The sequence below is a fragment of the Pectinophora gossypiella genome, unplaced genomic scaffold (genome assembly GCF_024362695.1).
Source record: "Pectinophora gossypiella unplaced genomic scaffold, ilPecGoss1.1 Pgos_40, whole genome shotgun sequence".
Taxonomy (NCBI): Eukaryota; Metazoa; Arthropoda; class Insecta; order Lepidoptera; family Gelechiidae; genus Pectinophora; species Pectinophora gossypiella.
In genome coordinates, this window is record NW_026063250.1 from 367,418 (window position 1) to 439,506 (window position 72,089).

General features: G+C 38.6%; 3 long non-coding RNA genes across 4 annotated transcripts; 2 read left to right on the forward strand and 1 right to left on the reverse strand.

Moving 5' to 3' along the window:
- Positions 1-3,046: 3,046 nt before the first annotated feature.
- Positions 3,047-4,757, reverse strand: LOC126381211 (uncharacterized). Of its 2 annotated transcripts, none has more exons than XR_007568718.1 (3): positions 4,549-4,757; positions 4,245-4,475; positions 3,047-3,603 (listed from the first exon to the last, which is right to left on the reverse strand). It is a non-coding gene; the product is annotated as an uncharacterized LOC126381211 (long non-coding RNA). The 2 variants fall into 2 exon arrangements; XR_007568717.1 differs by having other exon boundaries at positions 3,048-3,603; positions 4,245-4,388; positions 4,529-4,755.
- Positions 4,758-14,866: 10,109 nt separating this feature from the next.
- Positions 14,867-16,315, forward strand: LOC126381218 (uncharacterized). Its single transcript, XR_007568726.1, has 3 exons — positions 14,867-15,295; positions 15,367-15,452; positions 15,543-16,315. It is a non-coding gene; the product is annotated as an uncharacterized LOC126381218 (long non-coding RNA).
- Positions 16,316-28,044: 11,729 nt separating this feature from the next.
- LOC126381213 (uncharacterized) lies at positions 28,045-29,819 on the forward strand. The gene is made up of 6 exons (XR_007568721.1): positions 28,045-28,153; positions 28,238-28,372; positions 28,932-29,066; positions 29,155-29,281; positions 29,383-29,516; positions 29,633-29,819. It is a non-coding gene; the product is annotated as an uncharacterized LOC126381213 (long non-coding RNA).
- The last annotated feature ends 42,270 nt before the right edge of the window (positions 29,820-72,089 follow it).

The window sequence follows — 72,089 nt, forward strand, 5'->3', positions numbered from 1 at the left end:
TATAAAACCTGGAGCAATTTTTCTTTCGCGAAACATATTTAAATCTTGGTCAAATTTTATCGCCGGTGAAAAAAAAACAAAATGGCGGAAAAACAAGATGGCCGCCATACATATTTTTCGTTTTTCCTGAAAATGCCTCGGGGGTAAAAACTGTGTATGGGGATATCATCGGAACGTCGACTTCAATATAGAATAACTTCTAGATCTTTGAAATCTGCTCCGCATCAGAGAGACACCCTACGGCCTAGCGAAACTATCGCACCTAGGACTTTTTTGTTTTCACGATACCTATTTAAATCCTGGTCAAATTTTGTCGCCGGTGAAAAAAAAACAAAATGGCGGAAAAACAAGATGGCCGCCATACAAAATTTTCGTTTTTCTCGAAAATGCCTCGGGGTGAATATGATGTAAGAGGGATGAGATCAAAATGTCATATTGAGTATGGAAATACTTCCCGACCTTCAAAAACTGCTCCGCATCAGGGCGGCACCCTACGGCCTGGGAAAACTATCGTACCTGGAACGATTCTTTTTTCACCAAACCTAATAAAATCTTCGTCAAATTTTATCGCCGGTGAAAAAAAAACAAAATGGCGGAAAAACAAAATGGCCGCCATACAAAATTTTGTTTTTCCAGAAAATGTCTCGGAGGTAAAATTTATGTATAGGGGTGTGATCGGAACGTCATCTTGGATAACAGCTCCGCATCAGGGAGACACCCTACGGCCTGGCAAAACTATAGCACCTAGAACTTTTTTGATTTCACGAGACCTATTCAAGTCTTGGTCAAATTCTATCGCGGTAAAAAAATGGCGGGAAAACAAGACACGCGAGCAGCTTGCTGCGAGCGAACCACGCGACATCTAGTTATAATATATATAGCTACAAACCCATTGACTGACTGACTGACTGACTCACTGACTGACATAGTTGTTCTCCCAGAAGGAGCGTCGGGGGGTAAAAATGATGTATGGGGGGTGTGATCAAGATCTTCCGGTGAGTATGGGAAAACTTCCAGATCTTGGAAAACTGCTCTGCATCAGGGAGAGACCCTACGGCCTGGCGCAACTATCGCACCTAGAACGATTCTTTTTTCACAAAACCTATTTAAATCTTGGTCAAATTTTATTGTGGGTGAAAAAAAATCAAAATGGCGGAAAAACAAGATGGCCGCCATACAAAATTTTGTTTTTCCAGAAAATGTCTCGGGGGTAAAAACTGTGTATGGGGTTGTGATCGGAACGTCTCGTTGAGTATGGAAATACTTCTCGATCTTTGAAATCTGCTCCGCATCAGGTAGACACCCTACGGCCTGGCGAAACTATCGCACCTGGAACGATTGTTTTTTCACAAAACCTACTTAAATCTTGGTCAAATTCTGTTGTCGGTGAAAAAAAATCAAAATGGCGGAAAAACAAGATGGCCGCCATACAAAATTTCGTTTTTCCAGAAAATGTCTCGTTGGTAAAAACTGCGTATGGGGTTGTAATCGGAACGTCTTGTTAAGTATGCAAATACTTCTCGATCTTTGAAAACTGCTCCGCATCAGGGAGACACCCTACGGCCTGGCAAAACTATCGCACCTGGAACATTTTTGATTTCACGAAACCTATTTAAATCTTGGTCAAATTTTATTGCGGGTGAAAAAAAACAAAATGGCCGAAAAACAAGATGGTCGGAACGTCATCTTGGAAAACTGCTCCGCATCAGGGAGACAACCTACGGCCTGGCAAAAGTATCCCTCTTGGAAATTTTTTTTTCCACTTAACCTACTTAAATCTTGGCCAAATTCAGTCGCCAGTGAAAAAAAATCAAAATGGCGGAAAAACAAGATGGCCGCCATACAAAAAAATTTTTACCAGAAAATATCTTACGGGTAAAATTGATGTATAGGTGTGTGATCGGAACGTCAAGATGTTTATGGAAATGCTACTCGATCTTTGAAAACTGCTCCGCATCAGGGCGGCACCCTACGGTCTGGCAAAACTATCGCACCTGCAACTTTTTTGTTTTCACGAGACCTAATTAAATCTTGGTCAAATTCTATCGCGCGGCAATGCGGCAAATACACTTTCTAATCCATTCTGCCCGGTGCGTCAAGGTCACGGGCTTGTCGATCAGGATCGTGTAGTTTAATAGCAAATCGGTGGAGCGTAACCATGGTAACCACGATCTCAAGCGAGTTGGTGGCGAGTAACCATGGTAATCACGAGCTACTGTAATAGCGTCGATTATCCCAATCTCGATGTGACTTTGACGCCTCGCTCTAGGTGCATTGGGTACTGTAATTAGCGATTATCATAGCTTAAATAAGTCGTGTGAAGGTATCCAGTTACAGTTTTCAATCATCCGTCCCTTTCCTTTTCGGTTGATAAGAAAATGACAGGTATAACTTCAAATAAACTTCGATGGTGTGTACTGGAATGAGCACCAACAACACCATGTTACTCTTGCATATTTTTTAGTAACTAAGTAGGTAGGTAATAGAAATATTTTATTAAAAAAACTAATAGATGACTTCCCAGGCTCTTTTCTTAAAAAAAAAAATACAGATGGAGCTGTCCAGATTTAACGTGATAAATACGTAAATACCTATGTTCTCATTACTCGAATAAATAATTATTCAAATATATTATAATGCAATGGCAGTATATAAATTATCCGTAAAATTAGAACGTTAAACGATCGCACATCTGTACAGAGCCATCTATCTTTGTTTGGGAAAAGTAGTCTGGAAAGTCCCTCATTGGTACCTATAGATTTTGTAATAATATTTGTCTTGTATTTAAGCCAATAAAGACTAGGTACCAAAGGATGTTTGATGTGGAAATCTGGTCTCAAAAGGTCATAAGTTCACTGTCAGTAGGTACCTACATTAAAATGCAACTAACAATTTTGATACAACAAAAACACTGATTGTGAGATCTTATCAGTTGAAGTGGTGGTAAACGACGTGATTACTATTTATATTTTTCAAAGTAATTTTAAAATGAAACAATTTTATTAGACAATGAAAGATATATTTTTAGAAATAAGTTGTTTTATTATATATTTAAAATATCACAAGTAGGTGCAACCACACAAAATATTTCTACATTTAATTAAATAGTTGAAATAAAACAGCAACTTAACCAAGTACTCTCGGCCTCCGTGGTCCAGTTTGGTTAGATGGCTGGCTGATCAACCGATTGCCTGAAGTAAGATAATCTATGCTTCGAATGGCATGTTAAGCTGCTGGTCCCAGTTACTACTTACTGATGTTAGTACATAGTCATTACATAAATCATGTCAGGGAACTTAATATGGTAACATATTAGTAAGTAGGTATAGAATAAACTTGACAATAACATTAAAATATATGGGTTATGTGCCTAACTAGCTTATTTAACTATTTACTTATTGAACTATTTAATAATATGATAATATAAATTATAAAGTGATTTAAGCTCGTAGTTTAACAACATTTATGAACATAAATAGCTACTAACTACATACAATGCAACGGAACGTCACACTTAACACAGCTCTTATGTTCACTAGATATTAATACTTTTGAGGTGAGCTCATCGTGCAAACAACGCATACATGAGCATCCATCAGGAATCTGAAAGCAAATATGAATGTTCTTAATAAAATAATTAACCTGATAAATTACCTATTTTCTCATTGCTGGGGTACATAATTATTCAAAAATGTAATGTATTGATGGAATCATCATATAATATAAAACTAATTGTTAAAATCACATTATGTATAGAATGACATTGCTACCTATATTGTTTCTCTTTATTTTGATCAGAATAATAATAGGTGGAAGTTGTATCATCATAATATACCATCATCATTTATACCCAAAAACAAAGCTAAAAGATGCATATGTCTATTATCCATGAAGTTAGAAGTTTAAACGAAGAAAAAAACTTAACAATGCCATTTACCTATTGTGTTTTTTGGGAACACCGATTGGAAAGTCCCCCATTATGATTGAAACACATAAAACCTTTTAAATAGCTCTTACACAATGTAAATTATAATCCTTAATACTTTATTGGGTGAATATCAAAATGTGCCATGTTTGGTGGCAAACTTTCATATTTGGTTTTTCGTGAAAAATTGGGTTCCAACATGAAAAAGGATCCTCCTCCTCCTTTTGGATCCTTTATCATGTCGGAACGCAATTTATCGAAAAAAATAATATGAAAGTTCGCCACCAAACTTGGCACATTTTGATATTCACTCTATTACCTGTCTCGGAGATATTTTTGTTTTTCTATATAATGTCACTCTTCATTTCTTTCCCTAAGCTTATGGCCTGTGATTTTGTCTTCTTGTATGCCTTCCCAAAGATATTCCACAACTTATACAGACACATTGCTTCCAACTCTCGGACTGGAACATTCATCAGGAGACTTGTTACCTATTGTTGCTTGCATCTCTTAGTATGAGTTACACACAAAGTCGATCAGCATCTAACACCTATAATTAAATAACTTTATAATAACAGTGTCATTCGATTGTATATTACTTACATTGCAATTTATCAACGAACATTATCCACAAACTTTTTATCATTTCGGCTTTATCCAAAACACATAATGGTTCTGGAAGTTTTACCAGTTGAATATCCACGCAAAAACGGGGAAGTAGGGCCTGAACTTGTAAGTTACAAATTCTAACAAAGTAGGTAGGAAAAAAGTAGCACAGGAAAATATCAATAGGTACAAGTACAATAGAACTTCGCGAATTGTTCACCAACGAGATTTTTTTTTTGTTTTGGTTTTCCCCGAAGGGTAAGGCAAAGGGAACTATGCCCATACAGCCATGTCTTACGTATTTTTTTTTTCTTGATGAATGATGAAAGGTGATGATGATGAAACCTAAGCCCCCACCCTCGGAGTAGACTCCTACTCAGGAACCCTAAACGAATTAACTCAAAAGTCCGCATAAACTTTCGAGTTATGAAGTGGCTTCTAGGCACGAAGCGAAAATAGGCAGATACACTTTGTTTATTGAATACTCCGATATAATAACACTGTCGCGAATGTTTTCCGACTAACTTAATGCGGTCATTAACCACAAAACACCACTTCGTATTAATTATTTAGATTTAAGATTATTCAATGAAGAAAACAACTGTCCGGTTCCAGCCAAAAAGTCTAATAAAATAAAATATATAAACTTTTTTTTGTTATTTTGTCCATAGAACAAGCAAAGGGAACATAACACATACAGCCAAATGTACTACATTAAATTCGTTAAAAATAGGTAAACATATTTTAATTTTCTTAAATCGGAAGGCAATGGTACACAGCCGTATATTTTCTAGAGTTGTTATGTCTTATCCACAGGTTACGCAAAGGTATTATTTATGCCATACCAACAGCTTCATCTTCTATTATAATAGCGCGGTCTCACCCGGGGTGAATCTAATTTCCTGGGGCCTTAAACTCAAGTTGCTTTGCGCCACCATCCATGAATACACAGCGTTATCTATATTTTTTTGGGGAACGTAGCCAAGAATGTCCCTCATTGTGATAAGAATGTTCAATGTTCACTTCGTATTAAATATTTAGATTATTCAAAACACCCGACTGATGAAATGAAGGAACCGCAGCCCCCCAGACCTGCTTATGGTCCTCGGATCACTTGCAAGTGGTGACAAAATAAGAAAAAAAAAGATTATTCAATGAAGAAAGCAACTTTCCCGCCAAAAACCCACGGAAAAATGAATGAAAATACTCAATCATTGTTGCTTATTTAAAAAAGTTAAATGGTACTGATGTGACAAAAAATAATTCGATTTTATATTGCTTATTTATTAATTCCATCGATATCTATGCGTCCAAGTGACGTAAAAAAGTACCTCAATATTTTTCGATATTGGCTGTTTGAATCTGTTTTGGCAGAATTTCTTTGTTAGTCTCATGGAAAAAAAAAGTAAATTTGTACCAAAACCGTTGGCGCGAAAAAGTGACAAGCGTTTTTTCACTTGTATTTCAAGATTTCCAAAGGTAAGTCGATTTTGTTATTAATCATTTAACAATTATTTTTAAATATGTAGGTGTATAATAAGGTACTAATCTTTAAAATCGTAATAACGTTAGCCATATAAACAATTATAATTGTAAGATATTTAACTTTCTGTACTGATTTTCTCTTTTTCATATAACGAAAGTGAAAACATTAAAAGGTAAGTACCTACCTTAAAGCTATAAGTAATTCTCATTTTATTGTCTATTAGATAAACACATATAGTACAGAAGTGGTTTATTTACAGATGAAGCGTTCAAGCGGTGAAATTCCATTGTGCCCTACAATGCTTCGCCGTCGCGTCGACGACGGGCAGCAGGCCCTCTACGACGAGACTGCTGTTACCTGCATCGGTGCCGGTAAGTACCTAGGCATTTAAATTTTAAGGAGCTTAATACCTAATGCATATTTTTTTATGTTAAATCCATTTTCAGAAACGATCGATTGATTTTATGATGATTATAATGTCTAAAATAGCCGTTTGATATCAGCCATGGAAAAAACTTTACTTAATAACATTAGGTACCTACCTATCTACTTAATTGCATTGCCCCTACTTATGCTGTGTGACTAGAATAGGCGATAGGTAGTTAATTACTATTAATATTTTTTTAGAATATTTAAGTAAGTAGGTTGGTAAGTATATGAAGTAAGTTAGTTAACCTATGATAAATTTACATGGAGATCATTGCCCCTACTTATGCTGTGTGACTAGAATAGGTCATAGGTAGTTAATTACTATTAATATTTTTTAGAATATTTAAATAAGTAGGTAGATAGGTGTATGAAGTAAGTTAGTTAACCTATGATAAATTTAGATGGAGATCATAACACTATAGATAATAATAATAAGATTGAATCCTTTTTGAATTATTATAACAATCCGATTGTAATTCCGGTTTGACAGCAACCCATGTTGTAGCACAACAGTAACATCACTCATTAGATGACCTGTAATAAGTAGGTCTGTAACAAATTATAATACACACACAAGTTAACCTATGACCATAGTATTATTATTACTTATTCTATGCTATAGCAGTCACTATCTTAATATTCTGTGTGAAAAGTTAAACCTTTCTCTAAAATCGTGAAAAAGCCAACAAAGTAGGTATGTCTGTTTTATGCGTAGAAGAAGTAGTGTATTTTATTCAAAGTGACAAGTTACTACAGATGGTTAAATACAACTATAACCAACGTTATAATAATATTATAAGATATTTTAACTATCTAACTAAGAATTATAGAAATTAGTAATTAGGCAACAAAATTATTATAAAGTTATCTACTTAATTATATAACACAGCTATTTATAATTACAAAATTATATCAAACAAGTTATTAAGTAAGTATATAGAGATATCGAAGCTTTGAAGTATTTAGTTTATCTGAAAAAAAAAAACTTTGAATGCTATAATAACATTTGTCTACAAGAAACTTTTTTAAATTACTGTCAAAGAGTGTATGTAGGTTTGTCTATATTTTGAATATGGTTAGGGTTATGGTTAGGTATATATCTTGATGACCATGTGGTGGGGACTGAAGGAAACTAATCTAATTCCATTTTTAACCGACTTCAAAAAGAAGGTTATCAATTTGACCCATATATTGTAATGTGTGCCAAATTCCGTATACTTATATGCATGTATGTTTGTCCATGCATTTCTTAGCAATTACAAATCGTATTGCAATAATGCTTGTTTATGGAATTAAGTATCGTCCAACATAGGAAAGAATGCAAGTCTCATTAAAATTGGTTTAGAAATTTCCAACTTATGGTTGAAAAACAGTTAAAAATTAGGAAACTTGTGTTCGGTCAAGGGTGTGTCGGACACTACATACATTAAACAAATTATAAGACTTGTTATATTCCAGTGTTTTGTTAACGAAGGTACCTGGTCACTGGCGTATTAATATTATTAGGGACACTTTCGAGTTTAAACAAATAAAAGTAATTTCGAAATTGAGATTCTAATGTAGGTATTCAACTAAATATTATTTCTGACTTTTTATTTGATAGATTTTGAAGTCAGTCAGTAAAAATATAATGTAAGTTTATGTACTATGTTATGTTATACTATATTATTATACTATAGTATTATTCTTTATTTGATGCCTATAGCTTAAGTGATGTTCAACTCAATCGTCTTATCTAGATACTTGGATTTCGCCATCAGAATTTTCTTTTACTGACCTTTTCTGTGGACGGAACCTTAGGTACGCGAGTCCAAATCGCACTTGCCTGGATTTTTTTAAATTTTTGACAAATATACATACTTCACCTGTATTAGTCTGAAATAATCTCACACTATGATGCAACAAGATCAAGATAAGAACAAAAACTGTGGTATTACGTTTTACTGTTATTTTATATTAAATCTTCGAAATATTCCGTCAATAGAGTGCCGCATTGCATACCTACATAATATCTCGCCTATTTCCCATTGGGGTAGGCAGAGAACAGATTATGAGAGAGAATATGAATGAAATTGGACTTAAAGTCAGTTTATTAGAGTTAACGAAATATTTATGTTACAATTATGTAATTAATTGCTTACATACATAAAACATAAATAGCCTATATACGTCCCACTGCTGGGCACAGGCCTCCTCTCAATCAACCAACAACAACAATTAATTGCTTAATCTTTTATTAAAATTGTCAAAAGGTTATTAATGAGAAAGTTGAGGAGTATGAGTGGCATAACTTTGAATGATAAAATAGTGTGCTGAGGGAGCATTGTGACAGAAGATGTAGTGAAGAGAAATGACAAAAGAATGCTTAGATAGTTTGGACATGGACAAGATTTATTATGCCGGTATAATTGGTAGAATCGGAAGAGGAAGGCCTAAGTAGTACATACCTCGATTAATTCCAGGATATTTAAAGAAAAGCCACGGTCAAGAGTACTGGAAACCAGCGAATGTGCATAAGAGTGGTTGAAACGAAAGTGATGTGTCAGGATCGTAGTAAATGGAATTGCGTGGTCTCTGCCTATCCCAACGGGAAATATACGTAACCTTAAGTATGTATTTTTTCGAGATACATAGTTGCTTAGAATGATATCTGATAGTCTTAAACTCATAGTTTCAGTATTCCATAAGATTTTATTTTATATACCATATTATTACTTACAGAACCGTTATGCTATTTTCTATATTGTAAAGTGGGCGCTTCGTATTTTTTTCACTACGATGCCAATGTTGACGAATTTATTCATCGACTTTTGATATTTAACAAGTTCAACCACAAAGTGTGCTCTACATGACTGTCGCGACTGGACTGATGCTCGGCGGTTGCTTTGCTGCTTTGCTTTTGCCGCTTTGTACGGCACGAGCTGGCGGCATTGTTTGTTTATTAATCCGACTGAAATTTTATGTGTGTTGTTTATTATTTTTTTTTTTTATAATAGGTACCTAATTTAATTTTCCTATACTAATTATTCATTGTATTGCATTCCCTGTAATTATCTTCTTATCTTATCTAGCCTATTCGATCCCACTGCTGGGCAAAGGCCTCCCCTTGATTTTTCCACTCCTCTCGACTTTGCGCAATCTCCGGCCAATCCTTCCGATTTTATTTAAATTTAAGTATATAGGGTAAACTGCCTAATTATCAGCACCTTAAATTATTGGTACGGTCATTTCTCAAAAATTTTAATGTGCACACTGAGATTAAGGTGCTTAATTTGGTTTGTAATAAAAAAAAATTGGTCATTACTTAGAACCATATATACGTATATATACATGGTTCTGAGTAATGACCAATTTTATTAAAATTATTTAAAAATTATATTAAAATATATGTATATATTTTTCTAATAGTCAGTAGGGGTGTCAATAATAGGGTGTATTACCTTATCTATTAAATAAATTCATATCTAACATTTACTGTTTCATTAGGTCTAACACACCAAGGCTCCGATGTGTATGAAGGTAACAATTCGCAATGTACGGTTATCTCAGCATGCGCTTCAATTTATTCTGTGTTCCATAGTCGCGCATCTTTCACTACTGCCGAAATTGATGAAATTTTAAAAATGGGGGATACACTTTACATGCAGTTGAAATATCTACTTCAGAGGGGTGTCAGTTATTTTATGCCAGATGAATTACCCAATGAGCTTCGCGTCGGGAGTAACGTCGTACATATAGTTAGCATGGAGGACAACTGGATCATTTCTAACACGTATCCCACTACCCCCGCGAATAAAGACATAGGTTTATTAACGTTAAAGAATATATTGGACAACAGAGTGTTTTTTAATACAAATGACTATACTGTTGATTCGCAATTCGCTTATAATGTGAATAATTCAAATCACAACGACAGTACGGATAGCATATTGTTTACGGGTCAGGGTTATACTTTTAGTTTTTGGCGGTTTAATGGTGAATATTATTTCTTTAACAGCCATGCGGTTAACAACAAAAACATTAACATAGGAAAGGGCAAACCAGAGGACGGTCCTTACGTAGCACGTTTATTTAAATGTAATTCAACCGAAGCGCTAGCACATCTTTTACTCGCGAATGAAATTTACGACGGATCCGAATACTCATTGACTCGATTAAGAGTACTAAATGACGACTCTATATGGCAAAATGGATCGCGGGTTAGTTCCGAAACGTCACAGTCCATTTTAGTAGATTTAATATCTTCACCATTACTGAATGTGAATCAAACTTTAGATTCGATTTTGATGAACTATCAGTCAACACTGGCCCCACTTAAAACCTCTGTGCAAAATTCAAATAATGACTCTACAAATGATTTAAAATTGACGACTTTAAAACCAGTTGTCCTATTAGAAAGAATTGATAATGAAGTCGAAAATCAATGCGTTAAAAATAAAGGCGGCCGACCCAAAAAACAGAAACGCGGACCGAATCCGCGCAAAGAAAACGCGCACCGCGAAGCTGTAAGGAAATACACAAAAAGGAACCCCGCTGTTCATCGCGAGGCCGTTCAACGTTATAACGAACGCAACCCAGACGTTCAACGCGAGGCCGTTCAACGTTATAACGAACGCAACCCAGATGTTCATCGCGAGGCCGTTCACCGTTATAACGAACGCAACCCAGACGTTCATCGCGAGGCCGTTCAACGTTATAACGAACGCAACCCAGATGTTCATCGCGAGGCCGTTCACCGTTATAACGAACGTAACCCAGACGTTCATCGCGAGGCCGTTCACCGTTATAACGAACGCAACCCAGACGTTCATCGCGAGGCCGTTCGACGTTATAACGAGCTCCACCCCGAAACGATCAAAAAAGCAGCACGAAAATACACAGAGAATAGTCGTAACACTGAAACGCCGCTGAGATATTCAAAAAATTTAATAGGTGAAAAACAGGGACACGAACTTAATATTATTAGATTATATAATTTGAAAAATACGTCGCTTCTGTCTGATAAAACATATAGATGTCCAAATTGTAATGCTCCATTGTTCGAAGAAGAGAAATCTCGTCGACAATGGTGTTGTCATTCAGGAGATTATAACGTTCAGAATTTTCTCCCATTAAATGAAGAATTTTATTCAAATTCATCTTTTTTAAATAGACCACGCGCTTACAATAATATTTTTGCATTTTCGGCATTAGGCGTTTCCCACGGTTACCATCATCCAGAAGGTATATCTTTTCTAAAAATTCAAGGACGTATTTACCACCGTATCTTTGATTTGTCTTACAATGAAAGTCCTAATAATATAAATTTTTACATAAATGACAGTAGCGAGAGAGAGAGTTTAGCTGGTGAATTAAGTTTAGATAAAACGGTAGTTCGAATGATTACGGGGTTCATGCACACAGTTAACCCATACATAAAATGTTTTAAAAGGTTAAGTTTAGAGGTATCATCAGAAGCTTTCTTGAAGTTCGAAAAAACTACTCGTGCGACTCACGGTAATATCCTCGGAGATCAACCTATTGGTCAAGAAATTGCCGCAATTATTAGTACAGACCGCGAAGAATTTACTCGACGCTGTATTGTAGTTAAAAAGATAGCAGACGGTAGACCTCGAACAATAGATATAATGGATTCCTTATACGAGACTTTCCAGTATCCTCTCTTATATCCTCATGGAAATACTGGTTGGCATCCAGATATGAGAGGTAATAACGGCAATAAGCTTAATCAGGTTAAATATGTCCGTTGTTTACTTTTGTCAGAATCGCGATTTAGCATATTTGGTCGTTTATCTGAAGAGTGGTTAGTTGATATGTTTTGTAGAGTTTTAGAAGAACGCTTGCGGTTTTTGAAAAATAGCCAAACAAAACAACAAAACAGGCTAAGAGTAGCTCCACTCCAAGAATTAATTAATGACGAGTTTATTTTAGGAGAAGGTGGAGTAGAACCTGGTAAAATTTATTTACCTAGCTCATTCACAGGGGGTCCACGGTACATGAAAAAGAAATACCTGGATGCTATAGCAATGGTAAACAGGTTAGGTCCACCATCATATTTTTTAACTTTAACTTGTAACCCCAACTGGCCTGAAATAAAAAATTCAACATTATCAGGTCGATCAAAAGACCCCCTTACATGTGCTCGAGTTTTCAACTTAAAACTCGGAGAGTTATTAAAAGATTTAAAATCGGGTAAATGGTTCGGAAAAATTGTTTATATAATGCATGTTATAGAGTTCCAAAAAAGAGGACTACCACACGCGCATATTGCTTTTAGAGTGGAAGGTGGTGGACCAGTAGAAAGTCTGGATATTGATAAGTTTGTTCGAGCTACCATACCCGATCCAGCACAAACTTTATTGTACAAAGTTGTCATGGATCACATGATACACGGTCCATGCGGCCCTCCTTACCGAACTAATTTGCCGTGTTGGAATAGTGAGAAAAAAAACTGTTTAAAATATTTTCCAAAAAAAGAAACACCAGTCACCTTCAGTGACGATAGAGGTTTTATACATTTACGTCGCAATAGTAAAAATCAGGCGATTATTAAATATCGCGGCAGAGACGTAATAGTTAATGATTTGTGGGTCGTTCCTTATAATCCTGCTCTTCTCCTAAAATATGATGCTCACATAAATTTAGAAGTGTCCACACAGCGTGCTATAATTAAGTATTTATTTAAATATATGACAAAAGGACCTGATGAAGCCCGTATTGCCGTTGTTGATGAAGAACATCGTGAGGATGAAATCGAACAATATGTCACTAAGCGATATATTAGTTCTAGCGAAGCAGCGTGGCGTGTTCTCGAATTTGATATTGTAGCTAGGAACCCTACGGTAAAAATGTTAACAGTACATTTGCCCGATCAAAATTCGGTATTTTTTAAGCCTGGCCACGCGAACGAGGCAGTTAATAATGCAGGTTCAGATCTTTTAGACTATTTCAGTAGGCCTTTAACTGAGGAGTTTGATCGGGTATCCTACTTAGACTTTTTTGAAAATTATAACATTCATGCGAAAGATCCATGTTTAAAGACAGTTCAGGCGGTGCAAATGCAAAACGGCAAATTTCTTACGCGGAGAATGCGGGGTGAGCTCGTCGCGCGTCTATTTTGGGTCGCGCCGAACAGAGGTGAACAGTTCTTTTTAAGACTTCTTTTAAGTGTTTACCCTTGTCGTAGTTTCGCGGATTTACTTCAAATTGGAGGTCCAAATTGCACAACTTTTCAAGAAGCTGCCAAATTCGTAGGACTTGCGGACGACTCAGTCGAATATGAACGGGCTATGGAAGAAGCTTCCACTTTTTTAACCGGACCACGACTTCGTAGCTTTTTTGTAACGCTGGCTGTTAATGGTGCCTCAGTGGCGTCACTGTGGAACACGTATAAACGTCAATTGGCCGAAGATTTCCTTTACAGGGTGCCAGATGACGAAGAAAACGCGTTTAACATGTGCCTCATTCAAATAGATAGAATGCTACGTAGACACGGAACTTCTTTAGTAGAACAAGGTTTGCCAGAAGTAATTTACAGGTCAACGGAATTGGATAGGGAACGCACTGAATATGATTTAGATAGTTTGAAATCATACGTAGAAGAGTGGTTGCCACAGTTATCCCCCGATCAACGTGCCGTATTCGATTACGTGGAAAAGCTTTGCGTAGATAGTGTTTACCGAGAATCCAACAACTGTGCGATTTTTATCGATGGCCCCGCCGGCACCGGAAAAACGCTTTTATTGAAGGTCATAACTGCATATATCCGCGGTAACCTTAAAGGTATAGTTTTAACCTGTGCATCGTCTGCAATTGCTGCTCAGAATTACACAAACGGAATGACGGCTCATTCCTTGTTTAGATTTCCTTTACATCTATTAGATGATAGCGGATACTGGAACATCTCAAATGGTACTCAAAGAGCTGAATTGATTTACAATTCTAATCTCATTGTGTATGATGAAGCGCCGATGGCTCATAAATACCTTATAAATTTATTAAATAGATCATTGCAGGATTTGATGAGGTCAGACAAAATTTTTGGTTCTAAAATAATTATTTTTGCAGGAGATTTTCGTCAAATTCCTCCTGTAGTCCCAGAAGCACGAACGAATTTTGATATTTTAAACGCGTCACTAAAAACTTCTCCTATTTGGAAACAATTGAAAAAATTTAGTTTGGTAACTTCACAGAGATGTAAGGATGACGCACAGTATGCAGAATTTCTTTTAAAACTGGGTTCAAATTTATTACCTACTCTAAGGTTAGAAACAAATAATAATGATTTGCAATTAGTTCAACTTGAATCTATTGATTATGTTACTGAATTAGAAGATTTAATTGATTTTGTATTCCCAGAAGTTACTCTTACTGAGCCAGTGTAACGAAGCATTTCGGACCAACGAGCCTTGTAGCGACATCTTGTGGTTTCTGGAGATATAATGTTGTTTCACAGAACACAGATGGCGCTGCAGGGTTATCGATGGGCCCGAATATTTTTGATTATTTTATTTTCTTCAAAATTTGGTATATTTAATTATCTGCAACATTTATTGAAATTATATTATATTTTATTTAGGTTTCGGATCAAACAAGTCGATCGATTATTGTCGTTGATTCGGCGAATTTATGGTTTGGTAGATTTTTTCTAGTTTGGCAACTTTGTTCGTGGTTCTTGTGTCAGACTGACAGCTGGCTGAGCTGAGAGACAGGTTATGGAAAGTGGGGACGTCGCGAGAGCGCCGGAGACTCCACTGCCGTAACAATAATGTGGGCAAATTAAAAGCCACGATTTATCGGCGACATCAAGAGCCGATGTCTCCATTTATATAAATAACTTAACTGAGATGGTAAGTCCTCGCAATTCTTCGTGCATATTTTTGCACCAACTTTGTGATAACCTCGAGGTCCTTGTTTTCAGCAACATCACTGAAATCCCATCGCCTAAGGTCCAGTGGGTGGGTTTAGGTTTCATCCGAGCGATGCCCAACTATCCCGGATGAACCTGTAAGTTATTTTCTTTGTTTTACACTCGTGAGTTGCATTGCCACGCTGTCAGCTGAACCACATGCTAATCATTGCCATTCCTTGTTGCAGATGGGGTTTTTGTTTTCTTTAAAGTTTTAACGTTTTAATTTTCTAACGTTTTGCAAGTTTAATGTAAGAAGAAGTTTATGATTGGATCAGATGATTTCAACAATGTTTTGTGAATGAAGATTCCTACTGTTTTCTTCTGCGTTGGCAAGTTATTTCAAGCTTCTTTACGGCGGAGCTTGCCTTGGTTGTTTGCACGTGGGAGCTTTTCTTTGTGCGGCGCGCATGTGGATGTGCCGCGCCTCTCCTTTTGTCAACACACCGGATAAGGCCCGGTGAAGGTCTGCGAGGTTGACCGGTGGACGTGCAGCCCGCCAGCTGCGTAACAGTTGGCCCGCTGCGCCGCCATCGTCCAGCACGCCCTGGCCTGAGCCGGCCTCAACTCATCACCTGTACGGTATTCCGGAACGCCTCAGGTAGGCCTGATAGTCGGAGGTCCTCGAGTAAGTGAGGTGCCTACAGGTGTACGGACAGTGTTTTTAAACATAGTGATATCCCATGGTTGTTACGGAGTGACAATTAACCTGACGGACCAAAGCGCGACCTGTCTCCCTCCATAGGGTTTTTACCTGCCCATGGTTGTACTATAATATTATATTATAAAATACACATTGTACAAATTCAAAGGGAGTTTTCTTTGTCTCATGCTCACCGGTCTATAACATCTAGCTGTGCCCTTCAGGTAAACACCACTTTATAAATTTCTGAAACATATCAGTATTTTAACACCATTTCCTATTTTACCTACCTTCTCCGTTAGGTAACAAAAGATTTCCGTTTCACCAGGCGTATGCTCCTTCAGAGCAATTCTATGCACTCGTAACGATGCAGTTAGAGAAATTAATGCCGTTATTTTAGATAAACTACCAGGTGAAGTATTACATTTTTATGCCATAGACAAAATTTTAAGCGACAACGCTGATCAAGTATATTTTAGTCCCGAATTTTTACATACACTTCGACCACAAGGTGTTCCAGATTTCGACTTACAGTTAAAATTAGAATGTGTTTGTGTAATCACGCGTAATCTTAGTTTCGCGGACGGCTTAGTAAATGGCACCAAAGTAATAGTTGTTGAGACATCTCCATATATTATTAAAGTTCGGAAACAAGGTGAACTAGGAGATTATTTGATCCCTCGAATTCTTTTTAAAGCGCCTATAGAACATAACAGCCCTTACGAGATGTGTCGCCGTCAATTCCCATTGCAGGTCTGTTATGCAATGACTATTCACAAGAGCCAGGGTCAAACGATTAGTCGCGTTGGGGTCGATCTTAGATCTGACATGTTTAGTCACGGTCAACTGTATGTAGCTTTAGGTCGCGTTCGCGAAAGACGTGACATAAAAGTACTACTACCCAGGCACCGAATCGAAAATGACCAACCTTTCTCGAATAACGTTATCATATCAGAACTTTTAAGTTTAACGTAACTTTATTTAGGGTGGCACTTCTTGAAAAGACTGAACAGTTCATCTCTGTTATTAAGCTTATTGGGTTTTTTTAGATCGGTTAAATCATGTGCTGAAATTATCGTATATTGCGAATTATTTATTACTAGCTTTTGCCCGCGACTTCGTCCGCGTGGCGTGTTATATAAGAGAGAGATCTTTGTGTGTGTGGGAGTGCATACTTATGCAGTTTAGATTTTTTCATACAATTTTTTTCCCAATAACTCCCATTTTTCGAAATACAGCCAAAAATAAACTTTATATTTACTAAGGTATGCATGCATGCTAGATTGAATCAATTGATTGAATTGATTTTTTTTTTAATTGATTGTTCATTGAGTTTTAATTTTAATACACACTTCCTCTCTTCCCTTCAACGTTGCTGTGCCCTACAGGGTCCATGTTTTAGTTCCTATGCCTATGTAACACCCCATTGTACTACATGGAATGCAATAAATAATTTAATTGAATTGAATTGAAAACATCTATCTTACGCGGTTTCGATTTTTTCATACAAAGGTTTTTTCCGCTAACTCCCGTTTCCGTGGGAATTTTGCAATATCCTGTTGCAACTAAGCTTTAAGTTAACTAAGGTACCTGCATGCCAAATTTCAAGCGTCTAACTTAAGCGGTTTAGATTTTTCATACAAAAGGATTTTCCCGCTAATTTCCGTTCCCGTGGGAATTCCGGGAATTCCTTTCTTAGTGCACCTCTACGGTACCTAAGCTATGTCCCTTCCAAATTTCAAATGCCTACGTTTAGCCGTTCAGGCTATGCGTTGATATGTCAGTCACTGAGTCAGTCAGTTTCTCCTTTTATTTAGATTTGATTTTTTCATACAAATGTTTTTTCCCGCTAACTACCGTTCCCGTGGGAATTTTGTAATATCCTGTTGCAACTAAGCTTTAAGTTTACTAAAGTACCTGCATGCCAAATTTCAAACGTCTAACTTCAGTGGTTTAGATTTTTCATACAAAAGGATTTTCCCGCTAATTCCCGTTCCCGTGGGAATTTCGGGAATTCCTTTCTTAGTGCACCTCTACGGTATCTAAGGTATCTGCGAGCCAAATTTCAAACATCTAACTTGAATGGTTTAGATTTTTCATACAAAAGGATTTTCCCGTTAATTCCCGTTCCCGTGGGAATTTCGGGAATTCCTTTCTTAGTGCACCTCCACGGTACCTAAGGTACCTGCATTACAAATTTCAAACGTCTAACTTGAGTGGTTTAGATTTTTCATACAAAATGATTTTCCCACTAATTCCCGTTCCCGTGGGAATTTCGGAAATTCCTTTCTTAGTGCACCTCTACGGTATCTAAGGTACCTGCGAGCCAAATTTCAAACATCTAACTTGAATGGTTTAGATTTTTCATACAAAAGGATTTTCCCGCTAATTCCCGTTCCCGTGGGAATTTCGGAAATTCCTTTCTTAGTACACCTCTACGGTATCTAAGGTACCTGCATGACAAATTTCAAACATGTAACTTGAATGGTTTAGATTTTTCATACAAAAGGATTTTCCCGCTAATTTCCGTTCCCGTGAGAATTTTGGGAATTCCTTTCTTAGTGCACCTCTACGGTACCTATGGTACCTGCATGCCAAATTTCAAACGTCTAACTTGAGTGGTTTAGATTTTTCATACAAAAGGATTTTCCCGCTTATTCCCGTTCTCGTGGGAATTTCGGGAATTCCTTTCTTAGTGTACCTCTACGGTACCTAAGGTACCTGCGAGCCAAATTTCAAATATCTAACTTGAATGGTTTAGATTTTCATACAAAAGGATTTTCCCGTTAATTCCCGTTCCCGTGGGAATTTCGGGAATTCCTTTCTTAATGCACCTCTACGGTACCTAAGGTACCTGCATGACAAAATTTCAAACGTCTAACTTGAGTGGTTTAGATTTTTCATACAAAAGGATTTTCCCGCTTATTCCCGTTCTCGTGGGAATTTCGGGAATTCCTTTCTTAGTGCACCTCTACGGTACCTATGGTACCTGCATGCCAAATTTCAAACGTCTAACTTGAGTGGTTTAGATTTTTCATACAAAAGGATTTTCCCGCTTATTCCCGTTCTCGTGGGAATTTCGGGAATTCCTTTCTTAGTGTACCTCTACGGTACCTAAGGTACCTGCATGACAAAATTTCAAACGTCTAACTTGAGTGGTTTAGATTTTTCATACAAAAGGATTTTCCCGCTTATTCCCGTTCTCGTGGGAATTTCGGGAATTCCTTTCTTAGTGCACCTCTACGGTACCTAAGGTACCTGCGAGCCAAATTTCAAATATCTAACTTGAATGGTTTAGATTTTCATACAAAAGGATTTTCCCGTTAATTCCCGTTCCCGTGGGAATTTCGGGAATTCCTTTCTTAATGCACCTCTACGGTACCTAAGGTACCTGCATGACAAAATTTCAAACGTCTAACTTGAGTGGTTTAGATTTTTCATACAAAAGGATTTTCCCGCTTATTCCCGTTCTCGTGGGAATTTCGGGAATTCCTTTCTTAGTGTACCTCTACGGTACCTAAGGTATCTGCATGCCAAATTTCAAACGTCTAACTTGAGTGGTTTAGATTTTTCATACAAAAGGATTTTCCCGCTAATTCCCGTTCTCGTGGGAATTTCGGGAATTCCTTTCTTAGTACACCTCTACGGTATCTAAGATACCTGCATGCCAAATTTCAAACGTCTAACTTGAGTGGTTTAGATTTTTCATATAAAAGGATTTTCCCGCTAATTCCCGTTCCCGTAAGAATTTCGGGAATTCCTTTCTTAGTGTGCCTCTACGGTATCTAAGGTACCTGCATGCCAAATTTCAAACGTCTAACTTGAGTGGTTTAGATTTTTCATACAAAAGGATTTCCCTTCACTACTCTGCTCCTATTGATTGTAGCGTGATGAAAAGTATACTATAACCTGTCCAGGAGTGTGAAGAATAATTGTACCAAGTTTCATTAAAATCCGTCCAGTAGTTTTTGTTTCTATAAGGAACATACAGACAGACAGACAGACAGACAGACAGACAGACAGACAGACAGACAAAAATTTTACTGATTGCATTTTTGGCATCAGTATCGACCACTTATCACCCCCTGATAGTTATTTTGAAAAAATATTTAATGTACAGAATTGACCTCTCTACAGATTTATTATAAGTATAGATTATTTATATTCATTCTATCTTGTTTTTTCTTCTTTTCGTATAATTTAACGATAGAACTGACTTTAACAAGCTTGCACTCGATTTGATGATGGTTACATTGAATTTCAAAGCTAGGTTTACCATTTTATTAGTCACAATCACTGAATTAAAATGTGTGTTAATCAATTGGCAATGTGTACATGCCCTTCCCAGCCGTTAAAGCTGTGGAGGCTCATCTTTAGGGGACGAGAGAACGGGCGTGAAGGGAACTGGCAGGATGAACACTTGGCTGCGGGTGCGACCGGTGCATGGGAGTGAAGTGGAGCTGGCTGGAAGATGGAGGCAGGTATCACTCGATTGCTTTAGCTGAGTTCCACTCAGATCAAGTAAGCTGTCATATGGATGAATGTCGCAGGTTGGAATGATCCGGAGTAGAACTGTCGGTGTCGTTCCCATCGTCGTAGGCATTTTCGGTGGATTTTGTAGGTCGATCAACAATGGTTGCGTGAGTTTTAGCTGTCAAGCTGCTATGCCGTACTAGCCGATTCTTGCGATCTGGGATACAAGGGATGGACGTATCCTGTGGAATGATCGTGTCAGTGAAGGTTTGAATGTCGCTTAGGACTGGAAAGGAGGGAGTACGGAAACTGTAATCAGTATTCAGGATCTCGCTGTACATGGACAATGTTTAGTTTAGGTGTATTAAAGTGGTAATTGTTCGAAGTTATTTGAAAAGAATTCTGTTTCAGTGTTTAAGCGCTAAAACTGTTTGTTTTTTGTAAGCAAACGTATGATTTATTGATGTTCATTTTTTACTTTATAACGCTAACGCTTTACAAATAATATTGTTACCAAATTTAAGTGCGTATATAAACAATACATTAATACTAAAATATTTCGATGAAGACACCAATGTTGTTTATTGATACATTTTTCTCTTAAGTGCTACTTTCTCAACTTAAAGCAATAAGTTATGCAGTAATTATACTTCAACGAGTATATTTAAACAAATCGTCATTCAAAAGCATTTTACCCAATACCTAACTTACATTAAGTAAAATTTATCTTTGTCATTTTAGTCACTTATTTTTTATCATTCACTAAGCTGTAAGCAAAATATATTTACTAAAATAATAAAAAAAATACGATATTCATGGTAAGTTGGATTAGCTATTTTATGACTTGATATTTTCATGCATTAATTCAGGAAAATAAATGTATAATGAAAAATAAGTTTTTATAATCGATTAAATTTGTGTAATATGCAGTGTATAACATTTTAATGTATTTAACATTTGCAAATTATATTGATTTGTAAATAAATATAAGTTCCATTAAAATTGTACTAAAGAATATTTTATACTAGCGTATATTAGTAACTTAAGTTAGAATTAAGTAAACAAACAAAAAAATATACGCCTTAAATAATAAATATAAGGAAGAAAGGAAACTACCCGGATGCCTGTTTACTCATCATCAAGGAAACTTTAAGAAATAACATTACTACAAATGTCTGCTCGAAGAAAGATCCAAAAACTTAAACAAATGCCAAGCTGGAAATCGATTAATGAGTACACATAAACGCTACATAGTACAACACGCGTGTCCTGTAATGGAACGGACAGAATAAAGAATATGTGTTATGGTACGTCGAATCAGTACAGTATAATATTATACATTAGCATTCAATGGTGTATGAATCGTCATCGTCATAGTGTCAGCAAAGACGCATCATCAATTGCACAGATTTGTGGCTACAAATATATAAATGAAAAGTGTTATTTAGAACATTATTTATTGTGTTGTGGAATAAAATAGGTCAATAATTACCTGTATCCGGCAGTGACGAACAATTTTTTCATTCATAAACATGGGTAAACTGTCAGATGGGCTAAACATGAAAAAAGTCCTTAAACCAAATCCCATTGTTTCGCTATTGTGTTTGAAAATCTAAGCCGCAGGAGGATATTAAGTACGACCATGCTTTACCTTTAATGGTGTATGTAAAAATAATGAAGCCTATAATCAACAATGAATGTTCTATACCATTCTAAGCAAATTAAAAAACAAATTTGATCATGTCAATTTCTGGCCTCCCACAAGCGGGTCTCACCAGTATTGACAGAAGAATGATCACTCATCGATACAAAAACATACATAAAGTAATTAATACATGTATACAGGCTAAATAAAGTGAAATTGCTAGAAAATACCTACTCCTTGGAAAAACAATAATTGGAGAAGAAAGCACTACCTAACAACGTGAAACTTTGATATTCAAATTTTCAAATCAAATATGGCTAAAACAAAAAAAAAATACTTAAAAATTTATAGGTAAAAGAAAACACCTTTAGTTAAAAAAATAGAAAGCGAGTCATATTTTATATATTCTGGTAAAATTGTTTAGTTTTAAATGTTACCAAATACACCAAATGTTATTAGAAATGAAAGTAACTGCATATAGTTTAATTCATATGTGTACAGTCAACATACTACCTACGTTTTATTTTTTTAAGTCTACATTCGTTATTTATTTACTTATAATGACGCAAATAACAAACAACTATGCTTGTTATTAATTTGCATACACCTACAGTAAATCCAACTTACCATGAATATAACAATGATAATATACATAGTAAGTGCAGAATAAAAACTTAGGGATTACATGGTTTTATGTTTTCCAGTGGATCTGGTTAGAGCTATGTCACGCTAAATAGTATTCTTTGCATTTCTTCTTACATTACTTTTCAATAGAACACTGTTTCGCATGAGACGGTTCCTCAAAAAACATAATATCGTGTATGAGCTAAAGTAAAACTTAGGGTTTTACATGGTTTTATGTTTTCCAGTGGATCTGGTTAGAGCTATGTCACGCTAAATGGTGTTCTTTGCATTTCTTCTTACAATACTTTTCAATAGAACACTGTTTCGCATGAGACGGTTCCTCAAAAAACATAATATCGTGTATGAGCTAAAACTTAGGTTTTATTATGGTTTTATGTTTTCCAGTGGATCTGGTTAGAGCTATGTGACGCTAAATGGTGTTTTTTGCATTTCTTCTTACAATACTTTTCAATAGAACACTGTTTCGCATGAGACGGTTCCTCAAAAAACATAATATCGTGTATGAGCTAAACTAAAACTTAGGTTTTATATGGTTTTATGTTTTTCAGTGGATCTGGTTAGAGCTATGGAACGCTAAATGGTGTTTTTTGCATTTCATCTTACAATATTTTTCAATAGAACACTGTTTCGCATGAGACGGTTCCTCAAAAAACATAATATCGTGTATGAGCTAAACTAAAACTTAGGGTTTTACATGGTTTTATGTTTTCCAGTGGATCTGGTTAGAGCTATGTCACGCTAAATGGTGTTCTTTGCATTTCTTCTTACAATACTTTTCAATAGAACGCTGTTTCGCATGAGACGGTTCCTCAAAAAACATAATATCGTGTATGAGCTAAAACTTAGGTTTTATATGGTTTTATGTTTTCCAGTGGATCTGGTTAGAGCTATGTCTCGCTAAATGGTGTTCTTTGCATTTCTTCTTACAATACTTTTCAATAGAACACTGTTTCGCATGAGACGGTTCCTCAAAAAACATAATATCGTGTATGAGCTAAACAAAAACTTAGGTTTTATATGGTTTTATGTTTTCCAGTGGATCTGGTTAGAGCTATGTCACGCTAAATGGTTTTCTTTGCATTTCTTCTTACAATACTTTTCAATAGAACACTGTGTCGCATGAGACGGTTCCTCAAAAAACATAATATCGTGTATGAGCTAAACTAAAACTTAGGTTTTATATGGTTTTATGTTTTCCAGTGGATCTGGTTAGAGCTATGTCACGCTAAATGGTGTTCTTTGCATTTCTTCTTACAATACTTTTCAATAGAACACTGTTTCGCATGAGACGGTTCCTCAAAAAACATAATATCGTGTATGAGCTAAACTAAAACTTAGGTTTTATATGGTTTTATGTTTTCCAGTGGATCTGGTTAGAGCTATGTCACGCTAAATGGTGTTCTTTGCATTTCTTCTTACAATACTTTTCAATAGAACACTGTTTCGCATGAGACGGTTCCTCAAAAAACATAATATCGTGTATGAGCTAAACTAAAACTTAGGTTTTATATGGTTTTATGTTTTCCAGTGGATCTGGTTAGAGCCATGTCACGCTAAATGGTGTTTTCTGTATTTCTTCTTGCAATACTTTTCAATAGAACACTGTTTCGTATGAGACGGTTCCTCAAAAAACATAATATCGTGTATGAGCTAAACTAAAACTTAGGTTTTATATGGTTTTATGTTTTCCAGTGGATCTGGTTAGAGCTATGTCACGCTAAATGGTGTTCTTTGCATTTCTTCTTACAATACTTTTCAATAGAACACTGTTTCGCATGAGACGGTTCCTCAAAAAACATAATATCGTGTATGAGCTAAAACTTAGGTTTTATATGGTTTTATGTTTTCCAGTGGATCTGGTTAGAGCTATGTCACGCTAAATGGTGTTCTTTGCATTTCTTCTTACAATACTTTTCAATAGAACACTGTTTCGCATGAGACGGTTCCTCAAAAAACATAATATCGTGTATGAGCTAAACAAAAACTTAGGTTTTATATGGTTTTATGTTTTCCAGTGGATCTGGTTAGAGCTATGTCACGCTAAATGGTGTTTTTTGCATTTCTTCTTACAATACTTTTCAATAGAACACTGTTTCGCATGAGACGGTTCCTCAAAAAACATAATATCGTGTATGAGCTAAACTAAAACTTAGGTTTTATATGGTTTTATGTTTTCCAGTGGATCTGGTTAGAGCCATGTCACGCTAAATGGTGTTTTCTGTATTTCTTCTTGCAATACTTTTCAATAGAACACTGTTTCGTATGAGACGGTTCCTCAAAAAACATAATATCGTGTATGAGCTAAACTAAAACTTAGGGTTTTACATGGTTTTATGTTTTCCAGTGGATCTGGTTAGAGCTATGTCACGCTAAATGGTGTTCTTTGCATTTCTTCTTACAATACTTTTCAATAGAACACTGTTTCGCAGGAGACGGTTCCTCAAAAAACATAATATCGTGTATGAGCTAAACTAAAACTTAGGTTTTATATGGTTTTATGTTTTCCAGTGGATCTGGTTAGAGCTATGTCACGCTAAATAGTGTTTTTTGAATTTCTTCTTACAATACTTTTCAATAGAACACTGTTTCGCATGAGACGGTTCCTCAAAAAACATAATATCGTGTATGAGCTAAACTAAAACTTAGGTTTTATATGGTTTTATGTTTTCCAGTGGATCTGGTTAGAGCTATGTCACGCTAAATGGTGTTCTTTGCATTTCTTCTTACAATACTTTTCAATAGAACACTGTTTCGCATGAGACGGTTCCTCAAAAAACATAATATCGTGTATGAGCTAAAACTTAGGTTTTATATGGTTTTATGTTTTCCAGTGGACCTGGTTAGAGCTATGTCACGCTAAATGGTGTTCTTTGCATTTCTTCTTACAATACTTTTCAATAGAACACTGTTTCGCATGAGACGGTTCCTCAAAAAACATAATATCGTGTATGAGCTAAACAAAAACTTAGGTTTTATATGGTTTTATGTTTTCCAGTGGATCTGGTTAGAGCTATGTCACGCTAAATGGTGTTTTTTGCATTTCTTCTTACAATACTTTTCAATAGAACACTGTTTCGCATGAGACGGTTCCTCAAAAAACATAATATCGTGTATGAGCTAAACTAAAACTTAGGTTTTATATGGTTTTATGTTTTCCAGTGGATCTGGTTAGAGCTATGTCACGCTAAATGGTGTTCTTAGCATTTCTTCTTATAATACTTTTCAATAGAACACTGTTTCGCATGAGACGGTTCCTCAAAAAACATAATATCGTGTATGAGCTAAACTAAAACTTAGGGTTTTACATGGTTTTATGTTTTCCAGTGGGTCTGGTTAGAGCTATGTCACGCTAAATGGTGTTCTTTGCATTTCTTCTTATAATACTTTTCAATAGAACACTGTTTCGCATGAGACGGTTCCTCAAAAAACATAATATCGTGTATGAGCTAAACAAAAACTTAGGTTTTATATGGTTTTATGTTTTCCAGTTGAACTGGTTAGAGCCATGTCACGCTAAATAGAATTCTCGTCATATCTTCTTTCCATCCTTTATATTATATTAAATAATATTTCATGAGGTATTATTTCGTTCTTTAATTTAATGTGTTTTTAGTGCTTCTGAATGTGATTTTGTTTTAAATACTTAGCTTATTAGCATTCATCAGTATCCAAGAATTCATCATACCACTGCTAATCAATAAACAAACAACGGTCTTTAGCGTTTAAACACCGAAAAAACAAACCTGCCTGTTCATTTTTTACTTGTTTCATTAAACAGGAATTTGCATATCGATCGTTTTCAATTAACTTCGAACAGTTACAACTACACGTAAACTGAGCATGTAGTCTATTTACAGCAAGATCGTGACCGCTGACTGCAGCTCCCCTTCTCCCTCCATTTCACTCCCAATCGACATTTTCACCTTTGCTGATATGATTACTCCACAGGATACCTCCATCCCCTGCATACCTGGTCGCTAGATTCGGCTGGCACGTCATATCGGTTTGACAGCCAACTCACGTAACTATTGTTGATCGACCCACAGTCCACTGAAGTGCCTACGATGAAGGGAACAACATGGACAGTTCTACTCCGAATTACTCCAACCCATGCGATGTTCATCCACGCGACAACCCACCTGATCTGAGTGGAACTTAACTGAAGCAAGAGAGTGATGCCTAATTCCATCTGCCAACTAGCTCCACTTCTCTCCCGTGCACCAGTCGCACCCACACCGACGTGTTCATCTTGCCAGTTTTCCTCACACCCGTCCACTTGTCTCCTGAAGATTGGCGTCCACAACACCAACGGTTGGTTAGGTCATGCAAGCATTGTTACAATTGATAAAAACACATATTTTCATTTAGTGAATGTGATAACCTGTACTAATAATTTGGTCAACTTAGCGATGATAACTCAATGTAAGTATTAACAAACTCAGTACATGTTTGTTATTGTCAATAATATCTTTAAATTATACAACTCGCTTATGTTTGACAATTACTGAGTAATTGCTTTGCTTATTGCATGCTAATTGCTGAAAATTGCTTTTTATTTTAAATTGCTTAGTTAAAAATTGCTTTTTCTTTCACATTTCTCTGCTTATTGAATGACTATTGCTAACTCATTAGATAGAACCTACTTCTCATATAAGTAGGTGGATGCGGCCTCGATTAGCGGGGGAACCACATGAAAAAAAGCGAGCTACTGGGTGTACCTCCTGGGTAGTTTGGAAATCACCTAATATATATATGTATATATTTATAAATAAAAGTTAATATAATTATATAAATTAACATTATTATTTTTTTTAACAGGAAATGCACAATGCTAAAAACTGCGTAGGAGATTTTAATACAATAGTACTACCAAGCCTGATGTTGGCCACTATTTCAATGAATGCAGCAGTGTGACAGCTAGCAATCAAAAGTAACAAGATATCGAGGTACGTTAAATGACGATCACGACCACTTTGGCAAAAACGTATCGCTATAGACTAAGAAAAAAAAAATAATATATATTTTATTTACAGGAAATGCACATGGCAATAAACTGTGTAGGAGTTCATGATGGCAATAGAATAAAATCGACCAAGCCTGAAGTCAGCAGCCCCTTAATGAATGCAGCAGTGTGACAGTCAGCAATCAAAAGTTATAACATATCGAGGTACGTTTCAGGACGACCACGACTATTTTGGCAAAAACGTATCGCTATTAGACTAAGGAAATATATATATATATATATATTTTATTTACAGGAAATGCAGATGGCAATAAACTGTGTAGTTCATGATTGCAATAGAATAAAATCGACCAAGCCTGAAGTCAGCAGCCCCTTCAATGAATGCAGCAGTGTGACAGCCAACAATCAAAAGTTACAAGAAGATATCGAGGTACGTTTCATGACGACCACGACTATTTTAGCAAAAACGTATCGCTATCGACTAAGGAAAATAAATTATATATTTTATTTACAGGAAATGCAGAAGGCAAAAAACTGCGTAGGAGATCATTAATACAAAAGTATTATATAAACCAAACCTGATGTTGCCAGCTCCTTCAATGAATGCAGCAGTGTGACAGCCAGCAATCAAAAGTAACAAGATATCGAGGTACGTTACATGACGACCACAACTATTTTGGCAAAAACGTATTGCTATCGACTAAGGAAAATAAATTACATATAATATTTAATTATATATTTTTTCTACTCCTCTACTTTAATCTGGCATTTAAATAACCAAAAAGTCTAATATAAGTACATACATAATTAAACTCTTTGAAAAAGTGTACGCTCTATGGCCTATAAAAGCATTGTTTACAAAGTGTAACTGTACTATAATGTCGCCAAAAAAGCATTGTTGTTGTTTTTTTTTTTTGACCTGGAAACTGGCACCTTTACTTTGTTTGGTGCCATAGATATACTATAAAAAAAAGTATACATTTGCCGCCATTTTCCCGCGCGTTGGAAAATAAATTGGAAAATTTTTGTTTCGTTTAAAATTACGTCGTCGTAGAAAAAGTATTGTATGCAACGTTGTATAACTAGGTCAAAAAATGCTCGTGGCGTCTCTTATTGCGATGTTCGCCGAGGCTCACATCGCAACTCACGCCACTCGCATTTTTTGACCCTTCTTATACAACTGTTGCATAAAATACTATTATTTACAGGAAATGCAGAAGGCAAAAAACTGCATAGGAGATCATTAATACAATAGTATTATGTAAACCAAGCCTGATGTTGGCCGCTCATTCAAAGAATGCAGCAGTGTGACAGCCAGCAATCAAAAGTAACAAGATGTCGAGGTACGTTACATGACGATCACGACCACTTTGGCATAAACGTATCGCTATAGACTAAGGAAAAAAAATGTAATATATATTTTATTCACAGGAAATGCAGAGTGTAATAAACTGTGTAGAAGATTATGATTGCAATAGAATAAAATCGACCAAGCCTGAAGTCCTTCAATGCACGCAGCAGTGTGACAGCCAGCAATCAAAAGTTACAAGATATCGAGGTACGTTAGATGACGACCACGACTATTTTGGCAAAGACGTATCGCTATCGACCAAGGAAAAGAAATTATTATATAATATTTAATATATATTTTATTTATAGGAAATGCAGAAGGCAAAGAACTGCGTAGGAGATTATTAATACAATAGTATTATATCAACCAAGCCTGATGTCGGTAGCTTCTTCAATGAATGCAGCAGTGTGACAGCCAGCAATCAATAGTGACAAGAATTTAGGTACGTTACATGACGACCACGACCACTTTGGCAAAAACGTATCGCTATCGACTAAGAAAAGGATATTATATCTATACGTTATTATAAATAAATTAATATTATTTTATTTTTAACAGGAAATACAGAAGGCAAAGAAGCAGATGTCATCAAAGAAGATCTTTGTTCCTGCAATGTTTTCGCAGACGATACATCCAACAGAGCGAAGTGGAAGGAAAAGACTCGGAAAAAAGACCCCACCACCATATGGGAACAATGCAAGGGAGAGAGAGAGAATATAATGTTATATTTTTATTTTTTGATAACATAAAAACCAACAATATCCTACACATTTTTTTTTATTTCTTTTTGTGTCTGTCTTAATAGTTATTACAAATCTGTGATGCGAAACAAACTATACGAAAACGTCAATCCACATACAACGCCCGCGAAGCTGCTTTAGCAGCGAGCGCACTTAGCACCATCTAGTTATTATATTATATAAAGCTACAAACCCATGTACTGACTGACTGACTGACATAGTTGTTCTCCCAGAAGGAGCGTCGGGGGGTAAAAATGATGTATGGGGGGTGTGATCGGAACCTCCCGGTGAGTATGGGAAAACTTCCAGATCTTGGAAAACTGCTCCGCATCAGGGAGACATCCTACGGCCTGACAAAACTATCACACTTGGAACTTTTCTGTTTTCACGAAACCTATTTAAATCTTGGTCAAATTTTATCGCCGGTGAAAAAAAAAAACAAAATGGCCGAAAAACAAGATGGCCGCCATACAAAATTTTCGTTTTTCCCGAAAATGCCTCGGGGGTAAAATTTATGTGTGGGGGATTTGTTCGGAACGTCATCTTGGAAAACTGCTCCGCATCAGGGGTCACCCTACGGCCTGGCAAAACTATAGCACCTAGAACTTTTTTGATTTCACGAGACCTATTTTAGTCTTGGTCAAATTCTATCGCGGTAAAAAAATGGCGGGAAAACAAGATACGCGAGCAGCTTGCTGCGAGCGAACCACGCGACATCTAGTTATTATTATATTATATATAGCTACAAACCCACTGACTGACTGACTGACTGACTCACTGACATAATTGTTCTCCCAGAAGGAGCGTCGGGGGGTCAAAATGATGTATGGGGGGTGTGATTGGGACCTCCCGGTGAGTATGGGAAAAATCCTAAATCTTGGAAAACTGCTCCGCATCAGGGAGACACCCTACAGTCTGGCGCAACTATTATAGCTGGATCAAATTTTTTTTCGCAAAACCTTCTTAAATCTTGGTCAAATTCTATTGTGTGTGAAAAAAAATCAAAATGGCGGAAAAACAAGATGGCCGCCATACAAAATTTTGTTTTTCCAGAAAATGTCTCGGGGGCAAAAACAATGTATGGGGGCGTAATCGGAAGGTCATGTTGAGTATGTAAATGCTTCTTGATCTTCAGAAACTGCTCCGCATCAGGGAGACACCCTACGGCCTGGCCAAACTATCGCACCTAGAACATTATTTTTTTCCACCAATCCTATTAAAATCTTGGTCAAATTTAATTGCCGTTGAAAAAAAAACAAAATGGCGGAAATTCAAGATGGCCGCCATACAAATTTTTCGTTTTTCCTGAAAATGCCTCGGGGGTAAAAATGATGTATAGGAATGTGATCGGATCGTCATGTTGAGTATTTCAATACTGCTCGATCTTGAAAAACTGCTCCGCATCAGGGAGACACCCTACGGCCTGGCAAAACTATCGCACCTGGAACATTTTTGTTTTCATGAAACCTATTTAAATCTTGGTCAAATTTTATCGCCGGTGAAAAAAAAAAACAAAATGGCCGAAAAACAAGATGGCCGCCATACAAATTTTTGTTTTTCCAGATAATCTCTTACGAGGTAAAAATGATGTATTGGGGTGTGATCGGAACGTCATCTTGGAAAACTGCTCCGCATCAGGGAGACACCCTAAGGCCTGGCAAAACTATCGCACCTAGAACGATATTTTTTTCACGAAACCTATTTAAATCTTGGTCAAATCCAATCCCCGCTGAAAAAAAACCAAAATGGCGGAAAAACAAGATGGCCGCCATACAAAATTTTCGTTTTTCCCGAAAATGCCTCGGGGGTAAAAATGATGTATAGGAATGTGATCGGATCGTCATGTTGAGTATTGCAATACTGCTCGATCTTGAAAAACTGCTCCGCATCAGGGAGACACCCTACGGCCTGGCAAAACTATCGCACCTGGAACATTTTTGTTTTCACGAAACCTATTTAAATCTTGGTCAAATTTTATCGCCGGTGAAAAAAAAACAAAATGGCCGAAAAACAAGATGGCCGCCATACAAATTTTTGTTTTTCCAGAAAATCTCTTACGAGGTAAAAATGATCATCTTGGAAAACTGCTCCGCATCAGGGAGACACCCTAAGGCCTGGCAAAACTATCGCACCTAGAACGATATTTTTTTCACGAAACCTATTTAAATGTTGGTCAAATCCAATCCCCGCTGAAAAAAAACCAAAATGGCGGAAAAACAAGATGGCCGCCATTCAAAATTTTATTTTTCCAGAAAATGTCTCGTGGGTAAAAACTGTGTATGGGGGTGTAATCGGAACGTATTGTTGAGTATGGAAATACTTCTTGATCTTGAAAACCTGCTCCGCATCAGGGAGACACCCTACGGCCTGGCGAAACTATCTCACCTAGAACGGTGCTTTTTTCACAAAACCTATTTAAATCTTGGTCAAATTCAATCCCCGGGGACAAAAAAACAAAATGGCCGAAAAACAAGATGGCCGCCATACAAAATTTTCTTTTTTCAAGTAAAAGCTTCAGGGATAAAAGTTATGTATGAGGGTTTGATCGGAACGTCTTGTTGAGTATGGAAATACTTTCAGATCTTTGAAAACTGCTCCGCGTCAGGGAGTCACCCTACGGCCTGGCAAAACTATAGCACCTAGAACTTTTTGGATTTCACGAGACATATTCGAGTCTTGGTCAAATTCAATCGCCGGCAGAAAACAAGATGGCCGCCATACAAAGCTTCGAACTAATACAGGACACGCGAGCAGCTTGCTGCGAGCGAACCACGCGACATCTAGTTATATTATATAAAGCTACAAACCCATGTACTGACTGACTGACTGACTGACTGACTCACTCACTGACATAATTGTTCTCCCAGAAGGAGGGTCGGGGGGTGAAAATGATGTATGGGAAAAGTGATCGGGACCTCCCGGTGAGTATGGGAAAACTTCCAGATCTTGAAAAACTGCTCCTCATCAGGGAGACACCCTACGGCCTGGCGAAACTATCGCACCTGGAATGATTCTTTTTTCACAAAACCTACTTAAATTTTGGTCAAATTTTATCGCCGGTGAAAAAAAAAACAAAATGGCCGAAAAACAAGATGGCCGCCATACAAAAAAATGTTTTTTCAAAAAATGTCTCGGGGGTAAAAACTGTGAATGGGGGTATAATCGGAAGGTATTGTTGAGTATGGAAATACTGCTCGATCTTGAAAATCTGCTCCGCATCAGGGAGACACCCTACGGCCTGGCGAAACTATAAAACCTGGAGCAATTTTGTTTTCGCATGACCTATTAAAATCTTGGTCAAATTCAATCGCCGGTGAAAAAAAACCAAAATGGCGGAAAAACAAGATGGCCGCCATACAAATTTTTCGTTTTTCCTGAAAATGCCTCGGGGGTAAAAATGATGTATAGGGATGTGATCGGATCGTCATGTTGAGTATGGAAGTACTTCTCGATCTTCGATATCTGCTCCGCATCAGGGAGACACCCTACGGCCTGGCAAAACTATCGCACCTGGAACGATTCTTTTTTCACGAGACCTATTTAAATCTTGGTCAAATCTTATCGCTAGAGAAAAAAAAAACTATATGGCGGAAAAACAAGATGGCCGCCATACAAAATTTTGTTTTTACAGAAAATGTCTCGGGTGTAAAAATGATGTATAGGGGTGTGATCGGAACGTCATCTTGGAAAACTGCTCCGCATCAGGGAGACACCCTACAGCCTGGCGAAACTATCGCACCTGGAACTTTTTTGTTTTCACGAAGCCTATTAAAGTCTTGGTCAAATTCTATCGCGGTAAAAAAATGGCGGGAAAAAGCTTCGAACCAATACAGGACACGCGAGCAGCTTGCTGCGAGCGAACCACGCGACATCTAGTTATTATACTATATATAGCTACAAACCCATTGACTCACTGACTCACTGACTCACTGACAGGGTTGTTCTCCCAGAAGGAGCGTCGGGGGGTAAAAATGATGTATGGGGGGTGTGATCGAGATCTTCCGGTGAGTATGGGAAAACTTCCAGATCTTGGAAAACTGCTCCGCATCAGGGAGAGACCCTACGGCCTGGCGCAACTATTATAGCTGGATCAAATTTTTTTTCACGAAACCTATTTAATTCCTGGTCAAATTCAATCACCGGTGAAAAAAAATCAAAATGGCGGAAAAACAAGATGGCCGCCATACAAAATTTCTTTTTTCTAGAAAATGTCTCGGAGGTAAAAATGATGTATGGGAGGTGTGATCGAAACGTCAAGCTGAGTATGGAAAAACTGTTCGATCTTGAAAAACTGCTCCGCATCAGGGAGACACCCTACGGCCTGGCAAAACTATCGCACCTGGAACGATTCTTTTTTCACGAAATCTATTTAATTCTTGGTCAAATTCTATTGTCGGTGAAAAAAAATCAAAATGGCGGAAAAACAAGATGGCCGCCATACAAAATTTCTTTTTTCTAGAAAATGTCTCGGAGGTAAAAATGATGTATGGGAGGTGTGATCGAAACGTCAAGCTGAGTATGGAAAAACTGTTCGATCTTGAAAAACTGCTCCGCATCAGGGAGACACCCTACGGCCTGGCAAAACTATCGCACCTGGAACTTTTTTATTTTCACGAAACCTATTTAAATCTTGGTCAAATTTTATCGCCGGTGAAAAAAAAAACAAAATGGCCGAAAAACAAGATGGCCGCCATATAAATTTTTGTTTTTCCAGAAAATGTCTCGGGTGTAAAAATGATGTATAGGGGTGTGATCGAAACGTCATCTTGGAAAACTGCTCCGCATCAGGGAGACACCCCACGGCCTCACAAAACTATAGCACCTAGAACTTTTTTGATTTCACGAGACCTATTTTAGTCTTGGTCAAATTCTATCGCGGTAAAAAAATGGCGGGAAAACAAGACACGCGAGCAGCTTGCTGCGAGCGAACCACGCGACATCTAGTTATACTATATATAGCTGCAAACCCACTGACTGACTGACTCACTCACTCACTGACTCACTGACAGGGTTGTTCTCCCAGAAGGAGCGTCGGGGGGTAAAAATGATGTATGGGGGATGTGATCCAAATCTTCCGGTGAGTATGGGAAAACTTCCAGATCTTGGAAAACTGCTCCGCATCAGGGAGAGACCCTACGGCCTGGCGCAACTATTATACCTCGATCAAATTTTTTTTCGCAAAACCTATTTAAATCTTGGTCAAATTTTATTGTGGGTGAAAAAAAATCAAAATGGCGGAAAAACAAGATGGCCGCCATACAAAATTTAGTTTTTCCGGAAAATGTCTCAAGGGTAAAAATTGTGTATGGGAGTGTAATCGGAGTGTCTTGTTGAGTATGGAGACACTTCTCTTTCTTCAAATCTGCTCCGCATCAGGGAGACACCCTACGGCCTGGCAAAACTATCGCACCTGGAACGATTATTTTTTCACAGAACCTATTTAAATCTTAATCAAATTCTATCGTGAGTGAAAAAAAATCAAAATGGCGGAAAAACAAGATGGCCGCCATACAAATTTTTAGTTTTTCCTTAAAATGCCTCGGGGATAAAAATTATGTATGAGGGTTTTGATCGGAACGTCATGTAGAGTACGGGTATACTTCCAGGTTTTCGAAAACTGCTCCGCATCAGGGAGACACCCTAAGGCCTGGCAAAACTATCGCACCTGGAACAATATTTTTTTTCACGAAACCTATTTAAATCTTGGTCAAATTCTACTGTGGGTGAAAAAAAATCAAAATGGCGGAAAAACAAGATGGCCGCCATACAAATTTTTGTTTTTCCAGAAAATGTCTCAGAGGTAAAATTGATGATCGGAACGTCATCTTGGAAAACTGCTCCGCATCAGGGAGATACCCTACGGCCTGGCAAAACTATAGCACCTAGAACTTTTTTGATTTCACGAGACCTATTCAAGCCTTGGTCAAATTCAATCGCCGGCAAAAAACAAGATGGCCGCCATACAAAGCTTCGAACTAATACAAGACACGCGAGCAGCTTGCTGCGAGCGAACCACGCGACATCTAGTTATATTATATAAAGCTACAAACCCACTGACTGACTGACTGACTGACTCACTGACAGGGTTGTTCTCCCAGAAGGAGCGCCGGGGGGTAAAAATGATGTATGCGGGGTGTGATCAAGATCTTCCGATGAGTATGGGAAAACTTCCAGATCTTGGAAAACTGCTCCGCATCAGGGAGAGACCCTACGGCCTGGCGCAACTATCGCACCTGGAACGATTCTTTTTTCACAAAACCTATTTAAATCTTGGTCAAATTTTATTGTGGGTGAAAAAAAAACAAAATGGCGGAAAAACAAGATGGCCGCCATACAAAATTTTGTTTTTTTTTTTAAAATGCCTCGGGTGTAAAAATGATGTATGGGAGGTGTGATCGAAACGTCAAGTTGAGTATGGAAATACTTCTCGATCTTGAAAACCTGCTCCGCATCAGAGAGACACCCTACGGCCTGGAAAAACTATCACATCTGGATCAATTTCTTTTTCGCAAAACCTATTTAAATCTTGGTCAAATTCTATTGTGGGTGAAAAAAAATCAAAATGGCGGAAAATCAAGATGGCCGCCATACAAAATTTGATTTTTCCAGAAAATGTGTCGTGGGTAAAAACTGTGTATGGGGGTGTAATCGGAACGTATTGTTGAGTATGGAAATACTTCTCGACCTTGAAAACCTGCTCCGCATCAGGGAGACACCCTACGGCCTGACAAAACTATCGCACCTGGAACGATTGTTTTTTCACAAAACCTATTTAAATCTTGGTCAAATCTATTCTCTGGTGGTAAAATATCAAAATGGCGGAAAAACAAGATGGCCGCCATACAAATTTTTGTTTTTCCAGAAAATGTCTCAGAGGTAAAAATGATGTATTGGGGTGTGATCGGAACGTCATCTTGGAAAACTGCTCCGCATCAGGGAGACACCCTACGGCCTGGCAAAACTATAGCACCTAGAACTTTTTGGTTTTCACGAGACATATTTAAACCTTGGTCAAATTCAATCGCCCGTGAAAAAAAATCAAAATGGCGGAAATTCAAGATGGCCGCCATACAAAATTTTCGTTTTTCCCGAAAATGTCTCGGGGGTAAAAATGATGTATAGGAATGTGATCGGAACGTCATGTCGAGTATGAAAATATGTCTGGGTTTTCGATAGCTGCTCCGCATCAGGGAAACACCCTACGGCCTGGCGAAACTATCGCACTTGAAACTTTTTTGTTTTCACGAAACCTTTTTAAATCTTGGTCAAATTTTATCACTGGTGAAAAAAAAAAACAAAATGGCGGAAAAACAAGATGGCCGCCATACAAAAATTTGTTTTTCCAGAAAAAAGCCTCAGAAGTAAAAATTATGTATGAGGGAATTGATCGGATCGTCATGTTGAGTATTTAAATACTGCTCGATCTTCGAATACTGCTCCGCATCAGGGAGACACCCTACGGCCTGCCGAAACTATCGCATCTGGAACGATTCTTTTTTCACGAGACCTATTTAAATCTTGGTCAAATCCAATCGCCGGTGAAAAAAAAACAAAATGGCGGAAAAACAAGATGGCCGCCATACAAAAATTTGTTTTCCCAGAAAAAAGCCTCAGAAGTAAAAATTATGTATAAGGGAATTGATCGGATCGTCAAGTTGAGTATTTAAATACTGCTCGATCTTCGAATACTGCTCCGCATCAGGGCGGCACCCTACGGCCTGGCGCAACTATCGCACCTGGATCAATTTTTTTTTCGCAAAACCTATTTAAATCTTGGTCAAATTCTATTGTAGGTGAAAAAAAATCAAAATGGCCGAAAAACAAAATGGCCGCCATACAAAATTTTGTTTTTCCAGAAAATGTCTCGGGGAAAATAACTGTGTATAGGGTTGTAATCGGAACGTCTTGTGGAGTATGGAAATACTTCTCGATCTTTGAAAGCTGCTCCGCATCAGGGCGGCACCCTACGGCGTGGCAAAACTATCGCACCTGGAACATTTTTGTTTTCACGAAACCTATTTAAATCTTGGTCAAATTCAATCCCCGGTGAAAAAAAACCAAAATGGCGGAAAAACAAGATGGCCGCCATACGAAATTTTCGTTTTTCCCGAAAATGCCTCGGGGGTAAAAATGATGTATGAGGAATGTGATCGAAACATCATGTTGAGGATGGAAATACTTTTCGATCTCCGAAAGCTGCTCCGCATCAGGGAGACACCCTACAGCCTGGCGAAACTATCGCACCTGGAACTTTTTTGTTTTCACGAAGCCTATTAAAGTCTTGGTCAAATTTTATCGCCAGTGAAAAAAAAAACAAAATGGCCGAAAAACAAGATGGCCGCCATACAAATTTTTGTTTTTCCAGAAAATGTCTCACGAGGTAAAAATGATGCATTGGGGTGTGATCGGAACGTCATCTTGGAAAACTGCTCCGCATCAGGGGTCACCCTACGGCCTGGCAAAACTATAGCACCTAGAACTTTTTTGGTTTCACGAGACCTATTTAAGTCTTGGTCAAATTCTATCGCGGTAAAACAAGATGGCCGCCATACATAGCTTCGAACTATTACAGGACACGCGAGTTATTATTATTATATTTTATTTTATTCAAGTTTTGGTCAAATTCTTTCGCGGTAAAAAAATGGCGGGAAAACAAGACACGCGAGCAGCTTGCTGCGAGCGAACCACGCGACATCTAGTTTAAATTATAAGTGTACACAGTCCAGGCCTGGGCGCCATACATTCTTGAAACGTCTCCTTTGAAAAACACATTTTATTTATTAAGTTCATAAAACTGTTTTAAGTACAATAGATAAAAAAAATATATTTTGAAATAACAGTTACCATATTAAATATTTCTACTATATAGGGTGTTAGGGACATCGTAACGAAAAAAAAAATGGAACGCCTATTTGATTGTACTAAAAACGATGGTGGGTGTTTTTCTTGTCGCAAATGTTTAATTAAGATTTTGAATTTTTACTGTGCCGCAATGTAAGTCGAACAACGGCTACGTTACGCGTGCGTGCGTGATACGATTGTGGTGTAGGAGTAGGTAGATATATAAGAAAAACAAAGAAAGAAGAGACGGTACACGTGTATACCATATAAGGTTTGTTTTGATCGTAACAAGAGGAAAGAAATATTATATGACCATATTCTATGACCATTTACGGATAATGAGATTAGTTATAAGATACCTTAAACTTGATCCTTAACATAACATTGTAACCCAATATAAATTTATCATTAAAATGTTAGTCATACAACCCATTATAAATAGGGTGCATTTATTCAAATAAATTCAGTATTTAATCTGCACTTGGGCCTTTCATTTCGAACCGCTACCCACTGCATCACATGGCGACCCTGCCAGTGCGTTCGCGTTCGCGTTAAGTGTCGGCTATCCAACGCCTCCCATATTTGGCACGAGAGTGTCGAGTTTGAGTTAAGTGATCCGTAGGAATGCGTCGATAATTTAGATTGTTTATTAATTGATCTCTAATAATGGAGAAACAAATTGAAATCGGTCAGTCGTATTCGAGGCTTCAAGATGGAGTTCGAGATCAACGTCAACTTGGTGGACACCTTCTCGTACCTAGACATTATTAAAAGGAGATTACGTACGTTCTGCAAGATAAACGAAGTAGTACTTCTGGACTTGAAGTTCACAACAGAAGACGGTCGAAACGTTATTTCGGCATACATAGAGGGACATATAGGGCACGTAAACTTATGTCCAAAAACAATAACACCAGCTCATAAAGCGGTAGTAGAAAATCAATTGGACATTGATTTTCCAGATGGAACGAAAGCCATAGCAGATCTTCAGTTAGTGAATGCAGGAAGACTTTTGTGGTTATGGAAGATCAAGTGGGAGAGAGATACAACTTATGCAGATTGGTAAAGTAATAGCAATGGGTAAGCAGCAGTCAAAGGAGGAGAAAAAAGAAGAAGTGATTATCACCCAAAGTGGTCAAAATAACTTTGCTCCAAACAGCATCCCAAGCTTTGAAAAAACAGCAGATACCTACAATCTTACCATTGCCATTGTGGTAATATGTGCCATAATATTAGCTTACATGATCTACAAAAAATTGCATAAGCGATTAACCAAGAAGATTGAGCGGCAATCCACTGCAGCAGTTCTACGATCGCAACGTTTATCAGTGTGACAACATCAACAGTAAACGTGAGTGAGTGATCAGTAAGTAAAGTGTTGGTTAAAGTGTTATAAAAGTGAAGAAGTAGTGAGCAGAGCAGAGTAAAATGTACTGTAAGTGTAATTAAATAATTTCTATTACTTTATATTTAATCACATACTTAAATTTGGTTTTGAGATAATTGTTTTAGTGATAATAAGTCAAAGCATATAAATAATATATATTACTATGGTTAGCAAGTACTTAATGTCACATGGCAGAAAACATTTTTTATAAGTTTCACACGGAATTGCATGATATAAGACAATACCTAATTAAATTTGGTAAAAAACGTGTAACAAGTGATGCTGCTAAAAGTAAACTAGAAGAAGCTAGGAAAACATTTGCAAACTTTGAAATAGCATTAAAATTATACGAAAAGGTAAAATTGTCAGAGGACGCCGTTAAGTTAATAGAGGAAATAAACATAAAATATTTAGAGATAGAAAAGTTGATGAATAAGACAAACATGGCCGCTGAATTTGAATTAAAAACAGCAGTTTCATTACTACCAGTAATGGATGGTTCAGAAACAGTTACGAAACAATTGATAGATGCTATAGAATTGTATTCTACAATGATTACTGAAGAAAGTAAATCAAACCTTGTACAATTCGTGTTAAAGACACGATTGTCCCAAGTAGCAAAGTTAAGGCTAGGAAGTAACTATAAAAGTGTTAAAGAAATGATTGCTGATATGAAAAAACATCTCTTAACAACTAAATCAGATGTCGCGCTACAGAAGAAAATGCAAACTTGTTATCAAGGAAATTGGACTATTGAAAAATTTGGCTCACAGCTTGAACAGATGTTTGTTGACCTAACTATTTCACAAGCTGATGGGAAAGCTGACGCTTATAATATTCTGAAACCACTAAATGAAAAACAGGCAATTAATAAATTTGCAGAAGGGCTGAAAGATGAAAAATTAAGAACAATCATAGCAGCACGTAATTACCAAACGTTAAAAGACGCAATTCAAGGGGCAAAAGATGCAGAAGTAAACACGGGTTCCTCATCAACAGGACAGGTGTTTTGGACTAGGGGAAGACCTTTAAAACGAGGATTTCATAACTTTGCAACTCGTGGAAAACCAAATTATCAAACTAACTCTAAAAATCAAAATCGCTCCTTACAGGCAGGATTTTCAAATTTTCAGAGTTAAAATCAATGAACGACAAAATCAATACTATAATGGTCATGACACGAAGACAGCGACAAATGATAGAAAATGGAAGAAACAAGGAAACTACCGAAAAAATAAAAGGCAATGATACAGACGATTGGACTGATCACCCAAGAGTCGTAGAATTAACAAGAAAGCCTAAAAATTATATAGAACTAAGTTTAGATAAAAATGAATATAAAAAGAATGCATTATGTGGCAAAGGAATACGTAGCGGAAATGATACATTTATGTACACACCTATGAACTCAATGGTTACTATAAATCCCAGTTCTGGATCATGGCTGAAACGAGTTTTCGTCGTGAAAGAACTAGAGGAATTTTGTAACAAATTAGAAATAAAGGAATTATGCATAATTCGCAGAGAAGATAATAAGAAAATTATAAAAGAGCTAGCTAAGAAAATAAAAGAAGAAAGTAAGTGGCAGGGACCACGATTGTGTATTATACAAGGTGTTAAAAAAGTAGATAATACAGATGACCAGAAAGTTATACTGAATGATTTTCATATTTTACCTAGCAGTGGCCATGCAGGTATTAGGCGAATGACGAACAATATTAAGAGACATTATTATTGGACAAACATGGATAATGATATAGCGAAATTTGTAAAGAAGTGTGAAAAATGTCAAATACAAAAATATCATAAGAATATCAAACAGCCAATGTGTATCACAACTACAGCATCTACGGCATTTGAAAAAGTTTATTTAGACATAGTAGGACCTTTTAATAAAGATGCAAATGGATATGTATACATTTTGACTCTACAATGTGAACTAACTAAATATGTCGAAGCTTACCCAATTCCAAACAAGGAAGCCGAAACTGTAGCACGATCATTTGTTGACAATTTTATTTTACGATACGGTATACCTTGCGAAATAGCAACTGATAGAGGTACAGAATTCATTTCAGTAATCATGAAAGATGTTTGTAAACTATTACATGTAAACCAAATTCAAGCAACTGCATACCATCATGAAAGTATAGGATCTTTAGAAAACTCACATAAATCCTTAGGAGCTTTCCTAAGAATCCAGACAGATAATCATTATCAAATGTGGAGCTCATGGATACCATACTGGTGTTTTGCATGTAATACTACTGTACACAGTGAAACAAAATTTACACCATTTGAACTAGTATTTGGAAAACTATGTAATATACCAAACAATCTTATGAGTAAAGTTGACCCAATTTACAACTATGATAATTATCCAATAGAATTAAAGTACAGATTACAGAAATCACAATTAGAAGCTAGAGAAAATTTAATAAAATCAAAGGAAAAAAGAAAAACAGTTCATGATAAAAGGTTAAACGCAATAAAATATGAACCAGGAGATTTAATATTGGTTAAAAATGAAAATAGAGATAAGTTGGGTAAAATTTACCTAGGACCATTCACAGTCATTAGTGATATGGGTGAAAATGTAAAAATAAAAGAAGATAACAAAGAAAATATTGTGCACAAGAATAGGACAAAGCTGTATTTTGTGTAAACAAAAATAATAATAATATACTTTAATTATTATTTTTTTTTTCCCAAAGGATGAAGATGTGGTGTAGGAGTAGGTAGATATATAAGAAAAACAAAGAAAGAAGAGACGGTACACGTGTATACCATATAAGGTTTGTTTTGATCGTAACAAGAGGAAAGAAATATTATATGACCATATTCTATGACCATTTACGGATAATGAGATTAGTTATAAGTGTTGGATAACTGAGATTAGTGATATTTTTGAATCTGAAAAGTAGACTTGCCCATACAAAACACCGACCAAAGGAAAGGTACTTACAGGATTGTTGAATTTGCTTTCTTCTGACCCCGGGGTGCTCTGGAGACTGCTAGTGCACTTTCAGATTAAGTTTAAACAGCACAACTTGAATTAATACACTTTTATGTTATTTTAGAAATTTCTTGTATAGAAACGCGCGACGGCGGTAGTCGAGTCCACTTTTTTTTCCTTTTTCCTGGCTTGGGGTGGCGGGAGTTTTTGGCGCGAACCAAAGGAGTTTTTGGAAGGGATTCATGGTCGGTGTCCTAACATTTACCCCCCACCGAAATCAACAGTGATTTCAAAATAGGTAATAACATCACAAGAGTAGAATTATTAAATATACTACTTATAATGTACTTTATTGTTGACAAAGAAAACTAAGTTATATATTTTTATAATAAGATAAGCTAATGGACTGTATAATAAATAATTAAGTGTATGAATGATATTATTATGATAGAAATAAATAACAAAGTTATTGGTCCTGCTCTTTTGGGAGAGGACTCAATTTGGAAACAGGCCGTTGTAACCGTGAATTTTGTGTACGTAATGTAACAACGCGAACTCTACCATCACGTCCAGGGTGAATCTGTTCTACACGACCCAAACTCCATTGTTGACACGGTACGTTATCGTTATGAATTAAGACCAAATCGTTTACGTTTAAGTTAGGTGTATCAACAAACCACTTCTGCCTTTGTTGCAATGTGTGCAAGTATTCCGACTTCCACCGGCGCCAGAAGTGCAGAGCGGCCTGCGTAATGCATTGCCATCGTGTTAAACGATTCAACGGTATATCTGAAAGATCGTAATTGGGAGCCGATACCAATTGACGACCGACTAAAAAGTGTCCTGGCGTAAGGACGTCGAATTCACTCGGGTCATTAGACAAACTACACAAAGGGCGCGAATTTAAAATCGCTTCTATGTTAGCAAAAAGAGTACCCAACTCTTCGAAAGATAAAGCACGAGTACCTACTACGCGCTTCAAGTGGTACTTTGCCGATTTTATTCCGGCTTCAAAAATGCCCCCAAAATGACTACCTGTCGGGGGGTTATATTTCCATGTCACTTTTCTGACTGTAAAACCGTCAATAAGCTGCCGTTGACTTGCATTATAAAATTGAACGACTTCGTTTAAGTGTTTACCGGCCGCGACAAAGTTTTTACCGTTATCCGAATACATGGTGTGTGGAAGACCACGCCTAGCCGTAAACCGATCGAATGAAGCTAGGAAGCATTCAGTAGTCAACGCCGAAAGGACCTCAAGGTGAACCGCACGAGTCGAATAACAAACAAATAGACATAAGTAAGACTTTGAGATTCTGGCATTGCGTCTATTTGTTTCTTTTGTATAAAATGGACCTCCAATATCGACACCGACCGTGTGAAACGGGTAAACGTCCTGTAAGCGGCACTTAGGCAAAGAGCCCATTTTAGGTTGATTTACAGTGGGCCTATTTCTGAAACATGTAACGCATTTGGAAAGGCGAGACCGTATAACACAGCGAGCGGCTATAATCCAATATTTTTGAACTAATATGTTTTGTAAAGTCCTAGGTCCGACATGTAAATAAACTTTATGATAATAATCAATTAAAATGTTCGTAAAATGACATTTTTTCGGTAAAATTAAAGGGTGACGTTGAGTAAATGGTAAGTTTGCGTGTGAAAGCCTACCCCCCACCATGAGAAGACCACGGCTATCAATGAACGGGTCGAGTTTACGTAGGCTTTGAGAGCATCGATTACCTCGTTTTAATGACTCAATGTCATCACCAAAATGTTCGGATTGAACTATTTGAATAAGTTTATCGTGAGCTTTATTTAACTCTGCGGTGAGCAATGCGCCCCTGATTCTATCAGGCCGAGAAACCCTGGAATTGTGTAAGAATCTGAAACACCAGGCGACTATGCGCTGCAGTTTGTTAAAATTCGAATATTTATTTATTATATTATCAAAGTTATTTTTTAGAGAGACACCTTCAGTGAGTAATGACGTACTTTCCTTTACAGGTTTTAGTTCCAGGGGTTCTCCTTTGAACTCAGTTAGAGACCTCACTGGCCACATATGTTGTGGATCGTACAACCACTGTGGGCCGCGGAACCACTGATCAGCGATGTGCAGCAACTGGGCCGGCGTGGCGCCGCGCGAACATACATCGGCAGGATTGTCAGTGCCGTTGACGTGATACCATTGAACACCGGCTGAACATTCAGTAATCTTAGCCACACGATTCGCAACAAAAGTTTTTAATTTGAATGCAGGTGTATTGATCCACGTCAACGCCACTGAGCTGTCGGTGAAAGCCAGTACTTCGCTGATCAGTACTTCCTTGGCTAATATCGATACGACATATTGTAGGGTTTTCGATAACAAATGAGCGGCCATTAATTCAAGACGCGGAATCGATACTGTTTTTAAGGGCGCAACCTTAGATTTTGATAACAGTAGGCTAACCTTGACATTGCCATGCCCGTCCTGACTGCGAATATACACGACGGCAGCGAAACCATTCGTCGACGCGTCACAAAAACCCACAATTTGAGCTGTAATGTGATTTTTCACAAAAACATGTCGGTCATGTTTTAGTTTCGATAATAAAGGTATTTGAAATGAAAACAAACGCCATTCATTGAGAAGCGCATTAGGCAGCGCGTCATCCCAACCTAAATTGGCGCACCATAACTTTTGCATAAAAGTTTTAGCGAGAAAAGTACAAGGCGCAACGAACCCCAAAGGGTCAAATAACTTAGCTATTTCCGACAACACGGAGCGCTTCGTCACGTTACTTTCCATCTGTGTGGTACGGAAGGAGAAAGCGTCTTCTTCAGGTAGCCAGTGCAGGCCGAGAATCTTGATAGCCATAGTTTTGCCGTCATCGAACTGAACAGGTGGTTCGAGTTGATCACTAGGCAATTTATTTAAAACTTGAGCACTATTACTCGACCACTTGCGCAATTCGAAACCGCCAAGCTTTAGCAATTCTACCAACTGATGTTGAAGTGTCAGCGCGTCGTCTACACTATCCACTGACCAAAGCAAGTCATCAACGTAAAAACCTTCACGCAGAGCACGGGCGGCATCAGGGAAACGATCGCCTTCATCCGCGGCTAACTGCTGTAACGTGCGAATGGCTAAAAACGGGCTGCTGACTACCCCGTAAGTGACTGTGCACAACTCGTACATCTTTATAGGCTCGTTGGGCGAATCTCGCCACAATATGTGTTGAAATTGACGTTGTGATTTGTCAATTAATATATTACGATACATTTTTGATATGTCACCGCATAAACAAACGTTACGTAAACGGAAACGTATTAATAATTCCACAAGATCAGCTTGCAGTTTGGGCCCCGTATATAAAACGGAATTTAAAGATTGATTATTTGTAGTTTGACACGAAGCATCGAAAACTACGCGAAGTTTTGTCGTACTACTATCAGGCTTATGAACGCAGTGGTGGGGAATGACATACGCCGATTCCACTTCCGATACGTCACCGACACAGACCATATGACCGAGCGACGCGTAGTCGTCCATGAACGTTTTATATTCGCCCCTTAGATCGGGTAAACGAGATAATTTGCGTTCCAAATTTTGATATCGTTTTAATGCAATTTGTTTAGAATCGCCCAGTTTCGCGTCAGGTTTGAATGGGTAGCTCACAATGTATCGACCGGTATTATCACGCTTATGGTCACTGACAAACATCTGTTCAGCGATGACGTCATCTGGATTTTTAGGTACGTCACAGGATAAACTTTCGGTTTCCCAGAAAGATTTAATTAAATCGTCCACCTTAACTGTGCTACTAGTGAACATACAACCCTATTTAGCAATAAGGCCGCCTATTGTACTTATGTTTTTATTCGTATGTTTATGTCCTTTGTATATGTCGTTGTGCAATAAAGTATTATTGATTGATTGATTGATTGATTGATACAAGTCGACACACCGTCAGCACCGGTATTCACTGACAGCTGGCCTGTAATGACATACCCGAAAATGCTACTTAACGCGAGCGGTATCCCTTGACGTGACGGATGATACTTGCCACCATCATAAATGAATGGAAACACGTCACTGGCAAGCAACATGTCAATGCGACTCGAGCGATAGAAAGTAGGGTCAGCCAACACCAAATGTTTATATTCGTTGATTAAATCCTGTGACAAAGTGACAGATGGCATATCGCCAGATATTTTCGGAACGATCACAGCTTTTATATTAAAAACAGGGTCATTAGACATGGTCGGCTTTAAAGTGCAGGACACCATACCGTGATCGCGAACTACTGTTCCGCCTAGGCCCGACAATTGAGTGTTACACTTCTGACGTGGAAGCCCTAATCGCTGTGCACAATCATTTGTGATAAAACTGGTTTGAGAACCACTGTCGATCACTACGCGCACGGGTTGATATTTGCCTGAAACATCCGTAACGTGTACAACCGCAGTACCCAGCATAACTGTCGACCCAGACGAGCATGACGATGCCAAGGAGACCCGATTCTGTTGATCGTTATTAAAGTCGTTATCACAACTGTCATCAGAGCCCGTGCTTATCAAAGTTACATTGGAATCTAAATGCAACGTGTGATGATGTTTGTTTTTGCACACCGTACATGTTATCTTCGATGGGCACTCATTAGATGTGTGACCTTGACGCAAACAATTTTCGCATAAACGCAAATCTTTTATTTTTTCAATTCGCTGCTTAGGAGACAGCGCAATGTATTCGTAACATTTATAAATCGAATGAAATGGCTTATTGCAATACAAACATGCCTTCTTAGAATTATCAGGGCCCGCATTGCTCGCCAAACAGGTTTTTGAATTGACATTTTTTGTAATAGGTTTACTATTATTATTAGTTTTGTTTTGAACCGCATTTAGAATGGGTTTATTTGAAACGGGCTTTGAAACAGGAGGATTAGACATTTCCAACATACGCGCCTGATTCGATACAAATTCGCTTAATGTTTTAAAAATAGGTATTTCCTTTATACCGATTTTTTGTTCAAATTCTCGTCTAGAAACCGGGTCCAGGTTACGTAAACCGATATAACAAAGAATAAATCCCGCTAAATCATCGATTTTTAATAATTCTAACGCTTGAACGCATTCTTGAAATGTCTCTAAAAAGGAATTCAATCCGCTAACAGATTCGTTCGGCAACGGTTTGAACGCAAACAATTTATCCAAATAGCGGGTAGCTATAGCACGCTTATTCTCATACCTGTCCGACAGGGATGACCAGACAATATTATAATTGTCACTCGATACTGGCAAACTTTTCACTATTTGAAGTGCTGGCCCGGTTACTACGGAAAGTAAATAATGGAACTTCTCGACATTACCTATCGAATTATTTGTATGAATCAAACTCATAGATGTATCGCGAAATGTAATCCAATTCTCTAACCTTCCGTCAAAATGAACAAGTTCAATTTTAGGTAAGCGAGGCTGAGAGCCGCCGCTTCGCTCATATTTGAATTCACCGCCACTTTTTGACGTATTCGAAACAGTTTCGTATTGATGAAAAATACGTTTAACTTCGTAATACAAGTCATCGAAAGCCTTTATTTCCTGGTCGTTAATTATATACGCCGGGTTACGCTTTAGTTCCAGCGCAGAAATATCATCAACAATTCGTTCGAATGATTCGCGAGAAGATTCGAGTTCACTGACCCGCACCAACAATTTGTTAACTAACGTGGAATCACTTTCGACAATTTTAGATAAATCGTACATCTGTTGAACACGCCTAAAATAACGTTCTTTTCTATTTATTAACGTATTTATTTTGATATCAAGATCGGTCAAAAATGGAGTTGTAGGTGTTTCTTTCGCCATTTTGAACTGAAGAAAAATGTACTAGAAACTTCGAGAACAACGCGTCCCTACAACTGCCTGTTTATGTAAAACCGAACAAAAAGTAATTTACACTGTAGAAATAGATTCTAAGTATTTGACTACGTATAAAAAATATATTAAATATGATATTACACTGTGACAAATAGAACTATTGAACAAATACTTGCACAATGAAATGTGATGTTGTAAATTTAATATTTTGAATAAAATAACATAAATTATATATGAAATAGTCTGTTAATACCTATTTTGATATACTGAATCCGTATCGAAGGACCATAAATGTTGGATAACTGAGATTAGTGATATTTTTGAATCTGAAAAGTAGACTTGCCCATACAAAACACCGACCAAAGGAAAGGTACTTACAGGATTGTTGAATTTGCTTTCTTCTGACCCCGGGGTGCTCTGGAGACTGCTAGTGCACTTTCAGATTAAGTTTAAACAGCACAACTTGAATTAATACACTTTTATGTTATTTTAGAAATTTCTTGTATAGAAACGCGCGACGGCGGTAGTCGAGTCCACTTTTTTTTCCTTTTTCCTGGCTTGGGGTGGCGGGAGTTTTTGGCGCGAACCAAAGGAGTTTTTGGAAGGGATTCATGGTCGGTGTCCTAACAGAGACGGTACACGTGTATACCATATAAGGTTTGTTTTGATCGTAACAAGAGGAAAGAAATATTATATGACCATATTCTATGACCATTTACGGATAATGAGATTAGTTATAAGATACCTTAAACTTGATCCTTAACATAACATTGTAACCCAATATAAATTTATCATTAAAATGTTAGTCATACAACCCATTATAAATAGGGTGCATTTATTCAAATAAATTCAGTATTTAATCTGCACTTGGGCCTTTCATTTCGAACCGCTACCCACCGCATCACACGATGTTGTATCTAGGTAGGAGTTTTCATTCTCTTGTATTTAGATGCTTAGTGGTGCAACGTTTAAAAATGTTGAGTTTGTTGAAGTAGAACACCTACTGCCACGATTTTTCACGCACGGTACCTACCTACCAGTTATTAAAACGTTCCTAACTTATTAACAATAAAAACCCTACTCTTGCCTTACCTTAATTGTTATTCCTTCGGATGAAGTACCTAGGTAGGTACCCTAGAACATGTCACGTCACGTAGGTATGCAACATCGCGTTTCCTCCGCGGTAGGTAGGTATCACACGCACTCACAAACAGAACACCTTGCTCTTTAATAAACATCAACAATCTTCCATACTTTTGCGCAGTAAATGGTCTATGATCTATCATCATAGTCGACACTACTCATTTAAAGAATAAAACAAACACAAAACACTCACAAACACGAAAAAAATATCCTCGAAAAACATCACGCGATTCGGGTCAAGTCAAGCTTAGTATTCGACTGAGCGGAAGCGCGCGGCGGCGTTAGCGCAAAGCATCAAAGGCGCGCCGACGACGCGCCGGCCGCGGCCGAGTCGAGCCGACGACTAGACAGAGAGAGAGAAGTATGTTTATGGTGCAAGTGACAGAGAAAGAAATAGTATCTGTTCGTATGCCTGCTTTATTGGCGAGCGTTGCCCTTGACCCGTGCGCCGGCTATTCACCTGCGCATAGCTGAAGTTGTAGATACGTTATTATTATTATTAATGACATTGATAAAATTTAATAATTAGTAATTTTTATTTGTTTATTTTAAATGTGTGTTCTATGCAGCTTAAAACACAATATGGGACTGAAAAAAATCTAATTTTTTTATGAATTTTGTGACAGGAAACTTCACTTGATACCTATCAACTCAAAGAAATACCTAGTATCTGTTCGTAATGCCTACTTTATTGGCGCGCGTTGCCCTTGATCCGTGAGGCTATTCACGTCCGAGTATCCATCAAGACGTAGATCAAACAAGCCCTAACTCGGAGGTCTTGCGTCCCAGGATCCTTTAATTATGTCTTAGAACCTTCTTGGCCTATGTGGTCCAGTGGTTGAGCGATGGGATGCGGAGGGTCCGGGTTCGTATTCCGGTGGGGACATATCACAAAAATCTGTTTATAAGGCCTTTGGTTGGGACGTTACATGCTGATCACCTGATTGTCCGAAAGTAAAATGATCCGTGCTTCGGAAGGTACGTTAAGTCGTTGCTCCCGTCTACTAGGTACTTATGTAAGCACGTAGCCGTTACATGAATATTGTACACAGAACAGGATAGCTTTAATTAGTTCTTTACTGATGATTTAACAATGAGATTTAAAACACGAATAACTTAGTATGTACTTAGTACCTCGGTACCAACATGTAACAAGAAAAATAAGATCACTCCTCTCGGACAATTTTTTTCTTTGAACATGCCGACATTGCCTACGCGGCGGAGTTGCCGAACTATCGATAGGTAGATTATCAATTGTTGAACTTGAAAATTGTCTAAACTATCGAAAGTAGTGATAGTACATTTAGATCGATACTAGCGATAGTACCGATAGGTCTGTAGGTGTAATGGGGTCTTACACCTAGCAAATAAAAGACTCCATTCGTGTAGTAAAATGAATTGTCCTTGTTATTTCCGGGATTATCTAATTATATATACAAAACTAGATGTCGCGTGGTTCGCTCGCAGCAAGCTGCTCGCGTGTCTTGTTTTCCCGCCATTTGTTTACCGCGATAGAATTTGTCCCAGACTGAAATAGGTCTCGTGAAAACAAAAAAGTTCCAGGTGCGATAGTTTCGCCAGGCTGTAGGGTGTCTCCCTGATGCGGAGCAGCTTTCGAAGATCGAAAAGTATTTCCATACTCAACATGATGTTTCGATCACATTCCTCATACATCATTTTTACCCCCGAGGCATTTTCGGGAAAAACGAAAATTTGGTATGGCGGCCATCTTGTTTTTCCGCCATTTTGTTTTTTTTTTCAGCGGGGAATGGATTTGACCAAGATTTAAATATGTTTCGCGAAAGAAAACTTGCTCCAGGTTTTATAGTTTTGCCAGGCCGTAGGGTGTCTCCCTGATGCGGAGCAGGTTTTCAAGATCGAGAAGTATTTCCATACTCAACAATACGTTTCGATTACACATCCATACAGAGTTTTGACCCACGAGACATTTTCCGGAAAAATAAAATTTTGTATGGCGGCCATCTTGTTTTTCCGCCATTTTGTTTTTTTTCACCAAAGGTTGAATATGACCAAAAATTAATTAGGTTTTGTGAAATAAGAATCGTTCCAGGTGTGATAGTTTCGCCAGACTGTAGGGTGTCTCCCTGATGCGGAGCAGTTTTCCAAGATCTGGAAGTTTTCCCATACTCACCGGGAGGTCCCGATCACACCCCCCATACATCATTTTGACCCCCCGACGCTCCTTCTGGGAGAACAATTATGTCAGTGAGTGAGTGAGTCAGTCAGTCAGTCAGTGGGTTTGCAGCTATATATATTATAATAACTAGATGTCGCGTGGTTCGCTCGCAGCAAGCTGCTCGCGTGTCTTTGTTTTCCCGCCATTTTTTTACCGCGATAGAATTTGACCAAGACTTAAATAGGTCTCGTGAAATCAAAAAAGTTCTAGGTGCTATAGTTTTGCCAGGCCGTAGGGTGTCTCCCTGATGCGGAGCAGTTTTCCAAGATGACGTTCCGATCACACCCCTATACATAATTTTTACACCCGAGACATTTTCTGGAAAAACAAAAATTTATATGGCGGCCATCTTGTTTTTCGGCCATTTTATTTTTTTTTTCACTGGCGATAAAATTTGACCAAGACTTTAATAGGCTTCGTGAAAACAAAAAAGTTCCAGGTGCGATAGTTTCGCCAGGCTGTAGGGTGTCTCCCTGATGCGGAGCAGCTTTCGAAGATCGAAAAGTATTTCCATACTCAACATGATGTTTCGATCACATTCCTCATACATCATTTTTACCCCCGAGGCATTTTCGGGAAAAACGAAAATTTCGTATGGCGGCCATCTTGTTTTTCCGCCATTTTGGTTTTTTTTCAGCGGGGATTGGATTTGACCAAGATTTAAATATGTTTCGCGAAAGAAAAATTGTACCAGGTTTTATAGTTTTGCCAGGCCGTAGGGTGTCTCCCTGATGCGGAGCAGTTTTTTAAGATCGAACAGTTTTTCCATACTCAACAAGACACTCCGATTTCACTCCCATACACAATTTTTACCCCTGAGACATTTTCTGGAAAAACAAAATTTTGTATGGCGGCCATCTTGTTTTTCCGCCATTTTGATTTTTTTTCACCCACAATAGAATTTGACCAAGATTTAAATAGATTTTGCGAAAAAAAATTTGATCCAGGTGCGATAGTTTTGCCAGGCCGTAGGGCGTCTCCCTGATGCGGAGCAGTTTTCCAAGATTTGGGATTTTTCCCATACTCACCAGGAGGTCCCGATCACACCCCCTATACATCATTTTGACCCCCCGACGCTCCTTCTGGGAGAACAATTATGTCAGTGAGTCAGTCAGTGAGTCAGTCAGTGGGTCTCCAGCTATATATATTATAACTAGATTTCGCGTGGTTCGCTCGCAGCAAGCTGCTCGCGTGTCCTGTATTAGTTCGAAGCTATGTATGGCGGCCATCTTGTTTTCCCGCCATTTTTTTACCGCGATAGAATTTGACCAAGACTTGAATAGGTCTCGTGAAATCAAAAGAGTTCTAGGTGCTATAGTTTTGCCAGGCCGTAGGGTGACCCCTGATGCGGAGCAGTTTTCCAAGATGACGTTCCGATCACACCCCAATACATCATTTTTACCTTTGAGACATTTTCTGGAAAAACACAAATTTCGCGAAAACAAAAAAGGTCCAGATGCGATAGTTTCGCCAGGCCGTAGGGTGACCCCTGATGCGGAGCAGTTTTCCAAGATGACGTTCCGATCACACCCCTATACATCGTTTTTACACCCGAGACATTTTCTGGACAAACAAAAATTTGTATGGCGGCCATCTTGTTTTTCGACCATTTTGTTTTTTTTTTCACCGGCGATAAAATTTGACCAAGATTTTATTAAGTTTGGTGAAAAAAGAATCGTTCCAGGAGCGATAGTTTTCCCAGGCCGTAGGGTGCCGCCCTGATGCGGAGCAGTTTTTGAAGGTCGGGAAGTATTTCCATACTCAATATGACACTTTGATCTCATCCCTCTTACATCATATTCACCCCGAGGCATTTTCGAGAAAAACGAAAATTTTGTATGGCGGCCATCTTGTTTTTCCGCCATTTTGATTTTTTTTCACCGGTGATTGAATTTGACCAAGAATTAAATAGGTTTCGTGAAAAAAGAATCGTTCCAGGTGCAATAGTTTTGCCAGACAGTAGGGTGTCTCCCTGATGCGGAGCAGCTTTCGAAGATCGAAAAGTATTTCCATACTCAACATGATGTTTCGATCACATTCCTCATACATCATTTTTACCTCCGAGGCATTTTCGGGAAAAACGAAAATTTTGTATGGCGGCCATCTTGTTTTTCCGCCATTTTGGTTTTTTTTCAGCGGGGATTGGATTTGACCAAGATTTAAATATGTTTCGCGAAAGAAAAATTGTACCAGGTTTTATAGTTTTGCCAGGCCGTAGGGTGTCTCCCTGATGCGGAGCAGATTTGAAGAAAGAGAAGTGTCTCCATACTCAACAAGACACTCCGATTACACTCCCATACACAATTTTTACCCCTGAGACATTTTCCGGAAAAACAAAATTTTGTATGGCGGCCATCTTGTTTTTCCGCCATTTTGATTTTTTTTCACCCACAATAGAATTTGACCAAGATTTAAATAGGTTTTGCGAAAAAAAAATTGATCCAGGTATAATAGTTGCGCCAGACTGTAGGGCGTCTCCCTGATGCGGAGCAGTTTTCCAAGATTTCGGATTTTTCCCATACTCACCGGGAGGTCCCGATCACACCCCCCATACATCATTTTGACCCCCCGACGCTCCTTCTGGGAGAACAATTATGTCAGTGAGTCAGTCAGTCAGTCAGTGGGTCTCCAGCTATATATAATATAACTAGATGTCGCGTGGTTCGCTCGCAGCAAGCTGCTCGCGTGTCCTGTATTAGTTCGAAGCTTTGTAAGGCGGCCATCTTGTTTTCGTGAAATCAAAAAAGTTCTAGGTGCTATAGTTTTGCCAGGCCGTAGGGTGACCCCTGATGCGGAGCAGTTTTCCAAGATGACGTTCCGATCACACCCCAATACATCATTTTTACCTCGTGAGACATTTTCTGGAAAAACAAAAATTTGTATGGCGGCCATCTTGTTTTTCGGCCATTTTGTTTTTTTTTCACTGGCGATAGAATTTGACCAAGACTTGAATAGGTCTCGTGAAATCAAAAAAGTTCTAGGTGCTATAGTTTTGCCAGGCCGTAGGGTGTCTCCCTGATGCGGAGCAGTTTTCCAAGATGACGTTCCGATCACACCCCTATACATCAATTTTACACCCGAGACATTTTCTGGACAAACAAAAATTTGTATGGCGGCCATCTTGTTTTTCGGCCATTTTGTTTTTTTTTCACCGGCGATAAAATTTGACCAAGACTTTAATAGGCTTCGTGAAAACAAAAAAGTTCCATGTGCGATAGTTTCGCCAGGCCGTAGGGTGCCCCCTGATGCGGAGCAGTTTTCAAAGATCGAGAAGTATTTCCATACTTTCAAAGACGTTTCGATCAAAACCCTCATACATAATTTTTATCCCAGAGGCATTTTCAAGAAAAACTAAAAATTTGTATGGCGGCCATCTTGAATTTAGGCCATTTTGATTTTTTTTCACCGGCGATAGAATTTGACCAAGATATAAATAGGTTTCGTGAAAAAAATATTGCTCTAGGTTTTATAGTTTTGCCAGGCCGTAGGGTGTCTCCCTGATGCGGAGCAGTTTTTCAAGATCAAGCAGTATTGAAATACTCAACATGACGATCCGATCACATCCCTATACATCATTTTTACCCTCGAGGCATTTTCTGGAAAAACAAAATTTTGTATGGCGGCCATCTTGTTTTTCCGCCATTTTGTTTTTTTTTCGCCGGCGATTGGATTTGACCAAGATTTAAGTAGGTTTTGTGGAAAAATAATCGTTCTAGGTGCGATAGTTGCGCCAGGCCGTAGGGTCTCTCCCTGATGCGGAGCAGTTTTCCAAGATCTGGAAGTTTTCCCATACTCATCGGAAGATTTGGATCACATCCCCCATACATGATTTTGACCCCCCGACGCTCCTTCTGGGAGAACAACTCTGTCAGTGAGTGAGTCAGTCACTACATGGGTTTGTAGCTATATTATATAACTAGATGTCGCGTGGTTCGCTCGCAGCAAGCTGCTCGCGTGTCCTGTATTAATTCGAAGCTTTGTATGGCGGCCATTTTGTTTTTTAACGGCAATTGGATTTGACCAACATTTTATTAGGTCTCATGAAAACCAAAACGTTCCAGGTGTGATATATTTGCCAGGCCGTAGGGTGCCCCCTGATGCGGAGCAATTTTCCAAGATGACGTTCCGATCACACCCCTATACATCATTTTTACCTCTGAGATATTTTCAGGAAAAACAAAAATTTGTATGGCGGCCATCTTGTTTTTCCGCCATTTTGTTTATTTTTCACCGGCAATTATATTTGACCAAGATTTAAATAGGTATCGTGAAAACTAAAAAGTTCCACGTGCGATAGTTTCACCAGGCCGTAGGGTGTCTCCCTGATGCGGAGCAGTTTTTCAAGATTGAGAAGTATTACCATATTCAACTCGACGTTTTGATCACACTTCCCATACATCATTTTTACACCCGAGACATTTTCTGGAAAAACGAAATTTTGTATGGCGGCCATCTTGTTTTTCCGCCATTTTGTTTTTTTTTCACCGACAATACAATTTGACCAAGATTTAAATAGGTTTTGCGAAAAAAAATTTGATCCAGGTATAATAGTTGCGCCAGACTGTAGAGTGTCTCCCTGATGCGGAGCAGTTTTCCAAGATCTGGAAGTTTTCCCCTACTCATCGGAAGATCGTGATCACATCTCCCATACATCATTTTTACCCCCCGGCGCTCCTTCTGGGAGAACAACCCTGTCAGTGAGTCAGTGAGTCAGTCAGTCAGTCAGTCAGTCAGTCAGTGGGTTTGTAGCTTTATATAATATAATAATAATAATATATATATAAATACTAGATTTCGCGTGGTTCGCTCGCAGCAAGCTGCTCGCGTGTCCTGTATTAGTTCGAAGCTTTGTATGGCGGCCATCTTGTTTTCGTGAAATCAAAAAAGTTCTAGGTGCTATAGTTTTGCCAGGCCGTAGGGTGACCCCTGATGCGGAGCAGTTTTCCAAGATGACGTTCCGATCACACCCCAATACATCATTTTTACCTCGTGAGACATTTTCTGGAAAAACAAAAATTTGTATGGCGGCCATCTTGTTTTTCGGCCATTTTGTTTTTTTTTCACTGGCGATAAAATTTGTCCAAGACTTTAATAGGCTTCGTGAAAACAAAAAAGTTCCAGGTGCGATAGTTTTGCCAGGCCGTAGGGTGACCCCTGATGCGGAGCAGTTTTCCAAGATGACGTTCCGATCACACCCCAATACATCATTTTTACCTCGTGAGACATTTTCTGGAAAAACAAAAATTTTGTATGGCGGCCATCTTGTTTTACCGCCATTTTAGTTTTTTTTCATCGGAGATTGAATTTGACCAAGATTTAAATAGATTTCGTGAAAACAAAAAAGTTCCAGGTGCGAAAGTTTTGCCAGGCCGTAGGGTGTCTCCCTGATGCAGAGCAGTTTCTGAAGATGGAGAAGTATTTCCAAACTCACCAAGACGTTCCGATTACAATCCCATACACAGTATTTACCAACGAAACATTTTCTGGAAAAACAAACTTTTGTATGGCGGCCATCTTGTTTTTCCGCCATTTTGATTTTTTTTCACCCACGATAATATTTGACCAAGATTTAAATAGGCCTCGTGAAAAAAGAATCATTCTATGTGCGATAGTTGCGCCAGGCCGTATAGTCTCTCCCTCATGCGGAGCAGTTTTTCAAGATCTGGAAGTTTCCCCATACTCACCGGGAGGTCTCGATCACAACCCCCATACATCATTTTTACCCCCCGACGCTCCTTCTGGGAGAACAACTCTGTCAGTGAGTGAATCAGTCAGTCAGTCAGTACATGGGTTTGTAGCTTTATATAATATAAACTAGATGTCGCGTGGTTCGCTCGCAGCAAGCTGCTCGCGTGTCTTGTTTTCCCGCCATTTTTTTACCGCGATAGAATTTGACCAAGACTAAAATAGGTCTCGTGAAATCAAAAAAGTTCTAGGTGCTATAGTTTTGTAAGGCCGTGGGGTGTCTCCCTGATGCGGAGCAGTTTTCCAAGATGACGTTTCGATCACACCCCTATACATCATTTTTACACCCGAGACATTTTCTGGAAAAACAAAAATTTATATGGCGGCCATCTTGTTTTTCGGCCATTTTGTTTTTTTTTTTCACCGGCGATAAAATTTGACCAAGATTTAAATAGGTTTCGTGAAAATAAAAAAGTTCCAGGTGCGATAGTTTTGCCAGGCCGTAGGGTGTCTCCCTGATGCGGAGCAGTTTTTCAAGATCGAACAGTTTTTCCATACTCAGCTTGACGTTTCGATCACACCTCCCATACATCATTTTTACCTCCGAGACATTTTCTAGAAAAAAGAAATTTTGTATGGCGGCCATCTTGTTTTTCCGCCATTTTGATTTTTTTTCACCGACAATAGAATTTGACCAAGAATTAAATAGATTTCGTGAATAAAAAGAATCGTTCCAGGTGCGATAGTTTTGCCAGGCCGTAGGGTGTCTCCCTGATGCGGAGCAGTTTTTCAAGATCGAACAGTTTTTCCATACTCAGCTTGACGTTTCGATCACACCTCCCATACATCATTTTTACCTCCGAGACATTTTCTAGAAAAAAGAAATTTTGTATGGCGGCCATCTTGTTTTTCCGCCATTTTGATTTTTTTTCACCGGTGATTGAATTTGACCAGGAATTAAATAGGTTTCGTGAAAAAAAATTTGATCCAGCTATAATAGTTGCGCCAGGCCGTAGGGTCTCTCCCTGATGCGGAGCAGTTTTCCAAGATCTGGAAGTTTTCCCATACTCACCGGAAGATCTCGATCACACCCCCCATACATCATTTTTACCCCCCGACGCTCCTTCTGGGAGAACAACCCTGTCAGTGAGTCAGTGAGTCAGTGAGTCAGTGAGTCAATGGGTTTGTAGCTATATATAGTATAATAAAATATATATATATTTATATATATATACTAGATGTCGCGTGGTTCGCTCGCAGCAAGCTGCTCGCGGGTCTTGTTTTCCCGCCATTTTTTTACCGCGATAGAATTTGACCAAGACTTGAATAGGTCTCGTGAAATCAAAAAAGTTCTAGGTGCTATAGTTTTGCCAGGCCGTAGGGTGACCCCTGATGCGGAGCAGTTTTCCAAGATGACGTTCCGATCACACCCCAATACATCATTTTTACCCCCGAGGCATTTTGAGGAAAAACGAAAAATTTGTATGGCGGCCATCTTGTTTTTCGGCCATTTTGTTTTTTTTTCACCAGCGATAAAATTTGACCAAGATTTAAATAGGTTTCGTGAAAACAAAAAAGTTCCAAGCGCGATAGTTTCGCCAGGCCGTAGGGCGTCTCCCTGATGCGGAGCAAATTTCAAAGATCAAGAAAAATTTCCATACTCAACATGACGTTCCGATCACACCCCTATACATATTTTTTACCCCGAGGCATTTTCAGGAAAAACAAAAAAAATGTATGGCGGCCATCTTGATTTTCCGCTATTTTGATTTTTTTCACCGGCGATTGGACTCGCCCAAAATTTAAATAGGTTTTGCGAAAAAAAAATTAATCCAGCTTTTATAGTTTTGCCAGGCCGTAGGGTGTCTCCCTGATGCGGAGCAGATTTGAAGAAAAAGAAGTGTCTCCATACTCAACAAGACGTTCCGATTACACTCCCATATACAGTTTTTACCCCCGAGAGATTTTCTGGAAAAACAAAATTTTGTATGGCGGCCATCTTGTTTTTCCACCATTTTGATTTTTTGTCAACTACGATAGAATTTGACCAAGACTTAAATAGGTCTCGTGAAATCAGAAAAGTTCTAGGTGCTATAGTTTTGCCAGGCCGTAGGGTGTCTCCCTGATGCGGAGCAGTTTTTGAAGGTCGGGAAGTATTTCCATACTCAACATGACATTTTGATCACATCCCTCATACATCATATTCACCCCCGAGGCATTTTCGAGAAAAACGAAAATTTTGTATGGCGGCCATCTTAATATTCCGCCATTTTGTTTTTTTTACGGGCGATAAAATTTGACCAAGATTTAAATAGGTTTTGTGAAAAAATTATTGCTCCAGGTTTTATAGTTTTGCCAGGCCGTAGGGTGTCTCCCTGATGCGGAGCAGTTTTTGAAGGTCGGGAAGTATTTCCATACTCAACATGACATTTTGATCACATTCATTATACATCATTTTTACCCCCGAGGCATTTTCTGGAAAAACGAAAATTTTGTATGGCGGCCATCTTGTTTTTCCGCCATTTTGATTTTTTTCCACTGACGATAGAATTTGACCAAGATTTAAATAGGTTCTGTGAAAAAATAATTGTCCCCGGTGCAATAGTTTTGCCAGGCCGTAGGGTGTCTCCCTGATGCGGAGCAGTTTTTCAAGATCGAACAGTTATTCCATACTCAGCTTGACGTTTCGATTACACCTCCCATACATCATTTTTACCTCCGAGTTTTCTAGAAAAAAGAAATTTTGTATGGCGGCCATCTTGCTTTTCCGCCATTTTGGTTTTTTTTCAGCGGGGATTGGATTTGACCAAGATTTAAATATGTTTCGCGAAAGAAAAATTGCTCCAGGTTTTATAGTTTTGCCAGGCCGTAGGGTCTCTCCCTGATGCGGAGCAGTTTTCCAAGATCTGGAAGTTTTCCCATACTCACCGAGAGGTCCTGATCACACCCCCCATACATCATTTTCACCCCCCGACGCTCCTTCTGGGAGAACAACTATGTCAGTCAGTCAGTCAGTCAATACATGGGTTTGTAGCTTTATACTGGGTGTTAGTGACATCGTAACGAATACTGAGAGGGATGATTCAGACCATGATTCTGAGTTAATATCTAGTGGAATTTTCCGTCGCAAAATTCATGAAATTTTGAGTTTTGTTTTTAATTATTTTCAATTCCATATTGTGCTTTTAGCTGCATAAAACCCAAATTTCAATAAAAAAAACAATAATGACAAATTATCGAAAATTTTCGATGTAATGGAGACAACAGCTGCTCGAACGGGTCAACGGCCACACGCACCGCGCGCCGCGCGCCCCGCTCCGCACGCCCCGCTCCGCACGCCCCGCTCCGCGCGCCCCGCGCCGCACGCCGGCGGCGGCGGCGCGGCGGCGGCGCAGCCTACAAAGTAGGCACTACGAACCGATCCTATTTCTTTCTCTGTCTATCGTAAATTATAAATTTATTTTATTCTTATTCTTAAATGGACGGATAATCAACAGGCATAAAATTTATGGAATACACGTCAATTTTAAGCAGAAATCTAAAACAACCGACAGAATTAAGTTGACAGCACACGTCAAACGGTTTGCATACCAGCGAGATACCTTTTTGATTCGACCGGGTTATTCATTCATTTACTCATAGGAATCGGGGCCATTATCTACCTAAAACAGTTGAAACAGTAAATAATTGTATTCTTTGTTGTCATTAGAATAACTAACAACCAACTAACACAACCACCACAGATTAGATAATTAGTTACCTACTATGTCAACCATCCACCAACTTAGTATGTAAGTACCTACGCAAAACCTCGCTACACAAAAATCGAGCGAGATCGCGTCTAGAATTGGGCGGACACTCCGCCAGAGTGTTGCCTATCGATATTCTATCGATACCTAGTTAAAAAAAACCAATAGTAGGTACCTATCGATAGATCTTTTAGATCAATACCCATTATTGTTACAAAGCAAGACCTATCGGTACTATCGCTAGTATCGATCTAAATGTACTATCACTACTTTCGATAGTTTAGACAATTTTCAAGTTCAACAATTGATAATCTACCTATCGATAGTTTGGCAACTCCGCCGCGTAGGCAATGTCGGCATGTTCAAAGAAAAAAATTGTCCGAGAGGAGTGATCTTATTTTTCTTGTTACATGTTGGTACCGAGGTACTAAGTACATACTAAGTTATTCGTGTTTTAAATCTCATTGTTAAATCATCAGTAAAGAACTAATTAAACCTATCCTGTTCTGTGTACAATATTCATGTAACGGCTACGTGCTTACATAAGTACCTAGTAGACGGGAGCAACGACTTAACGTACCTTCCGAAGCACGGATCATTTTACTTTCGGACAATCAGGTGATCAGCATGTAACGTCCCAACCAAAGGCCTTATAAACAGATTTTTGTGATATGTCCCCACCGGAATACGAACCCGGACCCTCCGCATCCCATCGCTCAACCACTGGACCACATAGGCCAAGAAGGTTCTAAGACATAATTAAAGGATCCTGGGACGTAAGACCTCCGAGTTAGGGCTTGTTTGATCTGTCTTGATGGATACTCGGACGTGAATAGCCTCACGGATCAAGGGCAACGCGCGCCAATAAAGTAGGCATTACGAACAGATACTAGGTATTTCTTTGAGTTGATAGGTATCAAGTGAAGTTTCCTGTCGCAAAATTCATAAAAAAATTAGATTTTTTTCAGTCCCATATTGTGTTTTAAGCTGCATAGAACGCACATTTAAAATAAACAAATAAAAATTACTAATTATTAAATTTTATCAATGTCATCAATAATAATAATAACGTATCTACAACTTCAGCTATGCGCAGGTGAATAGCCGGCGCACGGGTCAAGGGCAACGCTCGCCAATAAAGTAGGCATACGAACAGATACTATTTCTTTCTCTGTCACTTGCACCATAAACATACTTCTCTCTCTCTGTCTAGTCGTCGGCTCGACTCGGCCGCGGCCGGCGCGTCGTCGGCGCGCCTTTGATGCTTTGCGCTAACGCCGCCGCGCGCTTCCGCTCAGTCGAATACTAAGCTTGACCCGAATCGCGTGATGTTTTTCGAGGATATTTTTTTCGTGTTTGTGAGTGTTTTGTGTTTGTTTTATTCTGTAAATGAGTAGTGTCGACTATGATGATAGATCATAGACCATTTATTGCACAAAAGTATGGAAGATTGTTGATGTTTATTAAAGAGCAAGGTGTTGTGTTTGTGAGTGCGTGTGATACCTACCTACCGCGGAGGAAACGCGATGTTGCATACCTACTTGACGTGACATGTTCTAGGGTACCTACCTAGGTACTTCATCCGAAGGAATAACAATTAAGGTAAGGCAAGAGTAGGGTTTTTATTGTTAATAAGTTAGGAACGTTTTAATAACTGGTAGGTAGGTACCGTGCGTGAAAAATCGTGGCAGTAGGTGTTCTACTTCAACAAACTCAACATTTTTAAACGTTGCACCACTAAGCATCTAAATACAAGAGAATGAAAACTCCTACCTAGATACAACATCGTATCACGTACGCACGCGTAACGTAGCCGTGCGTAGGTTTAACGTCTGTGTGCCGCGTTGTTCGACTTACATTGCGGCACAGTAAAAATTCAAAATCTTAATTAAACATTTGCGACAAGAAAAACACCCACCATCGTTTTTAGTACAATCAAATAGGCGTTCCATTTTTTTTTTCGTTACGATGTCCCTAACACCCTGTATAATATAAAACTAGATGTCGCGTGGTTCGCTCGCAGCAAGCTGCTCGCGTGTCTTGTTTTCCCGCCATTTTTTTACCGCGATAGAATTTGACCAAGACTAAAATAGGTCTCGTGAAATCAAAAAAGTTCTAGATGCTATAGTTTTGCCAGGACGTAGGTTGTCTCCCTGATGCGGAGCAGTTTTCCAAGATGACGTTCCGATCACACCCCTATACATCAATTTTAGCTCTGAGACATTTTCTGGAAAAACAAAAATTTGTATGGCGGCCATCTTGTTTTTCGGCCATTTTGTTTTTTTTTTCACTGGCGATAAAATTTGACCAAGACTTTAATAGGCTTCGTGAAAACAAAAAAGTTCCAGGTGCGATAGTTTCGCCAGGCTGTAGGGTGTCTCCCTGATGCGGAGCAGCTTTTGAAGATCGAAAAGTATTTCCATACTCAACATGATGTTTCGATCACATTCCTCATACATCATTTTTACCCCCGAGGCATTTTCGGGAAAAACGAAACTTTGTATGGCGGCCATCTTGTTTTTCGGCCATTTTGTTTTTTTTTCTCCATCGATAAAATTTGACCAAGATTTAAAAAGGCCTCGTGAAAAAAGAATCGTTCCAGGTGCGATAGTTTCGCCAGACCGTAGGGTGTCTCCCTGATGCGGAGCAGATTTCAAAGATCGAGAAGTACTTCCATACTCAACATGATATTCCGTTTACAACCCCATACACAATTTTTACCCCCGAGGCATTTTCAGGAAAAACGAAAATTTTGTATGGCGGCCATCTTGTTTTTCCGCCATTTTGTTTTTTTACACCGGCGCCGATAGAATTTGACCAAGATTTTAATAGATTTCGTGAAAATCAAACAGTTCCAGATGCGATAGGTTAGCCAGGCGGTAGGGTGTCTTCCTGATGCGGAGCAGATTTCAAAGATCGAGAAGTATTTTCATACTTGTCATGACGTTCCGATCACACCCCAATACATCATTTTTACCTCTGAGACATTTTCTGGAAAAACAAAAATTTGTATGGCTGCCATCTTATTTTTCGGCCATTTTGTTTTTTTTTCACTGGCGATAAAATTTGACCAAGACTTTAATAGGCTTCGTGAAAACAGAAAAGTTCCAGGTGCGATAGTTTCGCCAGGCTGTAGGGTGTCTCCCTGATGCGGAGCAGCTTTCGAAGATCGAGAAATATTTCCATACTCAACATGACGTTTCAATCATAACTTCCATACAAAATTTTTACCCCCGAGGCTTTTTCTAGAAAAAGGAAATTTTGTATGGCGGCCATCTTGTTTTTCCGCCATTTTGATTTTTGTTCACCGGCGATAAAATTTGATTAAGATTTAAATAGGTTTCGTGAAAACAAAAAAGTTCCAGGTGCGATAGATTTGCCAGGCCGTAGGATGTCTCCCTGATGCGGAGCAGTTTCTGTAGGTCAAGAAGTATTTCCATACTCAACAAGACGTTCCGATTACAACCCCATACACAGTTTTTACCAACGAATCATTTTCTGGAAAAACAAACTTTTGTATGGCGGCCATCTTGTTTTTCCGCCATTTTGATTTTTTTTCACCCACGATAAAATTTGACCAAGATTTAAATAGGTTTCGTGAAAAAAGAATCGTTCTAGGTGCGATAGTTGCGCCAGGCCGTAGGGTGTCTCCCTGATGCGGAGCAGTTTTCCAAGATCTGGAAGTTTTCCCATACTCACCGGAAGATCTCGATCACACCCCCCATACATCATTTTTACCCCCCGACGCTCCTTCTGGGAGAACAACCCTGTCAGTGAGTCAGTGAGTCAATGGGTTTGTAGCTATATATAGTATAATAATATAATAATAACTAGATGTCGCGTGGTTCGCTCGCAGCAAGCTGCTCGCGTGTCCTGTATTAGTCCGAAGCTTTGTATGGCGGCCATCTTGTTTAAATAGGTCTCGTGAAATCAAAAAAGTTCTAGGTGCTATAATTTTGCCAGGCCGTAAGGTGTCTCCCTAATGCGGAGCAGTTTTCCAAGATGACGTTCCGATCACACCCCTTTACATATTTTTGGACCTTGAGGAATTTTCTAGAAAAACAAAATTTTGTATGGCGGCCATCTTGTTTCTCCGCCATTTTGTTTTTTTTTCACAGGCTATAAAATTTGACCAAGATTTAAATAGGTTTTGTGAAAACAAAAAAGGTCCAGATGCGATAGTTTCGCCAGGCCGTAGGGTGCCGCCCTGATGCGGAGGAGCTTTCAAAGATCGAGAAGTATTTACATACTCTACAAGACGTTTCGATCAAAACCCTCATACATAATTTTTATCCTAGAGGCATTTTCAGGAAAAACTAAAAATTTGTATGGCGGCCATCTTGTTTTTCCGCCATTTTGTTTTTTTTCTGCCTGCGATTGAATTCGACCAAGATTTTAATAGGCTTGGTGGAAAAAATAATGTTCTAGGTGCGATAGTTTGGCCAGGCCGTAGGGTGTCTCCCTGATGCGGAGCAGTTTTTCAAGATCGAGAAAAATTTCCATAGTCAACGGGATGTTCCGATTACAACCCCATACACAGTTTTTACCAACGAGACATTTTCTGGAAAAACAAAATTTTGTATGGCGGCCATCTTGTTTTTCCGCCATTTTGATTTTTTTTCACCGGTGATTGAATTTGACCAAGAATTAAATAGGTCTAGTGAAAAAAGAATCGTTCCAGGTGCGATAGTTTCGACAGACTGTAGGGTGTCTCCCTGATGCGGAGCAGTTTTACAAGATCTGGAAGTTTTCCCATACTCACCGGGAGGTCCCGATCACACCCCCCATACATCATTTTCACCCCCCGACACTCCTTCTGGGAGAACAACTATGTCAGTCAGTCAGTCAATAGGTAGATAGGTACATGGGTTTGTAGCTTTATATAATATAATAATAATAACTAGATGTCGCGTGGTTCGCTCGCAGCAAGCTGCTCGCGTGTCTTGTTTTCCCGCCATTTTTTCACCGCGATAGAATTTGACCAAGACTAAAATAGATCTCGTGAAATCAAAAAAGTTCTAGGTGCTATAGTTTTGCCAGGCCGTAGGGTGTCTCCCTGATGCGGAGCAGTTTTCCAAGATGACTTTCCGATCACACCCCAAATACATCATTTTTACCTCTGAGACATTTTCGGGAAAAACAAAAATTTGTATGGCGGCCATCTTGTTTTACGGCCATTTTGTTTTTTTTTCACTGGCGATAAAATTTGACCAAGACTTTAATAGGCTTCGTGAAAACAAAAAAGTTCCAGGTGCGATAGTTTCGCCAGGCTGTAGGGTGTCTCCCTGATGCGAAGCAGTTTTCCAAGATGACGTTCCGATCACACCCCAATACATCATTTTTACCTCTGAGACATTTTCTGGAAAAACAAAAATTTGTATGGCGGCCATCTTGTTTTTCGGCCATTTTGTTTTTTTTTCACTGGCGATAAAATTTGACCAAGACTTTAATAGGCTTCGTGAAAACAAAAAAGTTCCAGGTGCGATAGTTTCGCCAGGCTGTAGGGTGTCTCTCTGATGCGGAGCAGCTTTCGAAGATCGAAAAGTATTTCCATACTCAACATGATGTTTCGATCACATTCCTCATACATCATTTTTACCCCCGAGGCATTTTCGGGAAAAACGAAAATTTTGTATGGCGGCCATCTTGTTTTTCCGCCATTTTGTTTTTTTTCAGCGGGGATTGGATTTGACCAAGATTTAAATATGTTTCGCGAAAGAAAAATTGCTCCAGGTTTTATAGTTTTGCCAAGCTGTTGGATAGTTTTGCCAAGCTGTTGGGTGTCTTCCTGATGCGGAGCAGTTTTTCAAGATCGAACAGTTTTTCCATACTCAGCTTGACGTTTCGATCACACCTCTCATACATCATTTTTACCTCCGAGACATTTTCTGGAAAAACGAAATTTTGTATGGCGGCCATCTTGTTTTTCCGCCATTTTGTTTTTTTTTCACTGTCGATTGGATTTGACCAAGATTTAAATAGGTTTTGTGAAAAAAGAATCGTTCCAGGTGCGATAGTTTATCCAGGCCGTAGGGTGTCTCCCTGATGCGGAGCAGCTTTCCAAGATCGAGAAGTATATCCATACTCGACATGACGTTACGATTACAACCCCATACATAATTTTTACCCCCGAGACATTTTCTGGAAAAACGAAATTTTGTATGGCGGCCATCTTGTTTTTCGGCCATTTTGTTTTTTTTCACCGGGGATAAAATTAGACCAAGATTTAAATAGGTTTCGTGAAAAAAATATTGCTCCAGGTATTATAGTTTTGCCAGGCCGTAGGGTGTCTCCCTGATGCGGAGCAGTTTTTCAAGATGGAGCAGTATTGAAATACTCAACATGACGATCCGATCACATTCCTATACATCATTTTTACGCCCGAGGCATTTTCAGGAAAAAAGAAAAATTTGTATGGCGCCCATCTTGAATTTCCGCCATTTTGATTTTTTTTCACCGGGGATTGGATTTGACCAAGATTTAAATATGTTTCGCGAAAGAAAAATTGCTCCAGGTTTTATAGTTTTGCCAGGCCGTAGGGTGTCTCCCTGATGCGGAGCAGGTTTTCAAGATCGAGAAGTATTTCCATACTCAACAATACGTTACAATTACACTCCCATACACAGTTTTCACCCACGAGACATTTTCCGGAAAAATAAAATTTTGTATGGCGGCCATCTTGTTTTTCCGCCATTTTGATTTTTTTTCACCAGTGATTGAATTTGACCAGGAATTAAGTAGGTTTTGTGAAAAAAGAATCGTTCTAGGTGCGATAGTTGCGCCAGGCCGTAGGGTGTCTCCCTGATGCGGAGCAGTTTTTCAAGATGGAGCAGTATTGAAATACTCAACATGACGATCCGATCACATTCCTATACATCATTTTTACGCCCGAGGCATTTTCGGGAAAAACGAAAATTTTGTTTGGCGGCCATCTTGTTTTTCCGCCATTTTGGTTTTTTTTCACCGGGGATTGAATTTGACTAAGATTTAAATAGGTTTCGTGGAAAAAATATTGCTCTAGGTTTTATAGTTTTGCCAGGCCGTAGGGTGTCACCCTGATGCGGAGCAGTTTTTCAGGATCAAACAGTTTTTCCATACTCAGCTTGACGTTTCGATCACACCTCCCATACATCATTTTTACCTCCGAGACATTTTCTGGAAAAACGAAATTTTGTATGGCGGCCATCTTGTTTTTCCGCCATTTTGATTTTTTTTCACCGACGATAAAATTTGACCAAGATTTAAGAAGGTTTTGTGAAAAAAAAAATCTTTCTAGGTGCGATAGTTTTGCCAGGCCGTAGGGTGTCTCCCTGATGCGGAGCAGTTTTCCAAGATGACGTTCCGATCACACCCCTATACATCATTTTTACACCCGAGACATTTTCTGGAAAAACAAAAATTTGTATGGCGGCCATCTTGTTTTTCGGCCATTTTGTTTTTTTTCACCAGGGATAAAATTTGACCAAGATATAAATAGGTTTCGTGAAAAAAATATTGCTCCAGGTATTATAGTTTTGCCAGGCCGTAGGGTGTCTCCCTGATGCGGAGCAGTTTTTCAAGATAGAGCAGTATTGAAATACTCAACATGACGATCCGTTCACATTCCTTTACATCATTTTTACGCCCGAGGCATTTTCAGGAAAAAAGAAAAATTTGTATGGCGGCCATCTTGAATTTCCGCCATTTTGATTTTTTTTCAACTGCAATTAAATTTAACCAAGATTATAATAGGCCTGGTGGAAAAAATAATGTTCTAGGTGCGATAGTTTGGCCAGGCCGTAGGGTGTCTCCCTGATGCGGAGCAGTTTTTGAAGATTGAGAACATTTTCCGTATTCGACAAAACACTCCGATTACATTCCCATATACAGTTTTTACCCCCGAGACATTTTCTGGGAAAACAAAATTTTGTATGGCGGCCATCTTGTTTTTCCGCCATTTTGATTTTTTTTCACCGGCGATTGAATTTGACCAAGATTTAAATAGGTTTTGCGGAAAAAAAATTGATCCAGGTATAATAGTTGCGCCAGGCCGTAGGGTCTCTCCCTGATGCGGAGCAGTTTTCCAAGATCTGGAAGTTTTCCCATACTCACCGGGAGGTCCCGATCACACCCCCCATACATCATTTTCACCCCCCGACACTCCTTCTGGGAGAACAACTATGTCAGTCAGTCAGTCAGTCAGTCAGTGAGTCAGTACATGGGTTTGCAGCTATATATATTATAATAATAATAACTAGATGTCGCGTGGTTCGCTCGCAGCAAGCTGCTCGCGTATCTTGTTTTCCCGCCATTTTTTTACCGCGATAGAATTTGACCAAGACTTGAATAGGTCTCGTGAAATCAAAAAAGTTCTAGGTGCTATAGTTTTGCCAGGCCGTAGAGTGACCTCTGATGCGGAGCAGTTTTCCAAGATGACGTTCCGATCACACCCCAATACATCATTTTTACCTCGTGAGACATTTTCTGGAAAAACAAAAATTTGTATGGCGGCCATCTTGTTTTTCGGCCATTTTGTTTTTTTTTCACTGGCGATAAAATTTGACCAAGACTTTAATAGGCTTCGTGAAAACAAAAAAGTTCCAGGTGCGATAGTTTCGCCAGGCTGTAGGGTGTCTCCCTGATGCGGAGCAGCTTTCGAAGATCGAAAAGTATTTCCATACTCAACATGATGTTTCGATCACATTCCTCATACATCATTTTTACCCCCGAGGCATTTTCGGGAAAAACGAAAATTTCGTATGGCGGCCATCTTGTTTTTCCGCCATTTTGGTTTTTTTTCACCGGGGATTGAATTTGACCAAGATTTAAATAGGTTTCGTGAAAAAAATATTGCTCTAGGTTTTATAGTTTTGCCAGGCCGTAGGGTGTCTCCCTGATGCGGAGCAGTTTTTCAAGATCGAGAAGTATTTCTATACCCAATATGACATTCCGATTACATCCCCATACATTGTTATTACCTCTATGATATTTTTATGGAAAAACAAAATTTTGTATGGCGGCCATCTTGTTTTCCCGCCATTTTGATTTTTTTTCAACTTCGGTAAAATCTGACCAAGAATTAAATAGGTTTTGTGAAAAAAGAATCGTTTTAGGTGCGATAGTTTTGCCAGACCGTGGGGTGTCTCCCTGATGAGGAGCAGTTTTTGAAGGTTGAGCAGTATTTAAATTCTCAACATGACGATCCGATCACATTCCTATACATCATTTTTACCCCCGAGGCATTTTCAGGAAAAACGAAAAATTTGTATGGCGGCCATCTTGTTTTTCCGCCATTTTGTTTTTTTTCTGCCTGTGATTGAATTTGACCCAGATTTAAATAGATTTTGTGAAAGAAAATTTGCTCCAGGTGCGATAGGTTTGCCAGGCCGTAGGGTGTCTCCCTGATGCGGAGCAGATTTTGAAGATAGAGAAGTGTTTTCATACTCCACAAGACGTTCCGATTACATCCCCATACACAGTTTTTACTCCCGATGCATTTTCTGAAAAAACAAAATTTTGTATGGCGGCCATCTTGTTTTTCCGCCATTTTGATTTTTTTTCACCCACAATAGAATTTGACCAAGATTTAAATAGATTTTGCGAAAAAAAAATTTGATCCAGGTATAATAGTTGCGCCAGACTGTAGGGCGTCTCCCTGATGCGGAGCAGTTTTCCAAGATTTGGGATTTTTCCCATACTCACCGGGAGGTCCCGATCACACCCCCTATACATCATTTTGACCCCCCGACGCTCCTTCTGAGAGAACAATTATGTCAGTGAGTCAGTCAGTGAGTCAGTCAGTGGGTCTCCAGCTATATATATTATAATAATAATAACTAGATGTCGCGTGGTTCGCTCGCAGCAAGCTGCTCGCGTGTCTTGTATTAGTTCGAAGCTTTGTATGGCGGCCATCTTGTTTTCGTGAAATCAAAAAAGTTCTAGGTGCTATAGTTTTGCCAGGCCGTAGGGTGTCTCCCTGATGCGGAGCAGTTTTCCAAGATGACGTTTCGATCACACCCCTATACAACATTTTTACCTCTGAGACATTTTCTGGAAAAACAAAAATTTGTATGGCGGCCATCTTGTTTTTCGGCCATTTTGTTTTTTTTTCATTGGCGATAAAATTTGACCAAGACTTTAATAGGCTTCGTGAAAACAAAAAAGTTCCAGGTGTGATAGTTTCGCCAGGCTGTAGGGTGTCTCCCTGATGCGGAGCAGCTTTCGAAGATCGAAAAGTATTTCCATACTCAACATGATGTTTCGATCACATTCCTCATACATCATTTTTACCCCCGAGGCATTTTCGGGAAAAACGAAAATTTTGTATGGCGGCCATCTTGTTTTTCCGCCATTTTGGTTTTTTTTCACCGGGGATTGAATTTGACCAAGATTTAAATAGGTTTCGTGAAAAAAATATTGCTCTAGGTTTTATAGTTTTGCCAGGCCGTAGGGTGTCACCCTGATGCGGAGCAGTTT